Source organism: Miscanthus floridulus, chromosome 18, assembly GCF_019320115.1.
Source record: "Miscanthus floridulus cultivar M001 chromosome 18, ASM1932011v1, whole genome shotgun sequence".
Taxonomy (NCBI): Eukaryota; Viridiplantae; Streptophyta; class Magnoliopsida; order Poales; family Poaceae; genus Miscanthus; species Miscanthus floridulus.
Genome location: NC_089597.1, coordinates 125,073,959 through 125,143,505, shown reverse-complemented (window position 1 = coordinate 125,143,505; position 69,547 = coordinate 125,073,959). Strand labels below are relative to the sequence as shown.

The 69,547-nt window shown below is 48.4% G+C and overlaps 4 protein-coding genes across 10 annotated transcripts; 1 reads left to right on the top strand and 3 right to left on the bottom strand.

Moving 5' to 3' along the window:
• Positions 1-18,105: 18,105 nt before the first annotated feature.
• On the bottom strand, positions 18,106-21,721 carry LOC136520963 (putative clathrin assembly protein At5g57200). Of its 2 annotated transcripts, XM_066514675.1 has the most exons (14): positions 21,193-21,721; positions 21,009-21,106; positions 20,777-20,915; positions 20,565-20,689; positions 20,378-20,470; positions 20,215-20,265; positions 20,061-20,126; positions 19,880-19,945; positions 19,709-19,789; positions 19,503-19,583; positions 19,237-19,419; positions 18,934-19,009; positions 18,708-18,826; positions 18,106-18,624 (listed from the first exon to the last, which is right to left on the bottom strand). In XM_066514675.1, the coding sequence occupies exons 1-14, from the start codon at positions 21,371-21,373 to the stop codon at positions 18,283-18,285; spliced, it is 1,701 nt and encodes a 566-aa protein (XP_066370772.1). In that variant the 5' UTR covers positions 21,374-21,721; the 3' UTR covers positions 18,106-18,282. The 2 variants fall into 2 exon arrangements, with proteins under 2 accessions (XP_066370772.1, XP_066370771.1); XM_066514674.1 differs by having other exon boundaries at positions 20,777-21,106.
• A 146-nt stretch (positions 21,722-21,867) lies between these two features.
• Positions 21,868-27,986, bottom strand: LOC136520961 (probable aminodeoxychorismate synthase, chloroplastic). Of its 3 annotated transcripts, none has more exons than XM_066514671.1 (13): positions 27,648-27,986; positions 27,391-27,522; positions 27,245-27,312; positions 27,033-27,097; positions 26,861-26,927; positions 26,475-26,756; positions 26,256-26,396; positions 25,943-26,179; positions 25,614-25,693; positions 25,421-25,514; positions 24,511-24,593; positions 23,587-24,219; positions 21,868-23,057 (listed from the first exon to the last, which is right to left on the bottom strand). In XM_066514671.1, the coding sequence occupies exons 1-13, from the start codon at positions 27,862-27,864 to the stop codon at positions 22,526-22,528; spliced, it is 2,631 nt and encodes an 876-aa protein (XP_066370768.1). In that variant the 5' UTR covers positions 27,865-27,986; the 3' UTR covers positions 21,868-22,525. The 3 variants fall into 3 exon arrangements, with proteins under 3 accessions (XP_066370768.1, XP_066370769.1, XP_066370770.1); XM_066514672.1 differs by having other exon boundaries at positions 26,289-26,396; positions 27,648-27,985; XM_066514673.1 differs by having other exon boundaries at positions 27,391-27,579; positions 27,611-27,736.
• A 1,429-nt stretch (positions 27,987-29,415) lies between these two features.
• On the bottom strand, positions 29,416-33,403 carry LOC136520964 (protein CHLOROPLAST IMPORT APPARATUS 2-like). 2 transcript variants are annotated; one of them, XM_066514676.1, is made up of 4 exons: positions 31,756-33,403; positions 31,575-31,613; positions 29,901-30,050; positions 29,416-29,789 (listed from the first exon to the last, which is right to left on the bottom strand). In XM_066514676.1, exons 1-4 carry the CDS (start codon positions 32,938-32,940, stop codon positions 29,727-29,729), a joined length of 1,437 nt encoding a protein of 478 aa, XP_066370773.1. In that variant the 5' UTR covers positions 32,941-33,403; the 3' UTR covers positions 29,416-29,726. The 2 variants fall into 2 exon arrangements, with proteins under 2 accessions (XP_066370773.1, XP_066370775.1); XM_066514678.1 differs by lacking the exon at positions 31,575-31,613 and having other exon boundaries at positions 29,418-29,789; positions 31,756-33,401.
• Positions 33,404-44,822: 11,419 nt separating this feature from the next.
• On the top strand, positions 44,823-47,646 carry LOC136520842 (large ribosomal subunit protein uL2m-like). 3 transcript variants are annotated; one of them, XM_066514502.1, is made up of 2 exons: positions 44,823-45,070; positions 45,883-47,646. In XM_066514502.1, exon 2 carries the CDS (start codon positions 45,965-45,967, stop codon positions 47,270-47,272), a length of 1,308 nt encoding a protein of 435 aa, XP_066370599.1. In that variant the 5' UTR covers positions 44,823-45,070; positions 45,883-45,964; the 3' UTR covers positions 47,273-47,646. The 3 variants fall into 3 exon arrangements, with proteins under 3 accessions (XP_066370599.1, XP_066370602.1, XP_066370600.1); XM_066514505.1 differs by having other exon boundaries at positions 44,823-45,080; XM_066514503.1 differs by lacking the exon at positions 44,823-45,070 and adding an exon at positions 45,156-45,233.
• Positions 47,647-69,547: the final 21,901 nt, after the last annotated feature.

Sequence of the window (69,547 nt, the reverse complement as noted above, 5' to 3'; positions counted from 1 at the left end):
CCCCGTCGATCCCACCATCCCCGACGGCCGAGGACTGAAGATCGGCGCCACCCTCGACAGTAAATAGGAGGCCGTGCTCGTCGACTTTCTCCGTGCGAACATCGATATGTTCGCGTGGAGCCCCTCGGACATGCCGGGCATACCAAGGGAGGTCGCCGAGCACGCCTTAGATATCCGGGCAGGCTCCAGGCCGGCAAAGCAGCGCCTGCGCCGATTTGACGAGGAGAAGCGCAGGGCCATCGGCGAAGAAGTGCAGAAGCTCATGGCAGCCGGGTTCATCAAGGAAGTATTCCATCCAGAGTGGTTGGCTAACCCTGTATTAGTCAGGAAGAAAAGTGGCAAGTGGAGGATGTGTGTGGACTACACTGGTCTAAATAAAGCGTGCCCGAAAGTCCCATTCCCACTACCACGAATTGACCAAATCGTCGACTCCACCGCAGGATGCGAAACCCTCTCCTTCCTTGATGCGTATTCCGGTTACCACCAAATCAAGATGAAAGAGTCCGACCAGCTCACGACTTCTTTCATCACTCCATTCGGCATGTACTGCTACATAACCATGCCGTTCGGCCTCAGAAACGCAGGGGCTACTTACCAACGGTGCATGATCCAAGTCTTTGGCGAACACATCGGACGAACCGTTGAGGCCTACGTGGATGACATCGTAGTCAAGTCCAGGAAGGCCGGTGATCTCGTCGGTGACTTGGAGGTTGCCTTCACATGTCTCAGAGAGAAGGGCATCAAGCTCAACCCCGAGAAGTGTGTCTTCGGGGTTCCCCGAGGCATGCTCTTAGGATTCATAGTCTCGGAACGAGGGATCGAGGCCAACCCAGAGAAGGTCTCGGCCGTGACCAACATGGGCCCGATCCGGGACCTCAAAGGGGTGCAGAGGGTCATGGGATGCCTTGCGGCCCTAAGCCGCTTCATCTCGTGCCTCGGTGAAAAAGGCCTGCCCCTGTACCGCCTCTTGAGAAAGTCCAAGCGCTTTTCTTGGACCACCGAGGCCGAGGAAGCCCTCGCCAGGCTCAAAGCACTGCTCACCACCCCCCCCCCCATCCTGGTTCCGCCCACCGAGGGCGAGCACCTCTTACTCTACGTCACTGCGACGACCCAAGTGGTCAGGGCAGCCATAGTAGTCGAGAGGCGGGAGAAGGGACATGCTCTACCCGTCCAGCGAAGTGCTCTCCGAGACTAAGACGCGTTACCCCCACATCCAGAAGCTAGTTTACACCGTAGTCTTGGCTCGACGCAAGCTGCGTCACTACTTCGAGTCCCACCTGGTGACTGTGGTGTCGTCTTTTCCTCTGGGAGAGATAATCCAAAACCGGGAGGCCTCGGGTAGAATAGCCAAGTGGGCGGTCGAACTCATGGGGGAAACCTTGTCTTTCGTGCCTCGGAAAGCGATCAAATCATAGGTCCTGTCCGACTTTGTAGCCGAATGGACCGACACACAGCTGCCACCCGTTCAGATCCAATCAGAATGCTGGACCATGTACTTTGACGGGTCTCTGATGAAGACTGGGGCTGGCGCGGGCCTGCTCCTGGTCTCGCCCCTCGGAGTACACATGCGCTACATGATCCGGCTTCACTTCGCCGCCTCCAACAATGTCGCCGAATACGAGGCCCTCGTCAACGGCCTGCAAATCGCCATCGAACTTGGAGTACGACGTCTCGACGTACGGGGTGATTCGCAGCTCATCGTCGATCAGGTGATGAAAGAGTCAAGCTGCCATGACCCCAAAATGAAGGCGTACTGCGCGATAGTACGTCGCCTGGAGAACAAGTTCGACGGTCTCGAACTCAACCACGTTGCACGAAAGTTCAACGAGGCCGCGGACGAACTAGCAAAGATGGCGTCGGCACGGACCCCGGTTCCCTCGAACGTCTTCGCCAGAGACCTCCACAAGCCATCCGTTGACTACGCCTCAGCGACGGAAGAGGGCCCATCGGCCGAGCCCACCGCAGGGCCCAAGGCCCCCTCTGCCACCGAGACCTCGCCCGCCGAGCCCGAGGCCATGGCGATTGACGCAGAGCCTCCCAAGGCCGATCAAGGAACGGACTGGCGAGTCCCTTTCCTTGATCGCCTCGTTCGAGGAGAGCTTCCTGCTGACAGAACCAAAGCCCGACGGCTTGCACGATGCGCCAAGACTTACGTCCTCTGCGACGGCGAGTTGTATAGGCGTAGCCCATCTGGTATTCTCCAACGATGCATCACCACCGAGGCTGGCCAATCCTTACTTTGGGACTTGCACGCGGGAGTCTGCGGGCACCACGCGGCGCCTCGGGCGCTCGTGGGTAACGCCTTCCGCCAAGGTTTCTATTGGCCGACGGCGGTGGCCGACGCCACGATGCTAGTATGCTCCTGCGAGGGATGCCAGTACTACGCTCGACAGACACACCTCCCGGCCCAAGCCCTCCAAACCATCCCCATCACATGGCCATTCGCTGTATGGGGGCTGGACATGGTTGGGCCTCTGCAGAAGGCACCCGGGGGCTATACCCATCTGCTGGTAGCTATCGACAAATTCTCCAAATGGATCGAGGCTCGTCCGATCGCTCAGATCAAATCCGAGCAAGCGGTGCTGTTCTTTACGGATATCATCCACAGGTTCGGGGTTCCTAACACCATCATCACTGACAATGGGACACAATTCACCGGTCGCAAATTCCTAACGTTCTGCGACGACCACCACATCCGGGTGGCCTGGTTGGCCGTAGGGCACCCAAGGACGAATGGCCAAGTAGAGCGTGCCAACGGCATGATCCTACAAGGCCTTAAGCCAAGAATATTCACTCGGTTGAAGAAGTTTGGCAAGAAATGGCTTGCCGAACTCCCGTCAGTCATCTGGAGCCTAAGGAATACCCCGAGCCAAGCCACGGGATTCACACCGTTCTTCCTGGTCTATGGAGCCGAGGCCATCCTCCCCACTGACTTAGAATACGGTTCCCCGAGGCTACAGGCGTACAACGAGCAAAGCAACCGCACTGCCCGCGAAGACGCCCTCGACGAACTGGAGGAAGCCCGAGACGTCGCGCTGCTACACTCAGCCAGGTACCAGCAAGCCCTACGACGCTACCAAGCCCGGCGCGTCCAAAGACGAGACCTAAAGGTGGGCGACCTGGTGCTGAGACGGAGGCAGAGCAACAAGGGCCGCCACAAGCTGACCCCACCCTGGGAAGGGCCGTACATCGTCGCTCAAGTGCTGAAGCTCGGGACCTACAAGTTGGCCAACGAGAAGGGCGAAATCTTCACAAACGCTTGGAACATAGAACAGCTACGTCGTTTCTACCCTTAAATTTCCAAACGTTGTTTACATTGTTTCTCAAAATACAATAAAGAAGCGTTCTTAGTTGTTATAATATTTCGAGGAACCCCCCTTATAGACAAGTCGATTGTATAGAACCTAAGGACCGTACGATCGTCTCAAAGGCGAAAAGGCCGGCCGAGCCGTGAGAACGGCCTACGCCTCTGGGCTACGGCAGCTCCCTCACCACCTTTTCACCCAAAGGACAGCGTAGGCTCCGAGGAAGTTCTATGCAGAGAGCTTGTCTATCAATAGGGGCTCGACATCACAATAGCGCTATAAGGGAGACTCGGCTCTGCCTCTGCAAAGCCGAGCCTCCCTCGAGGGCTAAAAAGGGGAAACCCCCTAAGTCCGGAAACCCCCTAAGTCTCGAACACCGTTTGTTAATGGTCTTTCAAAAAAATTTCTACGCCAAACTCTCTCGCGCTCCGACGGGACCTTCACAAGAAACCCAAAGACCAAAAGTTTGTCTGGAGGCCAAAGGGCCGGTCGAGTCGTGAGAACGGCCTACACCTCTGGGCTACGGCAGCTCCCTCACCACCCTTCGCCGAAGGACGGCTTAGGTCCCGAGGGATTTCTTTGCGGGTTCCCAAGATCGAGACAGAGGGCACAGGCTTGGAAGTATAACAGAAAACGGTTAAAAGACGCACATACGCAAATACTTTAAAGGCCTCGACAGCCACCAAGACGTCACGGTATGACAACTAACCCAATCCGGTTACATGACCCCTTTTGGCCCAGATCAAAGCTCAAGGACCAGCGGCCGGCGCGGGAGGGACCACCTCTTCTTCAAATAGACCGGCCAGCGCTGTGCCAGGTGCCTCGGCCGCCTCCAACAGCTTCACGACCTCCGCATCAGCCTCCTCGTCACCTTCTGGCAACACATAGCCGTCGCTGACAGCCTCGAGGTTGATGGCGTAGTGCGAGGAGACGACGGCTAGGGCGCGCTTGACACCCGTGTGCAACGCCCCCCGGAGCCTCTCATGGACGCGGCCGCTCAACGCAATCAGGCGGCTCCCAAGGGAGCTGGCTGATTGGACCTCCTCGACGTCCAGGGCCTCGCAGGCGGTACGGACAGCGCTGCGCAGCGCCTCGTGCTCCCGTACCTCAACATCCAGCGCCGCTTGCGCTGCGACGGAGGCCTCAGCCGCCTAGGAAGCCTCTTTTTCCAGATCTACGTCGCAACAAGGGGTCAGGAGTCAAACGCGAACCGGAACAAACGAAACAAGGAACACGGTTCGGTGGAACTTACCCTCGGCCTTGCTCTTCCAGGCTAAGACCTCGACCCGAGAGGCCTCGGCCGCCTTGGTAGCCTCTGCCAAGGTGACTTTCGTCGCCTGATGCTCGCTCTGCTCCGCACCCAGCTGCCCGGCTGTGGCCTTCGCAGAGGCCGTCGCTTCTTGGGCCCGAGACCTAAAGGAGTCTCGCTCCTCCTCCAGTTCCTTGATCTTCGCCACCAGAGGGGCAGCCTGCCCCTTAGCCATGACCAGCTCGGCCTGAAGGTCAGCACAACGAAGGCGGAGGTCCTCCACTTCCGCACTCCGCGCCGACAAAAGCCCCTAGGCATCGGCAAGCAGGCCCTTCTGCCGCCCGAGCTGGTCCCAGATATCCCACTCCCTTCGTAGGAACACCGATTTCCCAAGGGACCGGGTCTCGAGCTCCTAAAGAGGTAAAAAACGCACGTCAAACACTGCGAGGACAACTCGGCACGAGACACGAAAGTACTTACCCGAGTGACACCAGGCAAGTCCCCTTCCATAACAGTCATCGCTGTCTGCAGCGACCGCACTGCCAGTTGGCGGTACTCCTCGAGGGTATCCCACCGCCCCCCTCTGCGATATCTTCAAGGGTGAACACAGGCTCCCCCTCGGGATCAGCCTGGTTCCGCCAGAAAACACGCGGGAAGTTCCACCCACGGGGCTCGGGCCGTAGCCGGGCAAGGGCCGAACTCCCCTCGGCGGGATCTGGGACTGGCTGCTCCGCGGTACTGGCCGCCTCGACGTCCGCCGCCTCCTTCCCTCGGGAAGAATCATCAGACGAGATTGTCTGAACCAGGGGCGCCGCCAAAATTTGCTCCGTCTCCACCTCCATCGCCTCGGTCTCGACGGACCCGGGGGCTCTGGCCTCCGCCATCTCTACCTCGATGGCCCCGGCGTCCACTGCCCTGACTTCGGAGGTCTTGGGGGCTCCGGCCTCACCCTCAATGGCCTCGGCAATGGTAGACGCCCCAGCCTCCTTCGCCCCAAGACCCACGACATCGCGAGGCGTGGGCTCCTCCTCCTCCACTCGCTCCGCGGCCGCCTCAGCACCCTTTTCCTGGGCAGCCGCCTCCTCCGAAATGGCCCCGCCCGACGCCGCGCCACGCTGCACGCCAGCCTGCGCCTCCGCTGCCTGATGGGCGAAGGAGCTAACGTTCACCTTGAGCGCCTTACGGGGCGCCAAGGGAGGGTCTTCCACCAGATGCGTCTGGCTGGAAGCAAAGACACTCCCAAGGTCAGCATGCGACCAAGGGGCAAACAAGAAGTACTACGGACTCCACCAGAAAAGACGCTTACCGCGAACGGGGATGCAGCCGCTTCGACACCGCCAGCCTCCTCTGCAACGGCGGCGGTGGTGGCAGCAGCGTGGCCTCGGTGTCCACCAGTGCCAGCTGGCCTCCGTCGGACCCCGGCACCCCCTCGACCCTTCACGGAGACAATGGGGTCGCCCCAACCGTCACCCGCTCCACCTCCACCGTCGAACCCATCAGGCTGACGGCACGCTCCTCCGACACCCGCGCCTCGGGTGTGTCGGCCTCGGCCCCGAGACGGGCCGCCACTGGCCCTGAGACACCTCCTTCTCCTCCTAGGAGCGTCAAGCTCCTTGCCGGCGCCCCGGGTACCATCTCCCTAATGTCGGGGAGGTGTTCCAGGCAGGCTGTCCCCACCTCGCGCCCGCCGCCGTCGCTCGAAGAATCCGACACCGACGACGAGGGAGACGGCTCCAACGGGAGACCGTCGAGCTTCTGACGCCAGCGACGGGCGTCCAGCTTTTCGCGCGCGAGGAGCTTCTTCGTGCGCTTCGCCTCCTTAGCATCTTTCTTCTTCTCCTCCTCCTCGGCACGCGCCCTGTTCACGGATCACCGCCGGGCGTCCTCGGGAACGGGCGGCGGGGAGCCTCGCACGTCTCTTATCCCCTGTGAGAACGACGAAGTAAGACAACAGACAAAAAAGGCGAAAAACAAGAAGGCCGCGAAAGCCTCGGCAACATCCAACTTACTAGCGAGACATACCCCCGCGACGGGCGCATCGGGAACGGCATCAAATCGTCAATCTTCGGCTTCCCGTCCACCGCCTCTCTCACCCGACGCAGGGTCTCATCGTCGGTAAGGGCGAAGGCGGACATCTTGACACCAGCGATCGGATCACCCGGGGTCATCTCGAACAGCCGCCGCCGCCGGGCCATCAGCGGCAACACCCTCCGGCGGTGAAAAGCCGCCACGACCACGGCCGCCGAAAGGCCGTGGTCACGCAGCTTCCCCAAGGCCCTCAAGAGCGGTTCCAGCCTAGGCTGATCAACCTTGATGACGCCGTACCCCCATTTCTCTGGTTGACTCTCTACAACCCGCCCGGTATAAGGGGGAAGTCCTCCGCCGTCGTTGCGGAGGTAGAACCAGCCGTCATACCAACGACGGTTGGACGATGACAGCTGGGCTGGGATGTAGAGGGACTGCCGGTCTTGGCGCACATGAAGGGTGCAGCCGCCGGCCCTCTGCACCTTCCGAGCCCCCCTCGTTCCCCCCGGCTTGGTGGTGAACGTCGCTCGGAACAAGTGGAGCCACAACTCCCAGTGGGGAGCGATCCCCAAGTACCCCTCACAGATGGCGACGAAGATGGCCGCCTGTGCGATGGAGTTGGGGCTGAAATTGTGAAGCTCCACGCCATAATAGTGCGGGAGCGCCCGCATGAAGTTATCCACCGGTGACCCGAAGCCTCGCTCGTGGAAGACGACGAAGCTCACCACGTAGCCGTCGCGCGGCCTCGGCTCCGACTCGTTCCCCGGAGCAATCCACTCCGGCTCGTCGGGGTCGGTGATCGGGCGAAGAAGACCGGCCTCCACGAGCGACTGCAGCTTCTCCTCGGTGACGTCGGACCGCTCCCAGGGATCCGCCGGGAGGATGACGGGACCACCAGCCATTGCGCGGCGGAGGACGCTGCTACGGCGGTAATCTCTCTCCCTCTCTCTTTCAGTCTCTCGCCCTCGCCCTTCTCCTCCCCGGCGCTCTATGCTCTCAGCAACGGCACAGAGGCAGCAAAAGCGAATGCGGAAAAGGTAAGAAGGGGAAGGGCGAGGTTCTTTGCGTATTTATGCAGGGACAAGACGAAATCAGGGAAGTTTCCCCCAAAAAATCCAGCGCGGTTATCCAGATCCGGTCTTACCGCCCACGCGCCCACTCCCTCCTCATTAAATCGTGCGTGCAGATACGTCCCGTCGGCTGACGCCACATCGCGTCCAACCGCAGCAGCAGCAGGCGCCGTTTTGCCTCCCCGAAAAAGCCGCCTCAAAAGACGCGCCTGCCGTTATTAAGCCGTAGGGAGAGAAATAACCCCCCCGATTCCTTTCAGGCAAAGGAACTGGGCACCGAGCCCGCTACGGTCCAGGGGTTCGAAGGCTGGGCCCTTAGGGGTTTCGACAGCCGCCCCAGGGCGACAGAGTCAGGGGCGACTACGGGCGAGCCTATACGAGGCCGAGGCCCAAGCAAGCGAAACGCTTGGGACGCCCTGTGTCGTGTCCGAGACCGGTAGGGAGGTCTCCGAATGGGATCCCACCGTAGGGAGGCACCGAGCCACCGAGGCCCAGCGAACGGCCTCGGCACCCACTAGAGAAACCCTCCGGTACTCTTGGAGCGCGTCTCCGGACCGCCAGTCGACCCCTAGCGAACGGGGTACGGGCCTCCACTCGGACTTACCCGATAACAGCTCACCGGAAATGCCGTCGCTCGCGCCCACCGAGGGTAGCACGGCATCTTCCACCCCTCCTTCCGAGCGAAAAGGAAGTGCGAGGGTCAAATAAAAAGTCAGGAGAATCCCTGACGGCCCTCTTGCCCCGCGCAGAGGCTAAGGGACTCTTCCTGCAAAACATTGCCGAGGCCCAGCGACTTAGGCTCGCACACGAGGGGGCTCGGCAAAACAAACCCTCCTTCCGAGCGAAAAGGAAGCGCGAGGGTCGTTCAAAAAGCCAGAAGAACTCCTAACGGCCCTCTTGCTCCGTGCAGAGGCTAGGGAGCTCCTTCTGCAAAAGACGCCGAGACCCCGCGACCTAGGCTCGCACCCGAGGAGGGCTCGGTAGACAGACCCTCACGCGAGAGGGGCGAACCAAAAGCCAGGGGGACCTCTGACCGCTCTCTCGCTCCGTGCGAGAGACTCGGGGGCTCCTCCTGCAACTTTGCCAAGACCCAGCGGCTCAAGCTCGCACACGAGTGGGCTCGGCAAACAGCCCCCCCGTCCGAACGAAAAGGACGTGCGGGGGACGAACAAAAAAGTCGGGAGGACCCCTGACCGCCCTCTCGCTCCGTGCAGAGGCTCGGGGGCTCTTCCTGCACCCAAGATAAAGACAAAGCGACCCAAGCCCGTTACGATCCAGGGGTTCGAAGGCTAGGCCCCCAGGGGTTTCGACAGCTGCCCCAGGGCAAAGGAGTCAGGGACGACTACGGGTAAGCCTGTACAGGCGCGCCCTGTGTCGTGTCCGAGACCGGCAGGGAGGTCTCCGAATGGGATCCCACCGTAGGGAGGCACCGAGCCATCGAGGCCCAGCGAACGGCCTCGGCACCCACTAGAGAAACCCGCCGGTATTCTTGGAGCGCGTCTCCGGACCGCTAGCCGACCCCCAGCGAACGGGGTACGGGCCTCCACTCGAACTTACCCGATAACAGCTCACCAGAAATGCCATCGCTCGTGCCCACCGAGGGTAGCATGGCATCTTCCACCCCTCCTTCCGAGCGAAAAGGAAGCACGAGGGTCGTACAAAAAGCCGGGGGAACCCCTGACGGCCCTCTCGCTCTAGGCGGAGGTTAAGGGGCTCTTTCCGCAACATCATCGAGGCCCCGCGATCCGAACTCGCACCCACGGGCCCGGCAAACACAATGAAAATGCCTCACTCGAAAGAGAAAAAAGCCCCTGAAGAAGTGAAATCACTCCTCCAGGGCCTCGGGGGCTACACCCGGCGGGTGCGCTCGCGCGCACCCACCGAAACCTCGAATACAGAACACCATCCCGACAGGAACTATCAAGAGCCAATTCTCGTCAGAACCTCAGGGGGAGTGCCTCCACTCCCCCCAAGGCTCGGGGGCTACTGTCGGATACCATGAGAAGGGGTACCCTAAGCAAGACCCAAAAAACGACTACACTTCGTAAAGATCGAAACCAGCTAAACACCGCTGGCCTCGGCCGATTCTCCGACTCGCTCGAGGCCCCATCACCGCTGGCCTCGGCCGATTCTCCGACTCGCCCGAGGCCCCCTCACCACTGACCTCGAGCGATTCCCCGCCAAAGGCCTCGGCCGGGCCACTGACCCTCCGTCTCGCGCGAGGCAGGCTCGGCAGCACTCCGCTGCCTCTTCCCTCTCCCGTCCCTCTGACAAAACGTCATGTCGCATTAACTCAGTCAACTGCTGCCCCTGACATCGGCCGCATGCTCGGCACAGTACAGCGGAATGGCCGACGGGACAGGGGGCAGGACTGGGCAGGGGTTACCCGCCACTGTACTAACCACCATGCACATGGTTGACGCCCGTGCCTCACTGTGCTGCCAACTCCTGCTCCGAGGATAACGCAGCGTGGGGAGCCACGTCTGGGCTACTGTGGCCTCGGAATCAGTACCCAGGACCAATAATTCCCTCCAAGGCCTCGGCAGTTTGCTTCAGGGGCTCGGCAGCCTGAGGACCCATGTCCGCCGAAGCCCCCCGCGATGGCTTGGCCTCGGCACCTACAGAGCCGCAGCTCCCTATGACGTCATCACACGATGACCTGCACGTCGCCCGGACTGGGCAGGGGTTACCCGCCACTGTACTAACCACCATGCACATGGTGGATGCCCATGCCTCACTATGCTGCCAACTCCTGCTCCGAGGACAACGCAGCGTGGGGAGCCACGTCTAGGCTACTGTGGCCTCGGAATCAGTACCCAGGGCCAATAACTCCCCCCAAGGCCTTGGTAGTTTGCTTCAGGGGCTCGGCAGCCTGAGGATCCATGTCCGCCGAGCCCCCCATGATGGCTCGGCCTCGGCATCTGTAGGGCCGCTGCTCCCTACGACGTCATTGCACGGTGACCAGCACGTCGCCCGCCATGTCCTGCATCAAGCTGTACTGGAGCCCCACGACGCACAAAATCGAGTATGACCGGCGCGTCACTTCTGCACGACAAGGACGGGGCCACTCCATCGACCATACCACAACAGTGGCCGGCTACAGGGCTCGGACACGCCACCCCATTTACAGAAGCGCTATGTAGCAACCTATGTACGGTCCCAGTTCTCCCTTAGAGTATAAAAGGGAGGGACCGGGGCCATTAGTGGGGGGGGGAGGCAGAAAGACGAACACACCGATAGAACTACGCACTCCTATGCTGCTTGGGAACAACACCCCAAGCAGCCCGCACCACCCACGCCGAGACCTGGGGCTAGCCCCCTCTCTCACCTAGCTTGTAACCCCCTACTACGAGCACTCCGGTGCAAGGAATACAAGATCGATCTCTCGGACTGGACGTAGGGCCTCGATTGCCTGAACCAGTATAAACCTTGTGTCTCTTTGCATCACCATCCGGGATTAGGGGCACGCAGCACAAATTCACTCGTTGGTTGAGGGACCCCTGGTTCCAAAGCACCGACAGTAATGCTGATAGATCTGATATTCCACTTATTGATATTGCCCTTGGAGATGTGAATCAAGGAAAAGATGGTGGGGTGGCTAAGTCAAAACCAAGGAAGAGGGGATGGGGTCCTATGCAACTAGAAAGGAAGAGTAAACGAGTTCCTCTGGATGGGATGAATATGCTGGAAAAAGCTCAAGCTTTAAAAAAGAAGAACAACCTAGATTTTGAGAAAGGTAAAAAGGTTTCAAAACAAATTCTTTCTTCTTCTTTGTTAGATATAGCTGCTAGTATTGATCTGGATGTTCCAGTTGAGGAACTGTCTAAGCAAAAGGTAGTTGATCAAGTTCTAGAATTAGAGATAGAAAGGAATAATAGTTTTAATGCAGCTTGTAGTAAGGTAGATTGCCCTGTTAAAGTATATTCAAAGGGTACGATGACTTCTGATGGAAGTCAACAGAGAAATGATTGTGATTAGGTAGGTTGTAGTCTTTCTGTAGGAAATGAAAACTTCTTTGTTGGCAGTAGGACTGTTGGTCCTAGTTGTCACAGTTCTTCTAGAAAAGATGCTAGGACTTTAGATCCCACAACTCTTGATGAGAAGTTATATGAAGATAAGGATTTGAATATTCTAGAGGCTGAGATTGAAAAAGCCTGGTCTAAAGTAGTTAATAGGAAGAAAAGCAAGAAGAACAAATGATAGATCTCTTTTGGAATGTAAGAGGTTTGGGCAAAATAGGAAGATTACCTGCATTAATTAATAGGGTTAGGAGCACAAGAGCTGATTTTGTAGGGATCATGGAAACTAAGAGGGAGTCTTTTACTCTGGGCTATCTTAGATCTCTTACTGGTAATTTGCCTTTTGAGTGGTTCTATCTTCCTGCTAAAAAGTTTGCTGGTGGCATCCTGGTTGGAAGTAATAGTGATAAGTTTTCGGCTACTTTAGTTTCTACTTTAGATTTCTCTATTAGCATTATGTTGTAGGATAAAAGATAGGTTTTAGCTGGAAATTGGTAGTAGTTTATGGTTCTCCTTATGATGAGGGGAAGGAATCTTTCATAAAGGAATTACATTCTATTATGGAGTCATGGCAGGGCCCTGTTATCCTAGGTGGTGATTTTAATCTAGTTAGATTTGCTTCTGTTAAAAATAATGCTATGATTAATTATAGATGGGCTGATGCTTTTAATGATTGGGTGCATAAGTGGGCTCTGCTGGAACTCAGTGCATCTAATAGAAAATACACTTGGACTAATAACCAAGATAATTTGGTTATGGCCAAAATAGATAGAATTTTTGTGTCTACTGAATGGGATAGTGGCTTTCCTTTAGCATCTGTTAGATGTCTAGATAGATTTCCTAGCGATCATAACCCGCTGGTCTTGGATACTGGTTCTAATGTTTTCTTTGGTAAGAAACGTTTTAGATTGGAAAAGTGGTGGCTTTATCAGGATGGTTTTTCTGCTATTGTCAAGAAAGCCTAGAACACTCCTTGTGATTTGACTAATAGTTTAGATAAATGGCAATTTAAAATTAGGACGCTTCGTAGGTTTGTTAGGGGTTGGACTTTGAATGAAGTAGCTAGGTTGAATAAATATAAGAATGAGCTTGCTTTGGAGTATAATGACTTGGAAGCCGAGTTAGATTCTAGAATTTTATCTGAGAAGGAGAGGGATAGAATGGACTTTGTTTCTAAGGAACTAGAGAAGATTTGGACTTTAGAAGAGATTAAGGCGAGGCAGAGATCTAGGGACAGGAATATCCTAGAAGGGGATAGGAATACAACTTATTTTCATGTTGTAGCTAATCAGAGAAGTAGAAAGAAGAGGATAGAGGTTCTGGAAGGCCCTAATGGTCTAGTTGAGGACTAGAAGGGGATGATGGATATTGCTTTAAATTTCTACAAACATTTGTTTAGAAGAGAGGACAAACCCCCTATCTCTTTAGGTCAAGACTTTTGGAGACATGAGGATTTAGTGAGTGGTAGTGAGAATGAGTTACTAACTGCTCATTTCTCAAAAGGAGAAATTAAGGAAGCGGTTTGGAGTTGTTATGCTGATGGTGCACCTGGGCCTGATGGGCTCTCATTTATGTTTTATCATAAATTTTGGGATTTGATTAAGGCTGATTTAGTTGATATGTTCAATGATTTTCATAGAGGGAATCTTGATTTGAAAAGACTTAACTTTGCTATGATTTCCCTCATCCCTAAGATAGATGAAGCTAGATCCATGAAAAAATTTAGACCTATTAGTCTCATTAACTGCAGTTTTAAGGTGTTTTCCAAAGTGTTAACTCTTAGATTAGGAAAGATTATGGATAGATTAATTTCTCCTCAACAAAGTGCCTTTATTCAAGATAGATATATTTTAGAGAGTGTTGTGGTTGCTCATGAATTAGTACATAGTCTTAATAAATCAGGTGATCCTGGTATAATCCTAAAATTAGACTATGAGAAGGCATATGACAGAGTTTCTTGGCATTTTTTGTTTGAAATACTTAGGACTAGAGGTTTCAGTAACACTTGGATTGTTTGGATTAGACATTTAGTTGTTGGAGGCTCTGTGGGAGTCAACCTTAATGGTGATGAAAGTAGTTTTTTCAAACCTGGGAAAGGGTTAAGGCAGGGTGATCCTATATCTCCCTTGCTTTTTAATCTAGTAGGTGATGTTCTTACAAAAATGCTCCAGGAGGGGGTTAAAAAAGGTATCATTAAAGGGATAGCTGAAAACTTTAGGGTAGGCGGTATTGTGTCTCTACAGTATGCAGATGACACCATACTTTTTTCTAGGATTGAGGAGGAATACACTAGGAACCTAAAAAGTATCCTCATCTGGTTTGAACAGTTGTCTGGTACAAGGATCAATTTTCATAAAAGTGAGTTAATTCCGATGATGTTGAACCTAAAGCAGTTCATAATCTTGCTCATTTGTTCTCCTGTCCGGTTGGTACCTTGCCTATCAAATATTTAGGGATCCCTTTGCATTATGGGAAGCTTAGTAGGGAGGACATTCAACCTCTAGTGGATAAAATGTTGAAGAAAATGGCTAGTTGGAGAGGTAGGTTGTTGTCCTATGCAGGAAAACTAGTTCTCATTAAGTCTTGTTTAGCTAGTATTCTTGTATACTTACTCTCATTTATTAAATTTCCTAAGTGGGCCATTAGAGCTATACACTCTCATCTTGGTAATTTCTTATGGGATGATAGCCCCACATCCCGTAAATTTTATTTGGCCAACTGGGAGAGTGTCAGTATGATGAAAGAGTATGGAGGCCTAGGTGTTCCTAACTTGAGAGATTTAAATTTGTGTCTCTTAGCTTCTTGGGTTAAAATGTATAATCTAGATGGTGATAAGATGTGGAGACAATTTTTAAACTTCAAGTACAATACTGATAGACCTAACATCTTTTATAGCTTCTCCTCTAGAGCCTCTGAATTTTTTAAAGGTTTGATGAGAGTTGCTTCTGTAGCAAAAATGTGATATAGATGGCATATAGGAAATGAGAAGAAGTGCAAGTTTTAGGAAGATAATTGGTTAGGTACTTCTAGTCTAGCAATTCAATATTGGGAGATCTATGTATTAATTAATGAGAAGGATGCTACGGTTGCATCCCTGTGGGATGGTATTGATTTGAAATGTACTTTGAGAAGATGTGTCGATGGTAGATTATACAATCTTTGGTTAGAGGTGGTCCAGTTAGCTTCTACTATTAGCTTTACTGATGAGGAAGATTCACTAATATGGCAGTTTGATTCTCATGGTGTATACTCTTCACAGTCCTTATTTAAAGTCATTAATTTTAGGGGTATTTCTCCTGTGTTTGTTCCTGCTTTTTGGGTACTGAAGGTTCCACCTAGAGTCCATTTCTTCCTGTGGTTGTTATCTAAAAACAAGGTTTTGACTAGGGATAATTTGAGTTTCTGGAAGAAAATCCAGGATTCTACTTGTTTGTTTTGTTCAGAGGCTGAAACTGTCAATCACTTATTTTTTAACTGTGTAGTAGCTAAACAGCTTTGGTCAATTCTTTCTGAGATCTTCAATAGACAAGTTGGTATAGATTTTGTTTCTGTTGGGACTATGTGGATTAGTAATAGGAAATTCATAGTGGAAAATATTTTTTGTGCTGCTACCCTGTGGGGGCTTTGGAAACTAAGAAACAGCTTGTGTTTTCAGGGATCACTCTGGATAGATGTGCGAGTGCTGATAGTGAAGGTAACAACAATGCTGCAAAATTAGAGTTCTCTGTGTCCGAAGGAGAAAATCCTAGATTTTCTTGATCATCTGGACAAGCTGAAAAGCTTTGCCACAAGACCTCACCGCCTACCTGGCTTGGTCAGGTGAATGTTGAATGGGATCGTAGCTTATTTCAACCTGGGAATGGCTGGATGATCGATACAGCTGATGAAGTTAAAGCTCTTCTGACAAATGAAGTTGATCTGGAAAGGTTGGCTCGTGAAAGTAACTGGGTTAGCATTGCGGCTCTTATGGAAGCTTGGGAGATGTAATGGTGTCAGTAGTTAGTTCGGTTTTCTGGGCATTTGCTTGCCCGTTGAGGCTTTTTGAGGTTCTATCAGAGTTTTTGAACTTTAAATGTTGTAAGGAACTTAACGGTTTGGTCTTTGCAATATAAAGGCCGGAGGCCACCGTTGAACTCTAAAAAAATTGTTTTCTTCGAGGACATCATGTAATTAGTTGTCAACGTAGCTATAGACATTGCCGATCGATGAGGATTCTGGATTGCTTCACCATGTACTAGATGGCGCCTTTCCCACCAGATGTACCACCCACCCGTCAAGATTAGTTCAGCAAGGCCAATATTGTTGAGCACAGCAACCTGTCCACCCCCGTAGGATTGCTTCTTCTATCATCTTTTCCCCTGATCGATCAGCTTGAAATAGATTTTCAATATGATCCCAGACCCCTAAAGCATTCCAAACAGCTTTTGAACAAATACAAGTGAACATTAAGTGCTTCAAATCTTCCTGTCCTAAAGAGCACATAGGGCATTGAGGATCATCCCCAATGTGACGATTATAAAGAATGCCCTGACATTGGATCAGTCCTTGAATTGCTCGCCAGCCACAAATCTTTATCTTACCTGGGATTGATACAGCCTCTTCGTTTCGGCTGAAACGATCGTGGATTATTACTGCTGACTGGTTTGGTGTGAGAGAAAAATATTGTTCTGGCTTATAATCCACAATTGTTTACGACCAAGCGAACATGCTCATAATTTCCAAAGCCTACCCCATACCTGATTGTCCGGAGAGCCATCATCCATCACAGTTTCAAATCTAAGGGGGTGTTTGGATCTGACTACTAAAATTTAGGAGGTATGTCGGGAGAATGTTGCATGGGGTGTTCGGATACTAATAAAAAAACAAATTACATAATCCGTCAGCACTCCACGAGATGAATTTTTTAAGCCCAATTAATCCGTCATTAGCATATGTTCACTGTAGCAAAACATTGTCAAATCATGAACTAATTAGACTCAAAAGATTCGTCTCGCAAATTAGTCGCAAACTATGTAATTAGTTTTATAATTATTCTATATTTAATACTCCATGTATGTGTCCAAACATCCGATGGGACAACAACTAAAGTTTAGGAGGGGCCCGTGGTTTTTTCCTTCTTCCTTAGGCGGGTTTTCCACGTTAAAATCTCGTGTCTCCTGCGTTTGATCTACTGTTCTTCATCGTTTATATTGCCTATCATTTCTAACACACCCATCACAGTTTCAAATTAGGCCCCGTTTGGTACCGCTCCAGGATGCTTCGGCTCCTGCACTGTTCACACACTGTAGCGTGTCAGAGAGAAGCCAAAAACTCGAGCTTCACCGGCTCCGTGAACAGTAGCCGTGCTACAGTGAGAGGGAAAAGGTGGGGAGAGAAAAACAGCTCCGAGCTACAGTACTGCTGCAGTGTTCCGTGTCAGTGTGCCAGCCGGAGTCGGAGCTGCCCTGGAGCCATACCAAACGGCCCCTTAGTTGTCCACTAGCAATGATATGCTGACCTGACTGAGAAAAGACTAGACCTGTTGAAATGCCAAGCCACCAAATCTTCTCTGCCTTGGAACAACGGTATCTGGAGAATTCTCTGAAACATCTATGGGCAAAAAGAGGAATCTCAGCATATCTTCATCCCAAGTTCCAATTAATGGGTTTATTAGTTCATCAACCATCTTCACTAAAATATGCCCTCTAGGGGTCCAGACTTTCAGATCCTCACTACTATGGTTCCAATTGTCATCCCAAATATTAATCTACGTTCCATCGCCCGCTCTCTATATATAAATTTTCTTAAAGCACGACGGAACCTGAACCTTAGCCGCCCGTATTGACTTGTCTTGTTTCTGATTGGATCCTTCAGATTTTTTTCCACAGTGACACATGCTGTTTGGGCGTGTTTGGATGTCGCCCTCGCCTGGGCTCGCCTGCCAGGCAAGCGATCGTAGCCCCAGGCGATCGAAATCGAACGTCTGGGGACGCTGCCTGGCGTCTGAGCTGCCTGGGAGGCAGCATCCAAACATGCCCAATGTGTCGGAGACCCAGGATCACACCATGATATACTACTACCTCCTTGTCACAACGAAATACATTGGCTTGCCACGTGGTGTATATTCATCTATGCCATGACGGTCGGATTTCTGATGGGTTTCTTGTTTCAACTACATTGTACATCCATTTCGATCAGCATTCTCAGACCAACTTGCATATCCATTTTAGAGCCCGTTTGGCACGGCTCGGGCAGCTCCGGCTCCGCCTGAGTGCCGATCACTGTAGGAACACTGTAGTTAGAAGCCGATTTTCTCTCCCCTGCTTTATTTTTTCACTGTAGCTCGGATACTGTTCACGGAGCCGGTGGAGCCAAATATTTTTTGGCTTCACCGGTGAAGCCGTTGGCTGCGAGAGGGAGAGGGAAGGAGAGAGAAATCTAGCTTCTGGCCCTTAATCACCGAGAGTCTTTCAGTTTCAGTCTGTGTCTCTGTGAGTTAACTATAGACGAAATAAAACGAAGCAAAGGAATGCAGTTCATATATATATGTAGCTCTAATCAGCATACAGTCCATCTCCATCAGCTGTGAGGAGACGCCGTCGTCCACGCAAGCTGAACTGGATCAATTCAAATCATCAGATGAAGCTGCCGCCGCTCCCATGCAGAGGGGCACCCTGGCATGACAGTGCAACGGAGTAGGCGTCGCCGAAAGGGTTGAACTGAGACACAGCGGCGGCGCCATACTGAGGCTGAAACTGTAACTGCTGCGGCATCCCAAACATGGCTTGCTGCGGCCGCGCTATCATCGACATCTGCACGCCGGTCGGCGGCGCCACGCCGTTGGACATCGCGAACGGATCGTTCTGCTGATCAGAGGCGTGCCCATTTCCATAGGCGGCATTCATGGTTGCCTGCTGCTGCCTCCTTGCGCCGTCCTCGTACAAGCTATCCAGCAGCAGCCTGTCGAAGCCCCCAGCCTACAAGAATCGCCAATGTGAATGCGGAGAAGGGAGGGGATGCTGGCAAGAAAGAAGAGAGGGGATGCTGCAATGTTCTTTACCAGCTTGCTCTCTGCCAGCTGGTTGCTGCTGCTGGGCTGGGCTGTGACCAGAGCTAGCTCCCAGCCTGACGATCCTGTTATCTCACTCAAACCGATTGCAGACGCGTTGCTGGAACCACCTGCACATTGGAGATGAACACAATGTTGCGTGAATTTGATGCCATGCTATTGGCTGTTGAATTCATGAGACAGCAATCAGGTGCGGAAAATGGTGCTTGAAGCTTGCCTGGTGGTACTATGGCAAGAGCCAGTGCATTGCTCTCTTCAAGTGCAGCAGCAGCAGGGTTTACTTCATGCAGGCCCTGATTATCACCGACACAACGGATATGGTCACCAATATTATTGTTACTCCCTCCGTTCCAAATTATAAGTCGCTTTGACTTTTTTGGTTCATCCATTTTTTTTTAAGTATGCATAACAGAGTGGATGTACCAAAAAAAAAAAAAGTCAAAGCGACTTATAATTTGGAACGGAGGGAGTAGTTTGCAAATAAATAGCTGCTGAAGTATTATGCGCTAACAAGAGTTACCAGCAAATCGGCAGTAGCAGTCGGAGTTTCAGGCTCATTGTCGCTGTCATCATCTGCAAACTGAGCAGGTTCTTCATGCTCAGGAGGAGCTTCCTCTGCAACAGGTTCTTCAAACGCCTCGAACGTCAGTTCAGGGGTTTGTTCTTTTTCGTAACGAATTACGAAATCTAGCTGCTGGTACTCCTGTTGAGTACAGGAGATTTAGAATTTGTATATATTTTAGATTAGCTGAATAACACAAAAGAAAATAAAATGAATTAACTCACTATGGTCTCATTTGGAAGAGGTGCAGTTCTAGGGGCTTCTCTGATGTACTCCTCCATTGTTCCAAGAAATGATGGTGGTGGCTGAAGATCATTCAGGAAAAGGAAGTGTTTGGCATCAGAGTTCAGAACTCCCTACTATACTAAGAACTTTAATAGATGAACCGTGGTGGAACAAGATTGGGGAGTCTGTTTGGTGGTGCAAGGACCTCTCTCAGAATTGGAAACTGGAAGCTTCTGGCCAGTTCCAGACGTCTGCAGAGCTCGTAGAAATCAGAAAGAGACTTCGCCTGTTATAATCTGATGATCATTAGCTCACATAGACAGCTGTAAAAATTCCACAGAATGGTATCAAGTCATCATGCTGCAGTTGTACACACCAGATTTCCTGTCCTTCTATAGATGTCCAGAGCTTTGATAGCATCAAGTTTTGTCATATCAAAGAACTGCAAAAAACATCAGAATCCAAAACTGTCACAAAAACCAAGATGTACACTTTTATTAAAAAAAAAACCAAGATGTACACTGCCATCTCATAGGAGAGGAAGTTCATCAAAGTACCAAATCCACAAGGTTAATGATCCCATCATTGAGTGCACAGTAGACCTTGAAGCTTTCCTTCAACACCTGAGCAGTTCATGTGTCGTCATCTCGATCAATGATGCTAGCAAACAATGCTAATCAGCACTGAGGTTACACATACATACGGACATACCAGAGCCAAGGCATACTGTATGAGGTAGTTTCCAAAAGCTGCCCCTTCAGGCTGCAAGAACCACCAGTGCAGCATTTTGCAAGATTAGTCTGGTATAGTCAGGAACAGTACTTGACATTGATACAGAAGGTACTCCTAGCTGTGTGCCTGTGTGCTCTTCTACCTGACAGCTGACAAGCTGGAAGAGCAGCTGCTGCAGTGCAGTAAGCTGCTCCAAGAGATCGTCCTGGCCTAAGGTCCTTGTTCTGCTCTGCCCCTGAAAGTTAAGCAGTCAAGCATATGCTAGTAAGAAAGAAGAAACTGTGTCACTGAAACTCTGAAACCAGTTGCAATTGCACAAAGTCACAAACCTTGGGGTCTCCCTCTGCAGGTCTCAGTCGCTCGGACTCGATGTCGTATCTGAGGACTCTGAAGCACTCAAGCCGCTCCTCGAGATACAGCGCGTACGTGCGCACCCACGCAGAGCAGTCCCATGCTGCAAGAGACAGTGCAGACGAGAGTCAGGTTCAGGTCAAGAAGCAAGCAGAAATGCATTCAGGTTGGAATGGAGATGCAATGTAACCTTGTGGGCTGGAGTCATCCTTGAAGTTGGACATCCGCAGGGCGTGGCCGTTGCGCCGGTAGCCGAGCAGCTCCTCCCTGAACGCCGCGTCGCCTTCGCGCAGCGTCCTGTGGATCACGATCAGCGTCTTCAGAGCGACCTGCCCAGTTTTTTTTTCATAAAGCATTTTACCATTTTCCTTGTGCATCAGATCGATCGGGGAAGAAGCAATGGCTGGCAATGGCGTACGTACCACCCAGTTACGCGTCTTGGAGAGGCGCTTGGCGAGCGCGTGGACGCAGTAGGAGACGTCGGTGAGCGGGCGGGAGGAGGACGTGGCGGCGAAGATCGCTGCAGCGACAGCCGACCAGTTAGATTTTCACTGGAGCGGTCGATCGCAGGAGAGGAGAAGAGAGCGCGGGGACAAGTAGTGTCACCGGCGACGTGACGCTCCTTGGGCGGTCGCTCGACGTGGGTGGTGGCCTTGACCACGGCGACGTCGAGGTCCTTGCGCTCGCGGCCGCCGCCGCTGTTCACCTTGGCGATCCCCACGGTGGCGGAGTCCTTGATGGCGCCGCACGCCTTCCGCCACCGCTTCTGCACCGACACTGAACCCATCGGCGGCGGTGGCGGCGGGCGCGCCGGTCGTCTGCCTCGCCTCGCTCGCTTCTCTCCCTGCTGGTGCCTCACGGCTCACGCGCGCGCTAAGTCGTCGCCGTCGCCGAGGGTCGTGGCTCGCGCGTGGCCAGATCACCCTATTTAAATTCCAACTACGAACTCAGAAATGGCGCGACGTGCGCGGCTGTTCGATCAACCATGCACCCGAATCTGAATCAAACAGATCAAACGACGGGGTCCCTGCCGGCCGGCGACCGGCCGCGGCTGGAAGACGCCATCTTTTTGACGCGTTCTTCGCTGGTTGCCGCCGCCGCTCAGCAAGCCCCAAATGGTCATCTGCTCACTCTAATATGCCAACCGAGTGCTGCCTCTGGACATGAAAAACATTTTTTGGTTCACTAGCAATAAATCCAAGAAGATCCACAAAACTAAACAAAAAAGTCGCATCTCAGGACTCATGAACGTCACTGCCACAAGCAACAAGAACAAACAGATTGAGCCACAGCTCGGACTCCTTAACAGAAATCCCTGACAATAGAATATTCAGTACAATGGGATTTCAGAAGCTGGAAAGCTCCACTCGGAAAGGCGGATGAAACGTGAAGTTCGCCCCTAACAAGAATACATTTATAATAACGTCAAAGAATATTCCAGATATAGTTGATTGGTACAATCGTACAACACAACAATATCAATTTCTTTCATTTCTGCCACACACTGACTGTTGATTTTGTAGATTTAGTTACAGAATGCAACTCCCCAGAAAGGGGAAATGCATTAACAAAAAAACATGTATGCATTCTTCAGGGGGGAAAACTGTGGATGATCGATTTGAGGTATACATAAGCTGGTATGGTTTCCTTTTGTAGCTTCATTAGTCTATAAGTTGACACCATGTCACCAAACTGTATATGCCACCATGAATCCGAACTGACTTCAACATCCTCTTCGCATCTCTTTTATTTCCTTTTGGCAAAGGAATTGGAATGTTCATGCCTTTGCGAAGAAGATATGCCCTAACCCTACTGCCAATGTTCATTAGCACGCACCAATTGCTGAGGTCAAATTTCTCAGATACATGGTGTTTGCTGAAGTCCATTGTAATGCCTTTTGTGTTTCCATAAACAGTGAACCTTTGCTTGCCTATATGATCTAGCTTATGGTTGTCTGCATCGAATCCGATCGATCTGAGCTGTAAATTGTTTGAATGAAATCCTCAACCACCTTTGTTGGTGCTTTTGCTTTAAGCAACATTTCATTGTATTCTGCTTCTGGGTTTGACAGTGCTACAATCGCCCCACCTGCCCCTACTGAGGCTTCTCCATCATGCAGGATAACCGTTCGAATCACAATGTTCAGATCAAATGTGTGGTTGTACGAAAAGAACCCAATCGATCCTGAGTACACACCTCTCGGACTAGTTTCAAGTGAATCAAGGATCTCCATTGATCTAACTTTTGGGGCCCCAGTCATTGAACCACCTGGAAAGGCCGCTTTCACACAATCAACAGGGCTTAGATTCGACTTCTTTGTTCCACGGACAGTACTCACCATGGTGTGGACAGTTTTATATGATTCTACATCCATGAGACGAGGGACATGCACACTCCCTGGTTCACAAACCTTGCCAAGATCATTTCTTAGGAGGTCAACAATCATCAAGTTCTCAGCCTGATCTTTTTCACTGTTGAAGTTGAGCACATGCAAAAAGAAAAAATATAGGAGTAGCATGAGCACTGTGATAAACAAATCCATAATCCTACAGGGTTAGCATTCGAACATCTAGATAACATTGAAACTGATCTGGCAGGAAAGGAAGATACTGATAAGAAATAGTTGTGACTGTAGAAACCTCCAATGATACACAACAAAAAACTAGGTCTCTTGTGCTTACAGTAAATGTTATACAACCATGCAATTTTCTGTCATAGATCTGTCAACTAAAAACTGAATTAGCTTCAGCAGAACAGACTATTGAACCAAGCTTAAACATGAATGTCAATATATATTTTTTGATTCCTTAACACACTAATCAAGTTATTTTTACCAACTTCTTCCACAAGACCATTTGTGAAGAAACTTAATTTAAAATACTAAGAATAGCAAATAAAATAAATCAGGGAAAGCAAAGAAACAGCATCCCAAGCTCAATATTTCCTGAATAAAGAGTGGTAGAGCCAAGATATATCTAGAAGACAATATAGTGTACTTGCCTGTATTTCAACTGCAAACGTAAGCATTCATCTTCCTCTGGTATTCTGCCACGTGCTATAGTACCTTTGATTGGTTTTGCTTCTAGAACTCCACCTCGGTCTGGAGAAGAGCAACATATGCTCAAGTTTTCTGAGGAGAAGTTAAGCCAAGCTGCATAAGGTGCTGGATTTTGTTTTCTCAGTTTAAGGTAGAGTTGGAGCGCATTTATATAGTCTACTCTTCTCTTCATCTGAGTAGTTAAGCACAACTCATAGCTTTCTCCATCCCTGATATAGTCCAAGCAACTCTGAACATCTCTAATATACTGATCCTTTGATTTCTCTACAACAAAACTCTGCTTATGCACACTGGATGATCTAGCATATGCCTTCCCATTAATTGGTGATCCTGGGGACATACCACCCAACCTGAGAAGCTTCTTCTCAGTCTCAACTAACCATGAAGTATGTGTTGAATTTTTGCATATCCCATCTCCATTACTAGAATAAAATTCATCATGCAGTGACAAAATATACACATCACCATTACTGTGATCAACCACCACAGTGTTATCAGCAAAGACGAAACATGCATCAGGAGTACTTGATTTGGCCTTGTTAGATGATGCATCGCACTCCACTTTAAGACCATACCTGGTATACAATGAAAACTGAGGTTCAAAAGGATCTTAAAGAAACCCAAAAGAAATAGATAATACAAAGAGAATTAAATGATGTACAGAAGGATCCATTGTCCGCACGAGATGATTACAGGAATGGGGAAGTCAAAGATAGAAAACAATAGTTTGTAGCATGGAAGACCTGTTTGTAGCAGGAAACTAATCAAGTGCAGGCAAAATCGATGCATAATATCGAATCTACTGCCAGAAGTGTATAATTTGAGTTAAAAAAAAAGCGTCGATTCATGACAAGAAATTAACATACCCTAGATATCCAACGAAGCCACCATAGAATTCAAAGGGCAGTCCTTCGTAATCCTTCTCATTGAATTGAATGGACTCGATCTCCTGCAAAGTGTGAAACAGTGAGAATCAAAACTCAGACAAATGCATGGCACAATCTACTGCATATTACACTTTACTCATAAACCTATGGTATGGATGATCGTGTTAACATACAGAATACAAATAGTACTCCCTCCATGTTCCTAAAGAAAGTCGTTTTGAGATTGTCTTAAGTCAAACATTTTAAACTTTGACTACAAATAAATTCTTTTGGTTTGAGTTTGAAAATATAAAGTGATGTAAGTAGATTCATCTCAAAATGTAGTTTTATAAATAAAAAGTATAGATTAACTATATTTTATAAATATTTTATAGCAAAAAGTAGCAGTCAAAGTTGTTTTTGGAGACCGTGTCGATGTCTAAAACGACTTTCTTTAGGGACATGGAGGGAGTATGTCGGTAACCACAAATACTTCATGCTGAGATGCCTCAGACCAGCACATTTTGTTTTGGACATGGCTAAAACCAGTCAAAAACCCTGGCTTGCTACCAATTGACTACATAACCTAGTAACACAATTATTTTGTTCCTCTCTACTGCAGGAGCTGAGAAAGTTCCTATAGTGGCAGGTGATCTATGTTAAACCCTCTAATCCCCATTTAATTATTTAATTTAAACAAAACAGTTGGGCTATTGTACATTAAAAAAAATACCAAAACAGTTGGGCTCCTTGTACCTATTAATGAACACGAAGTCATTTCTGCTTGAGTAAATTATTCAGACTATGAGACTACAAGACATAGATAGTGGCAAATGGTAACCAGGTTATAATCACACAAAATTAATAAGATTAAAATAGTTATCAGAAGCATCAATCTTTAAACATATACCCTGTTAAGGAACTCCAAGAAGCCCTCTTTGATGAAGTTTTTGGCAGTATATCCATAAGCATCTTGGGTAATAAGCGTTCCTCCACAATTGGCTCTGGAAAAGAATTTGTGATATGCAGAATAACATGAAGGTCTCTACCACATGCTGGCAGACATAATGCTTATAATGCACTAAAGCATGATTCCTTCTTACCTTTGACCAGATAGGTGGAATGCCATTTGCTTCCACAGGGACCCACCTTTGCCACCCATGAATGAAAAACGTGCCCTATTCTGCAAGCAGAAATTGATCACAACAAAGACAGAAAAGATCATGTGACACACAAAAGTGAATTCACTATCTCCATGAGGAAAGAAAAGAAGTCGCAATCCAAATAAGTTTCAGCAAATTTCCAGATTTATCACTCAACGAGACAGTGATTGCAGCTCAATTCATGTAGATCATGAGTTGAAGAGAAAATAGTATCCTCTTTTTTTTTCATTCGATTTTGGTGATTAGTTAAGAGTAAGCTGACTGCATACCTGGTCGACTGATGAGCTATCCAACCAAAACGTGTCTTCACCGCTTTGATGGCCAAAAAGCAGCCCAAATATGTCTTCAGAGCCAACTGTGGGACAAAGGAAATTTTCAATCTTCTTCCATCGTAATCGTAAACACTTTTTCCCAATGCCTCTCTTTCCAAGTACAGGCTCTGAAAGTTCCATTCTTTCAGTACACAAGTCCTTAGGGATAGAATCACAATGGCTTGCAGAATTGACCTGCAGAATAACAGGAGTCTCTGCTAAAATGATGTGTAAAGGTATAGTGTGTCAACTACTTCATCATAGACAGTACTTGAGATTTTTCCAGTTTACCAATACTGTGAACCTTTCTTTCCTGAAGCCATGATGAGCACAATCTAAAATCTCCTGTTATCTTCTTAAAGTTTCGGAAAATCTGTCTTCCGTGATGAGTAGCAATGCTCTCTGGATGAAACTGGGTTAAAGGGCAATCATGTGTAAGAACAGCTTACTACAACATAGAGAAATCACCGCACAGGACAAACTAGGATACCTGCACTCCATAATGAGGCCTGCTAGAGTGCCTGATGCCCATGATAACTCTGCCATCATCTGACTCACTAGTATGTCCTATGCTGGATAGTTCCCCATCATTGTTACTGTACTCTAGAGGGTTTGTCATAAAGTTGTTGTCCAATGATCCCAAGAAGGTGCTGACATTACTTCGGTCACTTTCAAGGTAAGAAAGCAAATTTGGAGAAGCAGTCCACGCTATTGATGTAAGATCACCAGGTAGAGAACCAGATTCTATTACAAGTGAATGATACCTCACTACCTGAAAACAGCACAAGCAAGTTCAAAGCATTTAGAAGTTCATATGGAAACTGAAGACTGAAATGAAACACAAATGGCAAGGGATGGGACAAGTGGTACACTAACCTTGAAGCCAGAGTTTCTACCTGATGGGACACAATTAAAGAGGTAGCATCCATCATGCTCAATTTCACTGAAACAATAAAGAGGAGTGTTAAATCATGCATAAACTGTAAGAATAGCAAGAATTCAGCAGCAGTGCTCAGCGAATTTTATTAACATGAATTCAAGGCCTTGCCTGAGTCGCCCGTGTATAGCTTCTGGAGCATGAACAATCTTAGCACCATGTACAAATCCCAGGGCCTGCAATGGTCAAAGACAAGTAGACAACATCAACAACAGCAACGGCATTTCAGTAGTTACAGCCACGTGATCCATGCAAATTCCTTTGTGATCCAAAATAAATTCACAAGGATGACATTGAAAAAGAAAGGTGGATTTGAATATCACCTGGTGGCCAAGGCAGACACCCAAGATGGGTATATCTCCACACTCCAAAAGTATGCGCAGACATACACCTGAAAACAAAAACATGCACCAGATAAGTAAGTTCAAGTAGAACAGGGCAAAGCTGAAGACGAAGTTTGCCCACAAACCTATGTCGGCGGGGCAAGCCGGAGATCCAGGGCCAGGCGAGATGACGATGTTGTCGAAGGCCCGGTCCTTGTACACCCGGTTGAAGACGTCCCTCCACGTCCACTCGTCGTTGCGCACGACCACGGGCGGCACTGCGGAGGTGTCACGAGCTTCCGTCAGTTCCACCGCCCGCCCAAGAAGGCGCAATGAGCACGCCGCCGCCGCTCACGCGACGCAGCGGCAGGCGCGGAGAAGTGAGAGCCGCTTTCATACTCACCGCCGTTGACGACCGACAGCTCCTGGAATATGTTGTAGGTGTAGCTGTCGTAGTTGTTGATCAGCAGCGTCCTCACCGGCGGCTCCGGCGTGTCCTCCCCCTTGGCCCGCCGCGCCGCGAGATGGCGAGGGGGCGAGACCCGACGCGCGGCGGCGGAGGCGGAAGGAAGGTGGGACCACCTCGCCGCCGGCGGGGCGGGGAGGCGGAGTGCGGCCATCGCGGCGGGCCTGGCGGCACGCGCGGAGGATCCGGGTGGGTGGGAGGAGAAAGAAAAGGAAAGGCGCCTCTTTTTTTCTGGGGCCGTGGTTTGCCTAGACTGGAGTACGGTGAGCGCGCTTCTCGTTTTTGTTTTAATGGTCAATCGGAGTACGCTTTTCTGCCGACGTCTTCCCCTATCGTATCGGCGGGTGTGCCCACTGCCGTCGCCGTCGGGGTCTCCAACTCCACCACCAACTGCGCGCACCGGTGACCACACCGCCGCCACGAGGACGATCACGATGGTCGCTGCTCCCAACCCCGCGTAGGAGAACGGTACTATTTGATGAGGTAGAACTAATTCCTAAGTTTATTAAGCTAATTGGGATATGCATTTAATTTGGAATGAGGGGAGTATTTTGTTAACTCGTAAATTTATTGATTTAGCAAATTAATTACAGGGAACACCTGGACTTGCTCCTAGCTTAGGTTAACTAGCTAGTTGGCTAATATTTAGTTTGTCCATACGTTTGGATGCGCACTAGAGCTAATTTTAGTTAATTTTTCACTAGCTAGCAGTTAGCTCTTGTATCTAAACATAACAAAAAGATTAAACTTTTAAAAAGATAATAAAAGGACGTCAAAAATAATAAAAAGAAAGCCAATCTTTTGCAGAAGTTGAATAAAAAATTATCTTTCTGAGACCGACGACAATTAAAACAACAGCGCTGCTAATTTTTTTGGGTGCTAAAGAACGTTTTATTTGACCGAAAGTCTGGCCTGAAATAGGAGTATGAACCAGACCATCAGAGATTTTGGGTTGGTGTTCTAATTTACTCGCTCCTAATAGCTTGTAAGTTGTATATGCAGCGACAGATCTCTGGTAACAGCACAGACAAAGGGCCTGTTTGGGAGGGCTTCTCCCTAGCTCCGGCTCTAGCTCCTGTGGAGGAGCTCTGCCAAATATTTTTCTAGGATGCTATTTTTCAGAAGAGCCGGACTCTAGCTTCTCTGGAGGAGCCTAAAGAGGAGCCATGTCAAACACGTCCAAAGAAGCTGGAGTGAACCAGCTCATGAAATGGTGGTCAGCGGAAAGACGAGGATACCTCAGGGAGAAGGGTAATCCTGACGGATGGAAGAACATGCTTTTGTTGCGTCTGATGTTATAGTTGATGTTTTGGGCAGTGGCTGGAGGTCGCTAGTGGTGGGTGCACAGGTTAGGCTGAGACAAGGGAGTCAGTCCTGTTATGTCGCTTTTATACAGGCGTGTTGGTTCTTTTCTCTTGGTGGGTGAGGCTGGGCTCCGAGACAGTCTTGCGTTTGAACAGGACTCTGTAGCTGTTTCTTTCTTTCTCTTTGTTCTGTTTCGAACTCGTATATTTCCGTTGGCTTAATGAGAATCGTGTCGGAAACGGAAAAATAACAGGCCTCTGGTTTGTTGCCATGTGCTTTCTCACTCACCAACCCCACCACAACTTGGATCATTAGACCAACCAAAACATACTGGTCAACTATTCTCAGTTCTCTGGTACTGCTGCAGTTCTTATTGCTCATCCCAGACTTCACTCACATGACAGCTCTGGAGAAAAAAAAGAAGCCCGGCAAACTAAGAACAGAATTGCAGAAACAGAGTGATAACACGGTTCCATTAACTGGTTGGGATATCACTTCATGGCCTTCTTTACATCAGCATCTGGAGCTGGAGAAGTTGCAAGGAAACAACCATCAGATCCCCATGATTACAACTTACATGCCACTCTACAGGCATCTCTACATCTGCCGCGCTATAACGCTGCAGAAATGAAAATTGAGAAGCTCTGCTGCTTCTCCTAGAGAGCAAGAGTGAAGCCCCAGAAATGTTCCTTGGAGCAAGATCCATCTTCCTTAGCTCTCTTTCTCTAATGCTTGCTGTTGCTGGAGAAAATAAGCCTTGCTGACAAACCTCCCCTGTGAAAGCGCAAAAACTCAGACACCTTCAGAGACTGTGCAAAAGATGAGATATATACTGGTTTTGCTGCTGCAGAAAACATCACTTCAAGAGTCGGTTCTGGTGCTTACCTTGACCCGAGGCCGGTAGTACCGACTCTGCTTATTAGAGGGGAGGGGAGTGCACGGCTTCTGCTTGCGCTGCATCTTTAGAATGTTGCCTTCCCTGATAACAGCGCTGGTACCATTCTTTGGGAAGAGATCACTGTCTTCATGTTTAACCTGCAATGAAAATTCCACACTTGCCAGTAAGAAGCATGTTTCTTCAGGTAAAAGTGAACATAAGGGATGAATGGAATGCTAGCAGGGTTGCATTGTAAGTGGTCTCTCAGCATGTTGATGTAATGCACATTGTTAACATTAATAATTTTACATGGAAGAAAACTAGGTTCATTACAATGTACAACAGCAAGTTGGGGTAGGCTGGAGCCATATACCATTTGCAGTACAATGAGACAGTTTTAGGAAAATGCAGAGCAATTGATCATTAATATGTCTACATGAGGAGAATCAACCAAGCCTAACTAATGGTTTTCTTTCCAAAAGCACTCCAATATTTTTGCTATTTAAATGCTGAAAGGCCAGGTTGGCTAGAGTTCATTGCGCTAGCTTTTTGTACCACCAATTTGAGCCCAACCACTCTACCAACAATGGAACTTAGCATGCATACATGCCTTAGGGTACCTACATGTCTTTTGATGCAAAAGTGGTACCAGCTATCTATGGCTCATTAAAATGGTTAGGATATCTGGCAACTGTAAGGAAAGCTGAGTCACTCAGATAAGTTTACTTAAATAAGGAAACTTCCACAAATAATGCATAAAAATTTGAAAGTTAGTTGTTGAATGAGCATTTTTTCAGCAGGGATTATAAGGCGTGTTTCTTAGGTTTTGATGCTAAAGAAACGATACCGGCTTCTTCACTTCGGTTTTTCCTTTTCCTGATCATTATTGTTTTAATCATCCTTTATTCAGTTTTCTGTTTCTGCATACTTGCTTGAGAATCAGAAATATGCAAATAAGCATTTACTTCACAATTTCAGATCACTGGTTGAAGGTACTACTATATGAGGCCTCGAATGAAGTAGTGGACCTGTGAATTACCATGGTTTGAATTTTTTTCCAAAGCAAATAAGACCAAACTAAGATATTTTCGTCTACTTCAATTGAACTCCAAAACTGCGAATAAGATATAACGAGGGCTAATTTTCTTATAATAAAAAAAACTCGGCTGGTGGGGGTAAAGCCGCCCCCACGACATTAGCGTTAGAAGAAATTCTCTTCCTGGCCCAGTCGAGAAAACCCCCCGAAGGCCGGCTGCTCGGACACGCCACAGGGTGCCCAGGACACGTGGGCCACGTGCATATCTCTGAAGACACCGCAGTGGTTACGTGTATAACTCGACGGGGGGAGGGGGGTGTTACCCCCAGCTTGAAATTCGTTCCCACGAGGAGTCGAACTCAGGACCTAGGGGGTGCCGCTGGAAAGCTCTAACCACCTGGGCTAGAGTCCTTTGGCTAAGTTTCTTACAATGATTCAACTCAAAGAAAATGGCCATTTGGAATTTCCTTCTGCCTGGCCCATTAAACCAGTAAAGTCAAGTATTGGCGGAGGTAAAAATCCCGGCACATTGTACTTTGTCATATCAGCAAATTTCAGACACAAATTTTCTTCTGGAAGAAACTTGCCACTGATAAGAAATGTAAGCGAATGAAATGAAGTAATGCAGGCCAGATTTTCTAATCACCTGCTGATATAAAACAACAACAACAGATGATCTGTGCTTCTACTGAAATGAAACAAATTCTCTTTATCAGACGATATAAACTAATAACAAGTATAATTTAGGGTTCTAAGAACTCTAGCCATTTTAAGTTTTAACTGGAAATGGAAAACCTTTTATATCTAGATAAGCTAGAGATACTTACTACCACATGAGCAGAGGACAATGGCAAGTCAGGCCCATTGCCATCAGCGAACACAGAGCCTCTGCCACGCCACGCCTTGAGCACCCCGTCAGTGTTCAAGCTCAGCCCCAATCCTGTCTCTGGCAGTGCTAAAGCTCCAGTGTATCCTGTCTCTGGCAGTGCCAAAGCTCCGGTGTCGCCATTGGCAGACTCAGGACTCCCCTCCTCGTATATTGTCCCCAGCGACTTCTTCTTAGTCTTCTTCTTGTCTGTCACTTTAGACATTGCCACTGAAGGCGGTGGTGCCGGCGAAATGTCTTTCACAGGTATGGCAGGGCACATCCACCATTCAGGATCGACGCTATGCCGCTTCAGCGCTTGATTGATGATACTCTGATCGTGCCGGAAGCTGAGCCCGAGCACCATAAGGTTCCTGAGGTAAGGGTGCATCATCTTGTATCTGGGCAGGTTGGAGTTGACGCTTGAGCTTGACACGGACGTCCCGTTGTTTTCCATGGAGAGCTTACCCATGATGCCATCGATGCCCTCGGCCGCGCCCTCGTCGACGCCGCACAGGATAGAGTCGGCGTCGAATCCGTCGTCATCGTCGAAGTCGAGCTCCCCGGGCTCGTCAGGCGCCGCCGCAGCATCGTCAGGGGTCGCAGGGGACGGCGCCGGGTCGCGGAACTCGTTGAAGACGCTGCTGACGGCCGCGGGCGACGGGCAGCCCCTGGCAGCGGCGGCCGCGGGGCTCCGCGGCGTCAGAGGCGGCGGCGGCAGGTCGCGGAGGAGGAAGGCGGCCTCGCCGCCGGGGACGGGGAACGGCGGGAGGAGGTCGGAATAGGACGGGTCGTCGGCGAGCGCGGAGGCGAGGCCGAGGAGGCGGGGCGGCGCCGCCGCGTCGGTGGCCCCCTTGCCCCTGGCGACGGGGAAGACGGAGGGGTACATGGACGCGAGCAGCGCCGCCGCTTCGTTGTACGTCTGGCTGGGCCGCTTCCGCGGCGTGCGCGGGCGGTTGAGCGACAGCGACGCCGCCACCGACGACGAGGTGGCCGAGGAGGAGGCCGCGGACGCGTTGGACGCCTCCGAGAGCGTGGAGGACGCCGCGGAGTGCGCCGGCCTGGGCGGCGCCGGCGGCGGCGAGGCCTTGACCATCTCCAGGTCCGGCAGCCGGATGCCGCCGCCCGGGATGCACGACGACGCCATGGCGGCTCGTCCGCCGATCGATCAGTGAGTCAGTCGATCCAGCAACGGAAGGAAACGGAAAACCTCACCCAAAAATCGCGACTTTCCTTCCAAAACCCATCAGAGATTTCCGTTTTCCAGCTGGGCGGACCAAATCGGGAAGGAATCCCTGATCTTCGGAGATCACGGGTGGAAGCGCAAGGGGGAGCGGGGTGGGGAAGGGAAATCAGCTGGTGCCGTGCCGTCCTAAACCCAACCCGAACCAGCGGAAAACCCCCCACCAGAAAACCAGCGGAAAGGAAGAAAAGGAGGGGGCCAAGAGGGGCCGCGTGGAACCCGAGGAATTTCTTGTTCACAACGCCACCACTGGCTTCTGCTGCTGCTACTGCCTCTGCCGCCTGCCGCCTGCCGCCTGCCGCCTGCCCGGCCGGCCTCGGAGACGGAGCCAAAGTGCGGTGCCGGGTGCCGCCGACAAATAAAAATGCAATCTCGGGAAAAGGCGATCGCCGAGAAAGAAAAGGAGGGCGATTAGGGGCTGTTTAGTTCCCAAAAATTTTTGTGCACTATCACATCGAATCTTATGGCACAGGTACGAAGTACTAAATATAGACGGAAAAAAAACTAATTGTGTGAGAAATTACAAGGCAAAACTTTCGAACCTAATTAATCCATAATTAAATACTAATTATCAAATACAAATGAAACTGCTACGGTATCAAAAACCCAAAAAATTTTACATAAACGCGCCCTAATCAAAGCGGCCCGAGAAGAAACAGCAGGTGTGGTGGCTTGTTGTTAATCAAAGCGGCGGCGTCACCACCACCAGCCAGGCAGCCACCGGCACCGCACCAACCTCGAACAAGGCTCCAAAAGTAAACGAGCGTTCGAGCTTCAGGAGGTGGCGAGGTCGTGCGTGGCAGTTTCGGCGAGGGCTGTGTTTGCTGGTCTGAATTGGTGGCTGGATCGGCTGAAGGTGAATGGGCCGTTTGGCCCAGGCGTTCAGCTGGCCAGGCCAGCCGTTCGGCTGACCTAGAAAAACCAGCTCGTGCCCTCGTCACGCTTCCCCTCTCGCATTCGCTCCCACGTTCCCGCAGCCGAGTTAGGGTTGCGCCGCTCCCATGCTCTCGCCGCCGACGCATCGAGTTGTCGCCCGCCCAGCCACTCCCGCTTCGCCGCTCGGCCGTCCGCTGTCCTTCTCCCTTCCCCTCCCCCTCCCCCGTGCCGGAGACGGAAGGCGCCATCCACCTGTCCCGTGTCGCCGTATTCGGTGCGCGCTTGCCCTACCAGATCCTCCGCGTCGTCCTCGCCGTGTTTCTGGACGGATCCACCCCCTTCGTCGGATACGGCCTCACCTCCGACGACTCCGGTAAGTACCCGGCTTGCTTCAACGTTATGGCGATTCATATGTTTGGTGTCCTTTCTAGATCTGACTTGTACTCCGTGCATATACATTAAATCCGTCGTTTCCTATCCCATTTTGCCTACAAACTAGTAGATCCGCTTCGGTAGGGTTCAAGTTCCTGCTCACAAGTGTGGTTGGCTATGTACAGCCCGATTGTTAAGGTCACATACTACTTGCACATCCACAGCATTGGGTGTTAGTATAAACGCCATAAGTTTTTACTATTTTTCTTCAGACATGTTTGAAATCCCATCTTTCCGAGCATTGATCTATCTCGCTAATGTGTACAAACACATGTTTCAAAGCCCATCTTTCCTACAAGCTGTAAGGATAGTGCTAGCTCTACCGTAAAAGGTATTATACCCAAAAAAAGAAAATTAGTGCCCTTCTAGGTGTGTCTGGTTAGTTGTTTGTCTAATGGAAATCAGTGCTATGGGATTGGTATTTCGTTCCCAGGTTGGGTGCTGTACCTGAACCTAAAAACTGATGTGAAGACTTGTCCTGGTATTTGGTTCTCTGGAAACAACACAAAAAAAATAAATCAACTCTCGAACTGCACAGCAGATGTCGTTCATTCTAGCAAGATGGTTTAGACTAGACATGGAATTTATAGTGACACACCTGTTATGTGTGCACACATTTCTGCATCTTCAGCGAACTGTTGACTGTGTTATTTCTGCAACTCGAAAATAGTAGTAGATGGCTGGCATCTGCTCGATGCATGATGCATGGTATGAATCAAACAGTTCTGAAAAGTATGTTGCGACGTTTTCTGCATAAAGATGGACATCTTGTGGTTTCTTTAAATTTCCAATGACCCTTATCATACAGCTTCCATCTTGCTGACAGATTTCCATGTTCACCTTGTAGGTGTGCACTTTCCAAGTTTATATACTGGCACCGTCGTCAACAGCTTCCTACTCCCCGCCGGAATCCCCCCGGTACAACCTACGTTCCAAGCGCGTGAAGCGAGAAATCAAGGCAAGTCCACATTTTTGTCCATTGATTCGTGTTTGAGTTGTTTCGTTCTTTCCTTTTGTTTTTTTCCGGTACCGTTTCTATGCCTACCCACGAACGACAATAGCCCTTCCACGTTACAACAGATGCCTCCAAAGCGTGCAAGTTGGACCGACGACGAAACCAAGCTCTTGCTGGACCTTTGTCTTCAAGAGAAGGAAAAGTGTAACTTCAATCAGCAGGGCCTCACCACGGCTGGTTGGGCTAACATTTACACTTACTTCCCCCGTTTTGATAAGAAACGGTGCAACAACAAGCTAGGTTATCTCAAAAAAGCTTACCTAACATGGAAAGAAGGGCTTACAGCCACTGGGCTTGGGAGGGACCCCCATACGGGCGCCATTGCTGCTGATAGTGAGTACTAGGAAACTCAAGAAGTTCCGCAGCCCATGAACTCGGTATGTCATCTTGTTACAAGTTCTGATTGGATATGATATACTGTATGACATATGTCATCCTTTTTTTGCAGGATGACAGTCAACCTGAGGTACTACGTGGTAGGCAACCGAGGTTCCTTGACCAACTGGAGGCACTGTTCGGGGACCGCAACCGGAACACCGATTGCTTCATGTCGGCTGGTGGCATTCGGGACACAACGCCTCCTACTGTTCTGCAGAGGCTAGACTTAGGGGGCCCATCCAGTAACCATTCCGGTTCTAAGAGGGGCACTAGGGACCATGTTGTCGATAGCCCAGAAAAGAAGAAGAATTGCAATGTGGGGGAGTACATTGCCCGGTTGTCTGAGAGCATTGCTGCAAGGAGCGCATCAAGGGATAGGGAGCGGACCCATGAACAGGTGGAGGTAGACGAAGCTATGCAACTGTTACGAGAAGATGGTGTGCCAGCCACTTCAGACATATTCTTCGTGGCAACGGATTTGTTCAATAACTCAGTGCCCCGGCGGGTGTTCAGGAACCTGCTGACAACCGAAGAACGGATGGCTTGGTTGACATTTCAAATGAACAAGTACCAAAAGTAGTTCATCAGCTAGGACGTTGAGTTTGGTGTCAACCAACAGTGGCAATTCAGTGTCGGCATTTATCTTTTAGATTCGTTGTTGTCCTATTTGTCTTGAGGTTTCTGTATTGTAACGGGGCCTGTGGCCAAAACCCATGTTTCGCAATTTCCTTCCCGAACTCGTTCGAAGTTGTTTTATGTCATGTATTTGTTTGAGTTGCCTGAGATTTTTTGGTTCTTGAAGCTAACACATATTTCACTGTTGTCCACATGCTTTAATTGTTCTGCTTTTACAGAAATCATAACCGTTTAATTATGTTGCAGGAATGTGAGGGACTGCTTGTAGAGAAGCTCACTGATTGGCGTGGTTGAAGGTGTGTATCCTTAGAGTTCAGTAGGGTATGACTCTTTAGTATTTCAATTTGTGTGAACTAACCTTGAAGTGCCTTTGTTCAATTTCACGTATGCAGGTTCTTGGGTTCGGTTTTTTTCCCTGGCGCATGATTTCCAGCTAAGAGAGGATCCGACATTCTCCATTTTCTGGGTCCTAATGGCTTCCTCAGGTATTCCTCAGACATTCTCCATTTTCTCCCACCTAGCACTTATGTGATTATTTTTTTTTGGGTGTGCCTGTGAATGTAATGATTTGGTATCAGCTGATGCATAAGTGACTTAGAATGAATCAAGTTATGGTGCAATTTCAATAAAATATAACAAAAAAAGTTGTATTTTCAAGCCAAGTTGACAGATCTCATAACCCATTGTATTTCCTAAAGTGGCATCCAATGGTACTGATTATCTAGCCTACTTGACAGATCTCATACCCCCTTGTCTTGCTTACTGGCTTTCATTCTGTTATTTCACTCTGGGTGTTCTCAACTTGCAGCCAATTGGAACATGGACAACAGTGACGAGGAAAGTCAGAATTCAAGTGAAAACAGTTTCGACGAGATGGTGAACGCAGCTATGGCTGCTGGTCTAGCAGTTGCGCACATGCTGCATGTACCAACACAAGGTAACCATGTTATCCAAGTGCCTGAGCTTACTGGAAGACAGTGGGTAGACAAGCTATTGTCAGATGCTGGTCGTTGCTTTGAGAACTGCCGAATGCGGCCTGAAAGTTTGGTTAGGTTGCATAGTATACTAACTGATAGCTATGGCCTAACAGGGAGTAGGGAGCTTGACTCTATAGAAGCTTTATCCATGTTCTTATGGGCATGCGGTACAAATCAATGCCAGAGACAAATGCATGAGAGATTTGGGAGGGGGTTGGGGACATGTAGCAAGATTTTTTTCCCATGTTCTGGTAGCTGTGGCTAGGTTCGCAGATGACGTGATTAGGCCTAAGGACAGTAGTTACTCAGGAGCGCCGCCTGCTTTGATGGAGTACACACTGTTTTTGATGGCTGCATAGGCGCCATGGATGGCACGCACATAGAAGTCATAGTTGATAAAGGAGTTTGTGATAACCACATTAATAGGAAAGGAAAGCCAACCCAAAATGTGGTTGCGGTCTGTGACTTCGACATGAGGTTCACGTATGTCGGGGCGGGTGAAAGGTCCTTGTTTGGTTTGGGTAATTGAGTGACAACCTAGGTGGACTAATTGTGTTTATGTGAGATACATAGGTGATTAGTCCACAGGTACATGTGTATAAGCAACATATGCCATGGAGGTGAAAATGGCTTAGAGATGTTGCAAAGCTCACACATGTGATGATGAAGGAGCTTATTGCACATGAGACATGACATTGAGTCATGTGATCAAGGTGGAGAAGATCAAGACAAGACTTGGCTTGATGGACCGGTTGCAAGCGTGAAGGGCAAGTCGAAGGCTTTGGAGTGATGGACCGCGTGGCGGTGAAGCTTGAGCAAGACTTGGCACCGATGGACGATGGCAACGGTGAAGAGCAAGTAGAGTCAAGATCGATGAACCAATATGATCATATGATGATATGAAGTGGATCATATCATTGTTGATCGTGTTTGGTGCATGTGTTGCATCGACATTGAAGGAGATAGAATGGAATGCGCAAGGCAAAGGTATAACCTAGGGCATTTCATTTCACCGATCATAGGTGTGTAGAGAAGTTTATGACCGGGTTTAGGATAGATGGCCGTACTATCAAGAGGGGCAAACTTGTTTGCATATCGGTCATCTAGTGCCACTCGAGTGATCTAACTTTACATTGTCGCTAGGATCGAGTGGCGTGGCAAGTTGAGTGGCTAACATCCTTTGGGAAATGATTGTGAAAATGCTAACACACATGCACATAGTGGTGTACACTTGGTGGTGTTGGCACATTTACAAAGGAGGTGGTGTTTGCAGGGGTGAGATTCGGCGCTTTCAGGAAAATGGAATGCCTATTTTCTATTGCGCTAGATGCAAATTCTTGTGGTTGGCTCATTGGAGCAAGGGTGAAGAAGTTAGAAGTGAAAACGAGTTGATTGCGAAGACGCTGGTGTCAGTCAACTGACCGGACACTGAGTCTAAAAGCACCGGACGCTGGCTAGCTACGTCCGGTCAGGCTGACGTACGGTGACGCAGAAGCTGGAGTGTGACCGGACGCTGGGCTACGTCCGCTCAAGTGTGACCGGACGCGTCCGGTCGAGGTCGGTACCTTACTGGAAATGACCGGACGCTGGGGGTTCAGCGTCCGGTCAGTTGAAGCTGCTGCGTCTAGTCAGGTCAAGTGACCGTTGGAATCGGGACACGTGGCCGTCTGCGGGCGACCGGACGCTGAGGTCCAGCGTTCGGTCAACACGACCGGAGCGTCCGGTCGGCCCGATTTTTGCCCAGTGAAGGGGTAATGGCTAGTTTAGCCCTTGGGGCTATAAATAGAAGTGGCCTTCGGCCATGGCTGGTGTGGAGCACCAAAGGGGACTTAGTGTCCATGCTTGTGAGTGCTTGGGAGCCCTCCATCACACATATACTTGATAGTGATCATTCGATTGTGTGAGTGAGTGATTCTAGTGCGATTGCATCGTGAGGTTGCATCGAGTGGCACTAGGTGATCGAGTTGCAAGCCGGTGGTGCTTGTTACTCTTGGAGGTTGCCACCTCCTAGACGGCTTGGTGGTGGTCTCCGTCGAAGCGCGCAAGAAGCTTGTGCGGCGCTCCGGAGAAGTGCTTGTGAGGGGCATTGTGCTCGCCCCGCGGGAGCCGCGAAGAGCAACTCTAGTAAAGCGTGTCATTGAGCTACCCTCACTCAAGGGGTAGGTTCTTGCGGCGCCCGACGTGCGGGCTTAGCGGGTGATGCTAATTAGCCGCCGAACCACCAAGTGAGCGGTCGATACAACGGGGACTAGCGTGTTGGCAAACACGTGAACCTCGGGAGAAAAATCATCGTGTCAACCTTGTTCTTCCCGTTGGTTTGCATCCCCATTACACAAGCTTGCAATTACTTTTATACATATTAAGCTTGTGTAGTTGCTCTTGTAATTAGATAGCTTGTGTAGCTTGCTAATTACCTTCTTGCTTGTGTAGCATAGAAGTAGCTCCCTTGCGTGGCTAATTTGGTTTTAGTAACCCTGTTAGTCACATTGTTTAGTTTGTGTAGCTAAGTATTTGCGCTCACTAATTAGGCATTGGTTGCCTTGTTATTGAGCATTGCTAGTGAGCTTAGTTAGCTTTATGCGTTTACTTACTAGCATGTGTAGGAGCTCCCTTGTTGCTTAAAGTACTAGTGGCATAAGTTTGCGTAACCTTGCTCCTAGAATTGGTTAGGTGAGCTCTAGCTAGCCCGGCACCTTTGTTGCTTGATTAGTATCTTTGGAATGTGCTAGAGAACATAGATAGAGGGGTGTAGTCTTGGCTAGACCGATAGTTATAATTCCGCACTTGTTTCGGTTAGCCGACACGATTAATTTTAGAAAAGACTATTCACCCCCCCTCTAGTCCGCCATCTCGACCCTTCAGCGGGGACAGAGGGTTCCGCTCATGATATGCGGGTCAAAAGGAAGGCAGAAGCCGATGCGTCTTTCCCACATCCTCCTTCAGGTTAGTTGGATCTTAGTCTGTTTTGTTGTGTCATGCATGAGCTAATTGGATGCAAACTGATGTTGTCATATGAATTCATGCAGGCCGGTATTACCTGGTTGACTTCGGATACACACTTCGACCCGGGTATCTGACGCCGTACCCAAATAAGAGGTATTGGGTGAAGGAGTTCGAGACCAGGGGGCCTGCAGATGCGCAAGAGTTGTTCAACCGCCACCATTCGAAGCTGCGTAATGTCATAGAAAGAACATTGGGGCAGCGAAAGCGAAGTGGCAGATGTTGAAACGCGTACCCCACTATCAGGGGGTCAAGCAAACCAAGATAATCGTTGCTCTTTGTGGACTGCACAACTACGTGCATGAGATGGAGGGTCATCAAAAACTACGGCGGTTCAGGCAGCCGACGGACCTTGGCCCTTTGACTCAAGTGGCAGCTATGGCGTTGGGAGATCCTAATGACATGGAACATGTCCGCGAGTGGATAACATATGGACTTGGCCTAATTGGGAAGACAAGGTTAGCGAAACAATTTTAGTTTGTGGAATGTTATCTGTTAAGTCATGTAGCTGTCATCCTGGCTGCCTAGTTTGGCTCTAATGAAGCTAGTTTGACATGCAGGTGAAGTAGTTGCGTACAAGGTGTAGCACGTCCAGGAGTAGTATTTTGTTTGAGGTAATACTACTAACATCTTTGTCCAATATCTATGCTTCCTTAATGGTTTTGGTAATATGACTAGTGTTTACATAAGGTGATGCACATTGACACACTTAAAAGTAACTGCATTTTGTTTTAGCAGTAACAACATGTGCCGACACATAAGACGGGTCCTTACCTGTACAAGGCTATATTTTGTAGGTTGAGAGTCACATGCACATATTCTGGACAGAGTTGTTGCATTATCTAAGAGAGTTCAAATGGTTTGTTTGTTGCCTTGTTAGTTATGGTACGGATAGATGGAGATGATTGAGGCAAATCGGTTTAGAAGGGTTTATTTAAGGGTGTTGTACTCTTGGGCCTTGGGAAAGAATCCGAAAGTGTGGGCTGTACGAAATTGTCATTTCTTTTTTATGTGGGTACTTACTCATAATAGCCTAATAGATAAGTGACCGTCGATAAGCTTGCACTATGATTCAGCTGCACCCTGCCTGCTTTGCTATTTGGGAACTATCTTAGACGATCAACCACCTATTCACCTTGTGTTTTGTTGCATGAGAATACTGGTCTAGCTGTAACAACATTAACTTGTTGTTACCATGGTGTGTAGTAATTTCCCAGCAGGATCAGTACGCTGACTGGATTGATTTGTTTATATGTTGGTTTAAGTTCGCTTTAACCATTTGAAAACCCTGAGAATTGGTACCTTCAACTGTAGATTCAAGCTGTGTACTGATTTGTACTTATGTTTTTCATTACCTTCAGACTTGTTATTCCAGAGCAAAGCTGGTGGTTACGTTCCTTGCTGCGTCGATGGAGCAAGAGAAAGCTCGGTCAGCGATGGAACGACAAGGCAACGCATTCCTTTGTGGCTTGTAAGCTACACTCGTCACTTGTTGTCATGTATGTCATGGATTTGTGTGAAATTATGGCCAGCAGCAGCTTGATCAATGGTTAGGTAATTTTTTTTTGTTGTTTGACCATGTATCTGAATCTGCCTATGTACATGGCTGTTTAATTGTTACGTAGCACAATTAGCCTTTAGGTAGAGCTGTTTGAATTTCAAATCGAAATGCAATTAATGTTGTTGTGGGCCCATTTTTTTGAATTCACTTCCTTGCTGATTCATGTCGGCTAAACGTGAAACGGTTGGCTGGAATGAGGAACTGTGCCATCCGTTCAGCTCCAACAGGTTTCAGACAAGTTCTTGACCAGCCGAACACAGCCAAGGAGTGGACGGACAGCTAAGGCGTGGTTGGACTTGGGGGCCAGTTTGGTTGCCGAAAATTTTGGCAAAATGCTACTGTAGCGTTTTCGTTGTTATTTGACAATTAGGTCCTGTTCGGCTTACCCCATATTCGGCTTGTTCGGCTTGTTTTTTTAGCCGGAACAGTGTTTTTCTCTCACAACAATTCAGCCAGAACAGTATTTTTCAGCCAGTTTCAGCCAAGTTTCAGACCAGCGAACAGGGCCTTAGTGTCCAATCATAGTCTAATTAGGCTTAAAAGATTCGTTTCGTGGATTTCGTCTAAACTGTGTAATTAATTTTATTTTTTATTTATATTTAATGTTTCATACATGCGTCCAAAGATTCGATGTGACGGAAAATCTTGAAAATTTTGGTATTTTGAAAGGGAACTAAATATGGCGTTGGTTGGACTGAACGAAGGATCGGGCGGAGGAAACAGAGCCGCCTGCGGATCCGAGAGCAAGCAAGCGAGATCCTAGCGCTTGGATTCGTCAAAGATGACGAGGAAGGAAGAGGCTTGCTTGATTGTACCCATTCGCGAGGAGGAACAGGAACAGGAACAGGAACAGGAACAGGAACAGGAAAGGGTTTAGCGAAATTGAGGGAGAGGAGTGGAGGACCCCAGAAAAAGGTTTGTTTTTTTCAGAGGAGCGAACAGGGTCCAGCCGGCGGCCAGCGGAAGAGACGAACTGTCACTGTCATCAGTTCATCACCTCAGGCTCCTTTTAGATCCAAAATTTTTTGGATTTTAGCCACCGTAGCATTTTCGTTTGTATTTAGCAATTAGTGTTTAATTATGAACTAATTATGTTCAAAAGTTTTGTCTCACGATTTTTCACCTAACTGTGTAATTAGTTTTTTTTTCATCTACATTTAGTACTCCATGCATGTACCGTAAGATTCGATGTGACAGGTACGCAAAACTTTTTGGAATCTAAACAAACCCTCACTCATCGACCTTCCGGTGGGCCCCCGCGCGAAGGTCCGGTACCTCCCATTGCATTGCATTGCTTCACACTTTCTCTCACCGGTGAGCCAGCTGGTAGAGCTAGCTAGCTAGAGTGCCTCCTCGAGTCCTCGTGCGTGGCTTGACGGGAGCGGAGCTCGCTTTGTCACGTTGCGACGAGCCATGGCTGCTCGAGGTACACGTGTGGGTGCGTGAGCAGAGCACGACGACGACCCAGCGCGCGTGACTGCGCGCTGCGCGAGGCGTGACCTGCCGCCCGCCGCCCTACCGGTCCAACTCACGTGTGACCCGAGCGGAGAGGAAGGGAGGTGGGAAAGGTATGCTAGCTCTAGCTGCCCAGCTAGGCTGCTGACAGCAACTATATCGTGGAATAGCTGCTGGTAGTAGGGACTGTTTAGTTCCATCCCAAAACGCGAAATTTTTCAAGATTTTTCGTCACATCGAATCTTTAACGTATGCATGAAGTATTAAATATAAATAAAAAATAAAACTAATTACACAGTTTAGACGAAATCCACGAGACGAATCTTTTAAACCTAATTAGACTATGATTGGATACTAATTGCCAAATAACAACGAAAACGCTACCGTGTCCATTTTATTAAAAATTTTGGAACTAAACTGAGCCGTAGTCTGCTACTGCTGCACTCTGCTCCAGTATCACGGGCATACTGCATCACGGTGCTTTTTTTTTTGTCTCCATAGTCCAGACTCCACTCCACGGCACGAACAAAGGCAAGGTGGTGAATCTTCCTAGAACCCACTCACATGTGATGGGTGTAGCTCACAGAGAACCAGAAAGAAGAGCTTTGTGATGCAGAAAGTCGTCGCTTTCGTTGCCGAACTCGTTTTCCTCGGCTCGTCTGCTCGTGACGGCGATTTCCTCGTGATTAGTACTAGCATTAGATTAAGGGCCTGTTCGGTTCCTGGTGCTTCAGTGATTTATATAGTGATTGTTTACCGAGAATAATTCGCTTCAAACGAAGGTGGCCTAAGAGTAATGGAGGCCAGCGGTTCGTGGGCTACTTGGCGGCCGCCACCCGTCTTCGTCCACCTCCCGCTAACCAAGAACCAACCCTCGTCGTCATCGTCGACAGCAAGCAATTGACGCCGTGCTCCCCCGGTCCGGGCCTCGTTTAGATTGCGAAAAAATTTCAAACCGATGAATAGTACAACTTTCGTCTTATTTGACAAATATTGTCTAATCGTGGACCAACTAGGCTCAAAAGATTCATCTCGTGATTTCCAACTAAACTGTGTAATTAGTTATTTTTTTTACCTACATTTAATACTCCATGCAAACGGCTAAAAATTGATGTGATGGAGAGAGAGTGAAAAAACTTGGAATTTTGGTGGTATCTAAACAAGACCCCGGTCGAGGAGTTTTCTTCTCTGGGCAGTGGCCGGTGTCGTACGCTGATGATGGATGGATGCGGCCACTCGGCAGAAATGGACGGACCTCTTTGGTTGTTCCTGTATCCTGTTCCTGGTGTCTTGGAACAGCGAGCACGAGGAGGATGCCAACTCTGTGCCCGTGCGACACGAGCAACGAGGACGAACGTGGCAGGCCTTGACCAATGCCCATAGCTTATAGGCCGCCTGGATCTGGGCCGGTTGCGGTGGAAATCCCATCCGCAGGCCCATCACGGCATCTGTCAAGCCCGACTCCACCCCACCGGCCACCACTGCGTAGCCGCCACCGCTCCGCTGCCCCGTGCCGTGCTTGGCCTCGACGCACCGCTCGCAGCAGCCGCCGCCCAGCCGGCGAGCCGACTGGCCTCCTCCTCCTCCCCCTCCCCCTCCCCCTCCCCCACCCCGCTGCTGCGCGCGCCACAGGCTCCCCGGATCCTCCCCACTCAGGACCGCAAGAGGAACCGAGACGCCACCTGGGGCCTCCGCCGCTGCCTGGTTAGTATTGGTACTCCATCTTCGATCCTCCTCGTTTGTACCACTAGGCTAGACTAGGCCCCACGAGTCCGCGGGAGCTAATCGGTAGGAACATCTGATACAGCTCGAGATTGTGTGAGAAGATCGGGTTTTTAGGTCAGAGATGCGCAGCACACACCTGCAGGTTTGGATTACGCTGCCCTTGTTCCAATATTTTTTTTCGTTGGGATAGTCCGCTGACCGGCGGATGTGGAAAGTACTTGTTCTTCCTGGGTCTGGGACTGGCTGGCTCCGTTAGGGCTTTTTCGCGGCGGGGATGGGATGGGGGCTTCCCTTGGGTTTTGCTCGGCTGATTACACTCCGGCTGCCTTAGGCGTGTGCCAGTTAATGCTGCTTCGGTAGCTTTGGCTCTAGTTCAAGTGACTTTAGGGATTGTTCACCATTTCTTTTTTCCATGTTAAGGATTTCGTTTAACTGGAAATGGATTTTGTTGATATATATACTGCCTAATTCAGCTAGTCATACCATATGGGATGTGTGTTGGACTGGGGATACAATGCTTCATATCTAAGACGCTGTTTGGATCAAGGAGATAGTAGTTACTAGTTAGCTGCTAATAATTAGTTCCTTGGATCCAAATAGATCTAGCTAATAGTTTAGCTAATTGTTAGCTGAATACTCAACTAACAGCTATTTCACTAGTTGAACCAAAGTAGCTAATAGCAGCTAATAATAACCGTGACCTATTAGCTAGCTAACTATTAGCAGCTAATGGATCCAAACAGGCCCTAAACACATCTGTAATTTGTGTTTGATTTTTTTGAATGTTGCAGAGCCTACAGGGTCATCGCATATTTTTGGAGAGTCTCCACTCCTCCCTGCTACACCCGTCCCATCTCCGTCCCTGTCAACAAGATGGCACGTCAGTCCGCGCTCTCGCTCGTGAAAGATCAGGCGAAGGTGGGTGCGCTGAAGCGTCTGACTCTGAGCTCGTCCAAGACGGCAGGCCGGAACTCGTCCGGGCGCATCACCTCTTACCACCGTGGCGGAGGGGCCAAGAGGCTGCAGAGGAAAGTCGATGTGAAGCGTGGCACCTCTTCCCTGGGCATTGTGGAGCGGATCGAGTATGACCCGAATCGCTCCTCTAGCATTGCTCTGGTGCGATGGGTCCAAGGGGTGCATTTCCGCCGTCCCAAGACTCTACAAGAGCCCAGTGCCAAGCCACCGGTCCTGGAATATGTCACTGCTGATGTCTCCAGTCGGTTTTCCCTTGCTCCATTGTCTGCTAGAGTGCTTATGGAAAAGGAAGCTGCTGCACTGTACTCTTCTTTGGGCAATGGAGATATTGCATCTCGTAAATCGGGTGGGAGCTTGCCTAGGATAGCATTAGCTGGTGCGAAGCCCACTTTCTATGCTCAAGTCAGAGGAAATGAAGAAGAAAAACAGACCTTCTCTCTTTCTGGAATTCAAAAATGGGCAGCGGATGATGCGCTTTGGACACAGAGAATGAAGCGCCAAGCTGCTCTCTCTTGGCAGAATGATCTCAAGAAGAAACCTTTGCTTCAGACACAGGCTAACCGCTTCAGTAGCTTGACAGCAAAGTCTATTGGTATGAGTAAAGGGCCAAAGGGAAAGGCTGATTGTGTACCAGTATCTTATATATTGGCCAGTCACCAGTGCATGCCAGGTAGTACAGTGATGAACTATGACTCCTCGAAACCTTCTAAGAGTACATCCTCGTCGCCATATTCCTCAGCTAATCAGTTTGATATAATTGATCTCAACTCAAAGGTTGGGAATTGCATACCACTAGCCAATGCAAGAATTGGAACATGGGTGCATGATATTGAATGTCGTCCTGGTCAGGGTGGGAAGATGGTTCGAGCAGCTGGTACATATGCTAAAGTAGTACAGGAGCCAGGTGCACATTGTGTTCTGCGTCTTCCTTCAGGTGCTGAGAAGATTGTCGATTCGAAATGTCGTGCTACAATTGGTATAGTCTCCAATCCAAGCCATGGCACACGCAAGCTAAGGAAAGCAGGGCATAGCCGGTGGTTGGGCAGACGCCCTGTTGTCCGTGGTGTTGCTATGAATCCTGTGGATCATCCCCATGGTGGAGGCGAGGGGCGTACCAAAGGAGGCAGGCCTTCAGTTTCTCCTTGGGGAAAGCCCACTAAAGCAGGGTACCGGTCACCAAATGTGGCCAGCCGTAAAGCTTCTTAGTGTGATGTAACAAGCTCATATGGAATGGCCCTTTTTGTTTTGGATCTTGTAGTTGAGAAAATAACGAACAGATGTTGGTGGTAGAGGGAACTGTGATGCATCATCTTGGTTGTGATGTAGAAAGCAGGCAACAGAGAAGTAATGTTTTCATTCCTATATTTGTTAGTGTTTTCTTTTGCAGAAATACATAACATGGCCTTCCAATGATACATTATCTTTCACTCCAGTGTGATACATTATCTTTGTCTTCGTCAATCCTGATTAGTGCATTTTTTTCTTTATTCCTTTTCCTTTGTATTTTACGACATATTTTGTCGTTATGCCACTGTTCTGATTGGGAAAGAATGTTCTTTTCTTTTTGCACATGCTGGTATACTTTGCCATTTCTCTTTATTTTTTTCCTGTCTGTAAACATATTTCAAGACACGGGTTCCGATTCATATTACCAAGAGAGTATGGATTTGGAAATAACGACCCAGGTCATAGTCCAACTCTGGTGTATCTCTTTATTTTATTGCAGTTGGATTTATTGCTTACACCTGTGACTGTTTTTGTTTTCTAAATCTATTTTCTTCTCGTGTACTTTGCCCTTGAATTGCCTCTCTGTTCTGGTATCTCCCTGCTAGCCAACGACACAGCCAACCTTCTTTGCCTGTAGTCTCGATTCCAAATTCTCTGCTTGTGTTTTCATCATAAAAAAGTGACTGTTCAATTGGCAAGGGAAAATCAAGTACTAATTTGGTTTGATCTAACAAAATTATTGTTAAGTACTATTCAAGCACAAAAATTGGCGTCACTGCTCCGGATTCAATTCAGAGTGTCTGAAGAATTCGGATGCTCCCTTGATGGCACTATCCTCGAGACTTCTCCATATTCTCCTAATTTTGGCTTCTGCAACTTCGACAGTTTGACATCAATTTCTTCAGGAACTTTGGGCTTGTGCAGTTTTTTTTTTTTGGGGTCTTTACACTATTTCAAAAACGTGTGAAACGGCCTGGGCTTTTTGTAATACTGATTTGATTTCTTCTCTAACATCATTGTGACTGCCAGGACACTGCACATACAATTAGTTCACAACCGTCGCCGAGGCTTTGAGCCTTTGACTCGTAAGCATAGAGCTGTTACATGCCTCCAGAAATTTTTGTGGCTGAAGTTTTTTTGGTTGCAAGACCGGTTAAATCTTAAATTAACAATGTAAAGCAAGCTATCTTACAGATTTCCAAAACTGATGTTGTACTGAGGTACTCTACTTGTTTACACATAGAAATTCTACTTGTTATGCGCCGAGGATGGAAAATGTTGAAACGGAGAAGAAAAATATATAAAAAAAAGTTGGAATGACTGCAGGATCCGATTACAAATACATGGGCAGAGTTCGAATCTAAGTAGTATAAGAAGCCCAGCTTGGCTGGCCACGGTGCTAACTGCTAAGCATCTGTTTCTGATCATAGAGAAAATATGAGCCGCTCAACCACCGCTTCTAACTGGAATGAGCACAGAAAAGCTGGGGTATCAAATTTTGATGTTAGGAACACATGAACAGTGAATAAAATATATTTCTGTCAAGTATATGAGGGCACTGTTCTATTGGACAGAAAGGAAAATAGCACTGTGGAATTAATAACTTAATCAATGAAGATGAAATCTATAATCATTAAAATAAAAACATGGAAGAATGTTGTTTTTATAACAAGCTTCATTAACTTAACAACAGCGTACAGTAAGGAGCTTGAAAGGCTCCAGGTTTACATTCTGCAATGCCAAGGTAGCAGGGTAGGAATCAAAAGAAATATGAGCAGGAGCCGTACAAGTGAATACAACTGAGTGGCTCTGCGATCTAAAAGCTTGATGTGCTAGTGAGTTTGCTGTTGTATCTGAGTTTCTTGGAATCTTGTTGACCTTGAACTCCCTTGTTGGCAGTGCTTGCAGGAAGGTAGCTGTGTATTTCTTGATATTCCAGTGGGGTGGGTTTTCAAGATCTCTTGAATTGTAGAAGTTGGCCATCACCTGGCTATCAGTGAGGAAATTCACTGAATTGATGTTCAGATGTTTGGTGATGTTTGCCACAAGGGTGAGAGCTGCAGCTTCGGCCATGAGGACTGACTGCACCGAAGGTACCTGTGCCTGGATATAGAGCGTGGTGGTGATATTCTGGCTCGGGATGAACAGGAACACGCCAAGCCCTGCTTTTCTTGCGTTGTTGCATGTATCAGGATGCGTTGAAGCATCCGTGAAACATCGAGGCCCATGAAGAGAGGCCGGCAATAGGCTCTGTGCCTGATTTGCTGATGGTGTTGGTTGTTGTGTACTCACTGTTCCTGCATGAAAAAGTTGCATACCTTGCTGATTTTCCTTTCGTCGGATGTCGACGTTAGCGTTCAAGTTGCCATCACCAACGATAGTACTTGCTGGGTCGTCGTTATCTGCATGCTTGGTTAGAAAAGCAGTATGAAGTTCTGCAGATGTAGCATTGTGAATTTGCCACACTGTCCAAGACTTGTTATTAAATCTTTTGTCATTTCGAGCCATCCAAAGGTACCACAGTGTGGTCATGACTAGCTGTAGATGATCATCAGGTGTGCGAGTGTCAATAATATGGGATAAAATGTCTTGCACACCATCCTGTTCCTGTGGTAACACCGAAGTGCAAAGGGGAGGATTTGCTGAGAACCATATGGCTCTAGCAAATGTGCAGTGAAAGAACAGATGAGCATCGGTTTCAGTGTTGTTACATGTGGTGCAGCTCTTACCAATTCTTGAAGAGAAACGGCTTGCTCGTTCCCCTGTTGCTAGTGCTCTTCGAAACAGTCTCCAAGCAAATGCTTTGATGCATGGTGATATGCTTTTGTGTTTCCACACTCTTTGAAGGATGGACAGAGCGTGTTGGGTTATGCTTCTTGGACCCTGCATTGGAAGAATTACCTGCATTTCATTTGCTAGGTGCCTATATGCCTCTTTGGTTGAGCAAGTACCAGTTGGTGCAGGGATCCATCTCAGTGTGTCATTCTCATCACTGGATACAGTTTGTACCTGCAAAATAATTTGTGTAGCCTGCTGGTTGAAGATGTTAGCAATGAGAGTAGCATCCCATGATTTGGAGTCAGGGTTCCAGAGATCAGCTACTGTCTGGGGGAGAGGAGTTTGTGTGACTGGAAGGTTGATATGATCATGAATAGAGTCCCAGATGCTGCACCATGGCGAGTTCCAGATGCAAGAGTTGCCGCGGTGAATTTGTAAGATAGCGTTTTGCTGCAGGATGTCCTTAACCTGGCAAATAGAAGACCAAAAAATAGATTTGGGACAGTGTGCTGGAGCTTTCCAGAACGAGGTGTGGGAGAAGTATTTGGCCTTGAGGATTGCGGTAAGATGCTGGTTTTTAGCTGAAGCAATATTCCAAGCAGCGTGAAGGATTAAGCTTCTATTGACAGTGTGTAAGTCCCGAATTCCAAGACCTCCATTCTTCTTAGGCTGACAGATATCTTGCCAAGACCGAAAAGCAATAGGAAAAGTTGGGTTGTTGTTAGAATATAATTGTAACACATACAGCCCATATTGGGCGTAATGGCCCATTGGCCTTGTATATATTGTAACCCTAGCCTATTAGGCTATATAATGAAGGTCACCCCCCTGATTAGGGTGTGCGGTGTTTCTCTACATGGTATCGGAGCAGGGGCGCGGGCGGCGGCGCGGTTGGAGGCGAGCGTGGCCCGGTGGTGCGGTGGCGCACGCCCTAGAGCAGGGTGCACGGGCAGAGGAGGAAGCGGAAGACAGGAAAGGAAACTCAAAATTAGGGCCCTGAGAGTGTCACGAACACAAAGACTGAACCTAAAATCAGTAAACAACTGTACAGGTAACCCTTTGGTCATAATGTCCGCGAACTGATGAGACGATGGGACGTAGAGCACCCGGACCTGTCCCAAGGCCACTTTGTCACGGACGAAGTGAATGTCTATCTCGATGTGCTTCGTGCGACGATGATGAACTGGATTGGCAGTCATGTAGACAGCGCTGACATTGTCACAGTAGACAACCGTCGCCGAAGAGATGGGCGCATGGAGCTCCTGAAGCAACTGACGAAGCCAACAAGTCTCAGCCACAGCGTGCGCAACAGCACGATACTCAGCCTCCACACTCGAACGAGAAACCGTGGTCTGTCGTTTGGAGGACCAAGAGGCTAGGTTGTCGCCGAGGAAGACACAGTAGCCCGAAGTGGAGCGCCGAGAGTCCAGACAGCCAGCCCAATCAGCATCGGAGTTGGCGGTCAAATTGTCGATGCTGCCAATGCCAATGTGAAGCCCAGTGGACAGAGTGCCCTTCACATACCGCAAGACACGCTTGAGCATCGCCAGATGAGGCTCGCGCGGGTCGTGCATGAAGAGACACACATGCTGAACGGCGTAGGCGAGGTCCGGACGAGTCAGCGTGAGGTACTGGAGAGCACCAGCGAGGCTGCGGTACTGGGTAGCATCCTCCACCGGAGCGCCGTCCGTAGCAGAGAGCTTGGCGCGAGTGTCCACAGGGGTCGTTCTAGAGTGACACTCGGTCATGCCAGCGCGCTGGAGCAGATCCACAGCGTATTGGCGCTGGGAAAGGAAGAGGCCGCCAGAGGACCGTGTGACAGAGATCCCGAGGAAGTGAAGGAGCCCGGTGATGCGCCGAAGTAGTGCGGGCGACGAAGCTGTCAGGATAATGTCGTCGACGTAGAGCAGCAAGTAGGCGATGTCGGCGCCCTCTTTGTAAATAAAGAGAGACGTGTCGGAGGTCGAAGCAGTGAAGCCAGACCGCTGGATGAAGCTGGCAAACCGCTGGTACCAGGCTCTGGGCGCCTGCTTGAGTCCGTACAAGGACTTTTGCAGGAGGCAGACATGGTCGGGAGCGCCCGAGTCGATGAAGCCGGGCGGCTGCTGACAGTAGACCGTCTCAGTCAGGCGGCCGTGAAGAAAGGCGTTCTTCACGTCCAGCTGATGAATCGGCCAGCAGGAAGAAGCGGCGATGCTGAGGACGACGCGGATGGTGGCCGGTTTGACAACCGGGCTGAATGTCTCGTCGTAGTCGATGCCGTATTGCTGCGAAAAACCACGGACTACCCACCAGGCTTTATGACGAGCAAGAGAGCCATCAGCACGATACTTGTGCTTAAAGACCCACTTGCCTGTGATGACGTTGGCACGTGACGGTCGAGGTACGAGGCGCCAGGTGCCATTGGCCATGAGCGCCTTGTATTCTTCGGTCATCGCCGCCCGCCAATTTGGGTCGGCCAGGGCGGCACGAGAGTTGGCGGGCAGCGGAGAAGCCAGGGGTGACGATGCCACAGAGTAGCCATATCGCCTGATGGGCGGCGGCAAGGAGCTCGTCCAGGATCGAGTCTCCCGTGGTGGAGGATCTGGTGCCCGCGGCACCTCTGCCTGCGTCATCTCTGGAGGAGGCGCGGCTGGCGGGATCGGTGTCGGACGACGAGTGTGGACGCGAAGAGGCCGCTGGCCGCCTCCAGGCTGTGGCGGCATGGCGGCGGTAGCTGGTGCAGCAGCGCCGGCACCTGGTGTCAGGGCCGCAGGTGCAGGGCCGGCCTGTAGGGGCGCCTGAGGGCTGGCTGAAGGAGCCAGGCGCTGGCCCTAGGACAGCCGGTAGGCAGCGCCATGCCAAAGGATGGCGGGGTCCAGCCTGATGTGGTTGCCGGCATCTCCCAAGGGCGACGTGTGCCCAACGTCCGAGGTGGACGGAGCAGGCGCGGGGAGTAAGTCCTGTAACAGAAAATCAAAAGAATCCGGGTGGGGCTTGGAGGCCGCAAACGGAAAGTGAGTCTCATCGAAAACGACGTGGCATGAGATGATGATCTTGCGATTGGAGAGATCAAGACATCGGTAGCCCTTCTGAGAAGGAGGGTAACCGAGGAAGACACACGCCGCGGAACGAGGAGATAATTTATGGCGAGTCGTGGCACTAAGGTTTGGGTAGCACAAGCAGCCAAAAACCCGAAGGATGGAGTAGTCGGGCATCTTGTGATGGAGGAGATGATATGGGATACCGTTATTTATGGACGAGGATGGCCGCCGGTTGAGCAGGAATACGGCGGTGGAGAGCGCTTCGACCCAATAGGAGGTAGGCATGGCGGCATGAATCAGAAGCGTTTGAACAACATTGTTCAAAGTGCGAAGCATTCGCTCAGCTTTGCCATTCTGAGCGGATGTGTAGGGGCACGAGGTGCGGAGGAGGATGCCGCGGCTAGCCAGGAAGGTGGCGGTGGCAGTGTTGAGGAACTCGGTGCCATTATCTGCCTAAAAACAGCGCACATGAAAACTGAACTGTGTGTGAGCGTAAGCAATAAACTGAACAATGTGTTCATGAACTTCGGATTTATGGCGAAGAGGAAATGTCCAACAATAATGTGTATAATCATCAACTATCACAAGATAAAATTTATAGCCAGAAATACTCGAAACTGGAGAGGTCCAGACATCACAATGAACAAGTTCAAAAGGTGCTAATGTACTAGAAACCGAACTAGCAAAAGGCAGCCTAGCATGTTTGCTGTAACAGAACCGACCAATTATACGAAATTAAGTAAGAAAATTATCCACAAGAGCAGACGATTTAGCAAACTTAAGCCCGTATAACCCGGTAGTCCGTGAAATCACAAAGGATTTCAAATCAACTTCCATTCCAGCCAAGATCGTAATAAGTTTAGCGGTCACCATCACATATTACATAAAAGTTTGCATCTCAGATACATCAGAGTTTAAACATAGTTATTACAAAATAAGTTCGAATAAAAGTAGCAGAAGCCATTTGTTCAAACCACACACACACTCACACGGAGTTCAAATACAGTGCCAGCGAATGATCATCTCCAACAAAAGCATCAGACGAGACGTAAGGAATGACCATGCCCATGGTTCTAAGCATCACCTATCGCAGGATAAAGGCAGTTGATACAGTAGCCGTAATACATCTACCCATCTGCAACAAGTGGGAATAAAACCCTGAGTACGAGAAGGTACTCAGCTAGACTTACTCGACATAACCGAAAATAAGTGACAACAAGGATTATGAAGGGCTTTATAGTAGGGTAGCTGAATCATTTGTAAAAAGAAGCATTTTTAGCATTTCAAGATCCTTTTCAAAAACATTATTGTCAAGTTAATTGTTATTAACCTGTCGATTAGATTTGCACCTATACTAGAGCAAATATGTGATTAAGTAGATAATGATAACCAATGATCATTAAACAACTTCCATACTGTCATATTCATTATAACTGTCCAAGTGTTCCATAAACATTTACTACGATGAAGTCACTCAAGTCAAGTGCTCACTGTCCAGGAGCGATGGCGATTCGAATCGATTCCTAACCAGCTGGTGATTTATTCTTTACACAAACCTCACTCACCCGCTAAAGTGAGATATTGATCACCGAGTCAACTATCCAGGAATCTTGAGTTTGCCAGGAACCACATGTACCCGGGGGCCGACCGACTGCACTTTGGTCTTATCATCTTGCCCTCGTGTCCTACCACACCTGCTCCGGCACAGTGCGCTGTGGGCAATCTACTCGGCCCGAATAATCTCTCAGCTTCATGGTCAGAAGGTACTTTATCCGGCCAGCTAAATGTAAGGCATGCGTTCAACATGACTCGAGGCCCAACAACGGTCGGTCCTTAATCGACACAGACGGAAAGCACTACAGTCCAAAACTCTGCAAGTCTCCGTCCGGTCTCAACTTTATTTAACACTTAGTTATACCATGACTTCATAGTCATCCAAGTAGATCTAGGTAACCACCTATAGCTCGCAGGTGACAGGAAATCACCCGACTTCTACCGGTCTAAGCCAGCTAAGCATTGACTCGACTGCGGATACCAGGGTAACAAGGATATAGTATAACAAATGTAAACAAGGTATAATGCAGCAACGGTTGCAAACAACTCCTGAACGTAATGCATCAATTAAAGTAAAGCATTGAATTAATAATTGCAAATCAGGAGAAAAATGCTCCGGGGCTTGCCTCTCTCGAAGGAGCTCGGGCGGTGATCGGGGCACTCCGGAAGTTCCTCAACGTCCTCCTTGTTGGCTTCGGGCACTTCCTGCGGCTGCACCTCGAGCTGCTCCTCGGGCTCCTCGGGTATGACGACTGGGTTCTCGGTTTGCGATCCTGTATGATGCAATGTGCGTAAGCGCTTATGCAATCGGTGCATCGAATGAGATGAATACAATGGATATGTTTGAATGCAAGGTAGTCAACATCATCCAAGAACATATACTACAAGCACATGTCATCTACTGCATTCTCTTCTACTACTAATATGCTAAATCAACACATCTTATTAATTGCTTCAAAGATACACCAAAGCTTTACTAATTTCTTAATCACACAAAAAAGCAACACTTAATTAAACCCTAATTAATAATAGGTTTGAATAGCAACATCTATTTTTATTGCTTAGAAAAATCTTAGAAAATTACTACAGCATAGTACTACCCTAAGTAGTCTACTATCAGATTTTCATGGTATTTGAATGAGTGGATTAGTCTACACAAAAATAACAAGCTATGGCATAATTATGAACATAAAAATACTTTGTACTGTGAAAAGTGTCAAATAATAGAGTTAGTATTTTTCCTATGTTCTTCATAGCATACAATTACTGTACAAAAATTATCACATGTATGTTTTATACAAAGTTTGCTCTCTAGCTAAAATAACAAAAATCAGCCATTAAAGGTACTTGAACTACACCTCAAAATTTTCCCACAGCATATGCATGAAACATATTTTTCCTAGGAAGTACATTACATAAGAAGATCAACAAACTTGGAATCATATTTTTCTGAAGCCTATAGGTTTTTCTACATATTTTTCAAGTTATCAGCAATATCCATGATTAAATAAAGTTCTACAGAAAAGTATCCCAAAAATGACATGCAATAATTTTCCCAAGTAGATCTGGTGATAAGGAACCTAGAAAAATTTATTTCAACAGATTTGGAGCAAATTTGAGTATCCAAACATTTTCTAAACCATTTCTATTTTCAAATAATAAAGAAAAATTGAAAATGAATCCTCCTATTGCTACTGGGCCGGCCTGCGGGAATCAGTCGGCCCACGGCCACACTTGGCCTGCGCGGCCCGAGCGAAGGGAAGGGGGAGGCGGCCTGGCAGGGGCTTCGGCCCATGGCCTCATTGGCCTAGCTCAGCCAAGGCGAAGCCATGCCGGCGCCGTGACGTCGCGGCGGCGCGGCTTGGCCAACGGGACCGGCGGCCATCACCGGCCGTGCCAAGGCAAGCTAGCGGGCGCATGCGGTTCGCGAGAAGCTGGTGAACACGGGTAGGTAGCTAGGCAGGGAGGAGAAAGGGAGGAAGGGTGCCTTCCACGGCGGCCGAGCACGGCGGCGCCATGGCCGACGGTGGCGAGGTGCTAGAAGGAGCTACCTAGGCTCAACAGTTGGCACAAGCACGAGCACCACATGCCGGAGAGTGAGGCGGAGCTGCGGGCGCATGATTGCTGGCTGAGGTGGAGGAGACGCGGTGAATTTGACCGGTGGGTGCGGTGGCGCGGCGAGGGGGAGAGTGAGTGAGCTCGGCGCTTGCGGAGAGGAGAGGCAGCGTGGGAGAGTGCAAGCGAGCACAGCGGCTCCAACAGAAGTAGGTGGGCACGTGGACGTGGGCGCAGGCCGGCTGCGACGCGCGGCGGCGTCGACGGCGCATGGACACCACGCGGCGGGCTTGCTCTGCCATGGTCGGGACGCGGCGCGGCGCGTCAGCGGCCGGGCGAGCACGGAGGCAGGCCAGGCACGGCGCTGGGCTGGGCTGGGCTGGCGAGGCGCACGGTGCTGGCGCGGGAGGCTCGCTGCTGCAGGCCGGGCCGGCTTCGGCCGTGGGCCGGAAACGAGGCGGCGGCCCGCGAAGTGATAAAAGCCCTTTTTCAATTAATATTTTCAAGAATTTTTTCAAATACCATCTTTCAAATATCATTTTGAGCAAGAAAATGACATCTTTTGAAAATGTACCAAAAATGAAAGTTGATTAGAATTTAATTCTCTACAACTTTGCTTTTATGACCAAAGTCCAATTCTATCTAGATTTTGAATTATAAAATCAAAGTCAATGTTTAACTCAAAACCTTAATTTTTGGGGAATTATTTTCGAAGCAAAATTTTGAATTAATTTGAATACAAACCTTGCTCCAAAAATTGAACTAAATAATCCTAGATGATTTACAATAGTAGCCAAACATGTTTTACTAGCCTAGCAAACATAATCAGGGCAAAAATAACTCTAACAAGCGTATGCAACATTCAGGTTTAACGAACATGTTTCGTATGTTTCGAAGCAGTGTTTCAGTTATTATTTACATGATTAGGCATGTATGATTTGGATGCTTGATGATGCATGATATGTATGATTTGCAGTGCCTAAATGCTGGCATAACACTTGGGTGTTACAGCCCTCCCCCCTTATAAAAATCTCGTCCCGAGATTTGGGTTACGAACCATTTGTTATAAAAATCTTCATAAGCTTTTTGTAGATACTCTCCCGTTTCCCAAGTTGCATCTCTCTCATCATGATGATCCCACTATATCTTGTATGTTTTTACCACACTATTCTGAGTAGCACGTTCCTTAGTGTCTAACACCCAAACTGGTTGCTCACGATACACCAAATCTGATTTGAGTTGGATGCCTCGAGGTTCTATTCTTTCCTCCGAAACACGCAAATATTTCTTGAGATGTGATACATGGAAAACTAGGAAAACGGTACTCATTGTCTTAGGTAGCTCTAACTTGTAGGCTACCAGACCTCTTTGTTCCAAGATCTTGTATGGTCCTACGAATCTCGCGGCAAGCTTTCTTCGGACTCCGAACCTTTTCTTCTTCATTGGCGTGACCTTCAGATAAACATAGTCACCAACTTCAAACACAAGGGGTCTCCTTCTTCTGTCTGCATAACTTTTCTGACGTGATTGGGCTGCTTTCATATTCTGCTGAATAATATAAACTTTCTTCTTGGCTTCTTCTACAAAGTCAATGCCATAATACCTTCTATCTCTAGGCTCGACCCAATTCAATGGTGTTCTACATTTTCTGCCATACAAAGCTTCGAATGGAGCCATCTTGATGCTTTCTTGATAACTATTATTATAAGAAAACTCAGCTAATGGTAACCATGACTCCCATGATCCCTTAGAAGACAATACACAGGCTCTTAACATATCTTCCAAAACAGCATTCACTCGTTCAGTTTGACCATCTGTCTGAGGATGATAAGCGGTACTACGAATCAAACTAGTTCCTAAGCCTTTGTGTAAATGTTCCCAAAAGTGAGCCGTGAACTGTGAGCCTCTATCAGATACTATGGTCTTTGGTATACCACGCAACCTCACAATTTCTGTGATATACTTCTCGGCATATTGAGGTGGTCGATAAGTTGTCTTGACAGGTAGGAAATGAGCGGTCTTAGTAAGACGGTCCACAATTACCCAAATCGAATCATGTCCTTTTTGAGTAGTGGGCAAACCCGAGATAAAATCCATACTGATATCATCCCACTTCCAACTAGGGATTGACAAGGGTTGCAACATACCGGTAGGTTTCATATGAATGGCTTTCACTCGACAACATGTGTCACATCTGGCAACATATGCTGTAATTTCTTTCTTCATTTTGGTCCACCAATAACGAGATCTTAGTTCTTGATACATCTTACTACTTCCGGGATGGATAGATAGCTTAGAAAGGTGAGCTTCATCCATGAGTTTATTCCTAAGCTCTCGATCCTTGGGAACCACAAGACGGTCATAAAACCACAACATGCCCTGTTCATCCACTTTAAAGTGTTGAGACGACTTTTCTTTTATTTTCTCTTTAATGTGGAATATTCCCTTATTGGTTTTCTAGCCTTCTATTATCTTACTCTCCAAAGAGCAACTAATCTGAATACTATGTAACACAGCAGGATGCATTAGATCGAACCCATCTTCAAGTAATGGCTGCACATTTAAGTAATGTGACTTTCTGCTCAAAGCATCTACCACTACATTGGCTTTTCCAGGATGATATTGCACATTCAAGTTATAATCCTTGATCAATTCCAACCATCTGCGCTGTCTCATGTTCAGCTCTGGTTGGGTAAAGATGTACTTAAGACTCTTGTGATCTGTGAAAATGTTGCACACATTACCAAGTAGATAATGTCTCCAAATTTTTAGGGCATGCACAACTGCCGCAAGTTCAAGATCATGTGTTGGATAGTTGACCTCATGCTTCCTCAATTGACGTGAGGCATAGGCAATGACTCTCCTTTCTTGCATAAGAACACAGCCCAATCCCATCTTCGATGCGTCGCAAAACACATCAAATGGTTTCTTGATATCTGGTTGTGCGAGAACAGGAGCAGTGGTCAACAGTTTCCGCAAAGTGTGGAAAGCTGCTTCACACTCCTCTGTCCACACAAACTTGTGATCCTTCTGTAGGAGACTTGTCATCGGTTTGGCAATCTTCAAAAAGTCTGGTATAAAGCGACGGTAATAACTGGCTAGTCCTAAGAAACTTCTAATCTCAGGAACTGTGGTCGGTGCTTTCCAATTCATAACTTCTTGCACCTTACTTGGATCAACTGAAACTCCATTCTCTGACAGAATGTGACCAAGGAAAGGAACTTCCTTCAACCAGAATTCGCATTTGCTAAACTTAGCATACAGTTGATGATCCCTAAGTCTGGTCAAGACAGTTCTCAGATGCTCTTCATGATCCTTCTTGTTCTCGGAGTACACCAGAATGTCATCGATGAACACCACCACAAACTTATCCAATTCTAGCATGAAAAATGTATTCATCAAAAACATAAAGTATGCAGGAGCATTTGTCAAGCCAAAGGACATGACAAGATACTCATACAACCCGTATCTGGTGGAAAATGCAGTTTTTGGTATATCTTGTGGCCTAATCTTGATCTGATGATAACTGGATCTCAAATCTATTTTTGAGAACACCTTGGCCTTGGCTAACTGGTCAAACAGAACATCAATATGAGGCAAGGGATACTTATTCTTTATGGTTACAACGTTGAGTGGCTTGTAATCTACGCACATTCTCAACGTGCCCTCTTTCTTCTTCTTCACAAACAAGACGGGACATCCCCATTCAGACTTGCTTGGCCAAATAAACCCTGTTTTTGATAAATCTTCTAATTGCTTCTTCAGCTCAGCTAGTTCATCTGGAGGCATCAGATAGGGTCTCCTTGAAATCGGAGCTATTCCGAGGACTAACTCAATTCCAAACTCAATCTCCCTATCCGGCGGAAGACCAGGTAGCTCATCCAGGAATACATCCGGAAATTCACACACTACCGGAATCTGATGAATAGGAATGACTGCCGTAGCACATGTAACACTTATAAGGTCTGTTCTTCGAGGCAATGGTACTTGGAAAGTATCCTCACACAGAGGATCCTTAAGGGTAAGTACTCGACTTCTAATATCTATGACTGCTCCCCAATCCTTCATCCAATTCATCCCTATAATGACATCCAAAACTAGTCTAGGCATAACTATCAAGTTCACTCGGAACTTCCTGCTACCTAATTCAAGGGTTGCCCCTCGAACCATCCGGTTGGTCAAAACATCAGCCCCTGCTGAACTTATACGGTAACCATAACCCAATTCTGTGCATAGTTGTTTATGTTTCTGTGCAAATGCTTGACTCATAAAAGAATGCGATGATCTAGAATCAAATAGAACAACTGCAGGGTTTTCGTTGACAGGAAACTTACCAGCAGTGACGAGCTCTCCCTTAGGAATTTCATCCATAGTCGTACTATGCACTCTAGCATTATAAGTTTGCTGCTTCTTCTTGGGCGGATACGGACAAAACCTCGAGAAATGGCCGGGTTGATCACAGTTATAGCAGGGTCCCCTCACTGTCCCAGCAGATCCCATAGCTCCCTTGGAACTGCCTTGTACCGCAGTTGCGGCTACTTTGTTGGGCTGTACTGCCATCTTGTAAGGCTTCTGGGGTCTATGGAAATTCTGACTTCTTTGCTGAGGTGGCCTGAACCTAGCGCCAGGTGCCGATGGGCGATATGGAGGACGACCTCCCATAGGTGCTCTAGCTTGGGATGGACCACCTTCAAGGGCTCTCTTGCGTGTCTTGGCTGCGGTGCTGGCGTTGTTATTCTTCTCCTGCTTCAGACAGTCACTGATGAAGTCATTGAATCTGACGCGGTTGTTGGTACCAACATGCTTCATCATTTTTGGATTGAGTCTCCTCTTGAAACTGGCTATCCTCTTAGCATCTATGTCAACCATGTCAGGAGCATAGCGACACAAGTTGTTGAAGGCATGCAGATATTGCGTCACAGTCTTGGTGCCCTGATTTAACGCCAAGAATTCTCCCAACTTCATCTCGGTCAGCCCGGGTGGAATATAGACTCCACGGAAGGCCTCCGCAAACTCTCTCCATGAAATCTGAGCATTTGGAGGGAAGGTGGTGCGATGGTGCTTCCACCACATTCCCGCTGGTCCTTGCAACTGAAGTGCAGCATACTCCGTTTTCAACACCTCAGTCATCCTCGACACACGGAATTTATCTTCCATGGTGTTGATCCATTCCTCAGCATCGAGTGGCTCTATTGCTTCCTTGAAGACTGGCGGCCTGGTGTCCATAAAATCTTTGAAGCTGCTATATTGGTTCACTCCCATGCCACCACCCTAATTGTTACCGCATTGAACATTGTTGGCGATGGTACGCAGAAAATCCTCCATGTTCTTCTGGGATTGTTCCGCGTTGCGCTGACTCCCGAGCAACTGTGCGAGGAACATCTCGGGGGTAAACGGGGGAGGAGGTGGCAAATGCGGTTCATGGGGAGGCTCATTGTTGTTGCCGTGGTTTCCACCACCACCACCACCGGTCCCCGCACCGTTAGCACCGGTCTCAGCGGCCTCATACGTGGTTCGGTGAGTGTTTGTCATCTGCATATTTCAGCAACAAGTAATGATTGAGTGAAGCTATAATAATTGCGAGTGAAGGAAAAATTATGCCGTACTGAATTTACTGGAGAGAATAAATTCATACAATAAAACAGAGGCACAACAATCGCATCCCAATTAAAACAACACCACTTAATCAAATTACTTCAATAGCAAACATCGCGTCCATACAACCAAATTGCCAGCATACATACACTGGACTTTTTATGCGTTCAGATATCGCATTCGAAATCAAGTTCCAATCACATGCCAAGTCTCATACGTTCGAAGCAACATACAATAGGTTACATGCCAACAAAAGAAAGGTCATCGCGACAGGACCTAGATACTAGCTCAAGGCAACTAGCCTACTCCTCGGGGCCACATCGGGATCAGAGACGTCACCATCGCCCCTAGGTGAAACTACAGGCTCGTCCTCATTATCGTCGTCGATGTCCATGCCAGCGACGTTTGGTGGAGCATATGGGCCAACCCCATTGTAGAGCGCGTGAAACTCCTCGTGCAGGTTGCCGTTGTATTCCTCTAGCTCATCGACCCTCTGCAGCAGAAGGTCCCTCTCGTCCCAGGCTTCATTCCTTTCCTAAACCAACTGTCCAATCATGTGGTCTGCATTGTTGTTGGCTTGAGTCAACGTATGCATCCGCTGCATAGCTCTATCACCTCTCTCAACCGCCTGGTCTCGCTATAAGTTCATATCAGCCAACTGCTCCTGCAAGCTAGCTATAGCACGTGCCTATCTCTTCTTCTGCTTTCTCCCCTTGAGCTTATCCTGACCACGCAAGCCAGTCAAAGTCCAGTAGGTACTCTCAAGACCCTCATACGCTCTGATGGCGGCGAACATAGCACTCATTGCCTGGTTGTCGCTAGCCTGTCCCTCAGCTGGACCTCTGACCAGGGCACTTCCCTGAGGCTGAACCCAAATGGCATCACGAGGATCATCCCTAGGAAAAGTGCCAGCTAGAGCTGCTGCAAGCTCACTGGGAAATCTGCTCATAATATCCCTAATGACATGGAAGGCTGCTCCCTCTGCACCCTCAGCAGGAGTGCGACCCTCAAACTCCAAATGCCAACCATCCCAATCTGGAGCATCATCGAGAGCAGGAATCGTGATCTCTACCACTGCAAGTCCATCCTCTACTAACTGGCTCTCATTCCAGGAGTACACCGGCTCTTGTACACCGGCTCTTGACCCTCTGGGTACCCCACATCATGGAGCACTCTCCAAAGCAAAGTCGGCATGCCAAACTCGCTCAAGAAGGTGTCCGTGGTGCGGTGCTCCGTTAGGGCCAACGGACGTCGAGGTGCTCTTCCTCTGGTGGACTTATGGGCGGTCTGCTTTGTGCGGGCCATCTGTAGCAAAAGTTCTTTCATTACCCCGGGGAAACATATTTTAGGTGATACAACTTTTATCAAAATGAGATAATCAATTTATAAGGGGAGGAATGCATGACATGAATGAAATGCACAAGTAATATGATGTATGTACGTGCCGTACGTTCTCACAAACTTATGAAATGAATAATTTCTAATGACGAATTCGGTGGCATACAAACGATCTCTCAAATACGTAGCTAATACGTTCTACACGATAGCGTTGTTAGGTACCTATAGAAGATTCATTTCAGCCCAATTCCCAATGAATGCATAAAAGCAGTAAATTTTATCTATACGCTCTACACGAATCTCCAGATACGTGTACAACGGTAGTAACTACCCAAACCATCGTCCTATTGACGGCATCGCCTCAACAGACAGAAGACCCACACATGAGATACCTTTGTAAAACATGCGTAGAACATATAATTACTCTAGCATCATATAAGCATTCACCCTAGATCGGCGGTGTATCCGATCATGCTCTCATAACTCACACTTACCAAGGCGTAGAGGCAATTGATCCATACACTACCACTCAAACAAGTGGCACTCATACAATAGCATGCCGTATGAGCGACGAAAGAGAAATATGATGCAAGAACCCCAAGTCAGTACTTAATTAAGCCACCTAAGCTCCTTAACTGGGCATAAAGGATATGACCACTGGCACACATTATAGTTTGGAAATCACGTTTTTCAAATGCCTTTTTGTTTTAAATACACTTGTGAACAGTAACACGCTAAACCATGCTCTGATACCAGCTGTAACAGAACCGACCAATTATACGAAATTAAGTGAGAAAATCATCCGCCAGAGCAGACGATTTAGCAAACTTAAGCCCGTATAACCCGGTAGTCCGTGAAATCACGAAGGATTTCAAACCAACTTCCATTCCAGCCAAGATCGTAATAAGTTTAGCGGTAACCATCACATATTACATAAAAGTTTGCATCTCAGATACATCAGAGTTTAAACATAGTTATTACAAAACAAGTTCGAATAAAAGTAGCGGAAGCCATTTGTTCAAACCACACACACACTCACACGGAGTTCAAATACAGTGCTAGCGAATGATCATCTCTAACAAAAGCATCAGCCGAGACGTAAGGAATGACCATGCCCATGCTCCTAAGCATCACCCATCACAGGATAAAGGCAGTTGATACAGTAGCCGTAATACATCTGCCCATCTGCAACAAGTGGGAATAAAACCCTGAGTACGAGAAGGTACTCAGCTAGACTTACCCGACATAACCGAAAATAAGTGACACCAAGGATTATGAAGGGCTTTATAGTAGGGTAGCTGACTCATTTGCAAAAAGAAGCATTTTTAGCATTTCAAGATCCTTTTCAAAAGCATTATTGTCAAGTTAATTGTTATTAACCTGTCGATTAGATTTGCACCTATACTAGAGCAAACATGTGATTAAGCAGATAATGATAACCAATGATCATTAAACAACTTCCATACTGTTATATTCATTATAACTGTCCAAGTGTTCCATAAACATTTACTACGATGAAGTCACTCAAGTCAAGTGCTCACTGTCCAGGAGCGATGGCGATTCGAATCGATTCCTAACCAGCTGGTGATTTATTCCTTACACAACCCGCTAAAGTGAGATATTGATCACCGAGTCAACTATCTAGGAATCTCGAGTTTGCTAGGAACCACATGTACCCAGGGGCCGACCGACTGCACTTTGGTCTTATCATCTCGCCCCCGTGTCCTACCACACCTGCTCCAATACAGTGCGCTGCGGGCAATCTATTCGGCCCGAATAATCTCCCAGCTTCACGGTCGGAAGGTACTTTATCCGGCCAGCTAAATGTAAGGCATGCGTTCAATATGACTCGAGGCCCAACAACGGTCGGTCCTTAATCGACACAGACGGAAAGCACTACAGTCCAAAACTCTACAAGTCTCTGTCCGGTCTCAACTTCATTTAACACTTAGTTATACCATGACTTCATAGTCATCCAAGCAGATCTAGGTAACCACCTATAGCTCGCAGGTGACAGGAAATCACCCGACTTCTACTGGTCTAAGCCAGCTAAGCATTGACTCGACTGCGGATACCAGGGTAACAAGAATATAGTATAACAAATGTAAACAAGGTATAATGCAGCAACGGTTGCAAACAACTCCTGAACGTAATGCATCAATTAAAGTAAAGCATTGAATTAATAATTACAAATCGGGAGAAAAATGCTCCGGGGCTTGCCTCTCTCGAAGGAGCTCGGGCGGTGATCGGGGCACTCCGGAAGTTCCTCAACGTCCTCCTCGTCGGCTTCGGGCACTTCCTGCGGCTGCACCTCGAGCTGCTCCTCGGGCTCTTCAGGTATGACGACTGGGTTCTCTGTTTGCGATCCTGTATGATGCAATGTGCGTAAGCGCTTATGCAATCGGTGCATCGAATGAGATGAATACAATGGATATGTTTGAATGCAAGGTAGTCAACATCATCCAAGAACATATACTACAAGCACATGTCATCTACTGCATTCTCTTCTACTACTAATATGCTAAATCAACACATCTTATTAATTGCTTCAAAGATACACCAAAGCTTTACTAATTTCTTAATCACACAAAAAAGCAACACATAATTAAACCCTAATTAATAATAGGTTTGAATAGCAACATCTATTTTTATTGCTTAGAAAAATCTTAGAAAATTACTACAGCATAGTACTACCCTAAGTAGTCTACTATCAGATTTTCATGGTATTTGAATGAGTGGATTAGTCTACACAAAAATAACAAGCTATGGCATAATTATGAACATAAAAATACTTTGTACTGTGAAAAGTGTCAAACAACAGAGTTAGTATTTTTCCTATGTTCTTCATAGCATACAATTACTGTACAAAAATTATCACATGCATGTTTTATACAAAGTTTGCTCTCTAGCTAAAATAACAAAAATCAGCCATTAAAGGTACTTGAACTACACCTCAAAATTTTCCCACAGCACATGCATGAAACATATTTTTCCTAGGAAGTACATTACATGAGAAGATCAACAAACTTAAAATCATATTTTTCTGAAGCCTATAGGTTTTTCTACATATTTTTCAAGTTATCAGCAATATCCATGATTAAATAAAGTTCTACAGAAAAGTATCCCAAAAATGACATACAATAATTTTCCCAAGTAGATCTGGTGATACGGAACCTAGAAAAATTTATTTCAACAGATTTGGAGCAAATTTGAGTATCCAAACATTTTCCAAACTATTTCTATTTTCAAATAATAAAGAAAAATTGAAAACGAATCCTCCTATTGCTACTGGGCCGGCCCGCAGGAATCAGTCGGCCCATGGCCACACTTGGCCTGCGCGGCCCGAGTGAAGGGAAGGGGGAGGCGATCTGGCAGGGGCTTCGGCCCATGGCCTCATTGGCCCAGCTCGGCCGAGGCGAAGCCATGCCGGCGCCGTGACGTCGCGGCGACGCGGCTCGGCCAACGGGACCGGCGGCCATCACCGGCCGTGCCAGGGCAAGCTAGTGGGCGCATGCGGTTCGCGAGAAGCTAGCGAACGTGGGCAGGTAGCTAGGCAGGGAGGAAGGGTGCCTTCCACGGCGGCCGAGCACGGCGCCGCCATGGCCGACGGTGGCGAGGCGCTAGAAGGCGCTACCTGGGCTCAACAATTGGCACAAGCGCGAGCACCACGTGCCGGAGAGCGAGGCGGAGCTGTTGGTGCACGATTGCTGGCCAAGGTGGAGGAGACACGGTGAATTTGACCGGCGGGTGCGGTGGCGCGGCGAGGGGGAGAGTGAGTGAGCTCGGCGCTTGCGGAGAGGAGAGGCAGCGTGGGAGAGTGCAAGCGAGCGCAGCGACTCCAGCAGAAGTAGGCGGGCGCGTGGGCGCGGGCGCAGGGCGTCGACGGCGCATGGCCGCCACGCGGCGGGCTTGCTCTACCATGGTCGGGACACGGCGCGGCGCGTCAGCGGGCGGGCGAGCGCGGAGGTAGGCCAGGCGCGGCGCTGGGCTGGGCTGGACTGGCGAGGCGGCTTCGGCCGTGGGCCGGAAACGAGGCGGCGGCCCGCGAAGTGAGAAAAGCCCTTTTTCAATTAATATTTTCAAGAATTTTTTCAAATACCATCTTTCAAATATCATTTTGAGCAAGAAAATGACATCTTTTGAAAATGTACCAAAAATGAAAGTTGATTAGAATTTAATTCTCTACAACTTTGCTTTTATGACCAAAGTCCAATTCTATATAGATTTTGAATTATAAAATCAAAGTCAATGTTTAACTCAAAACCCTAATTTTTGGGGAATTATTTTCGAAGCAAAATTTTGAATTAATTTGAATACAAACCTTGCTCCAAAAATTGAACTAAATAATCCTAGATGATTTACAATAGTAGCCAAACATGTTTTACTAGCCTAGCAAACATAATCAGGGCAAAAATAACTCTAACAAGCGTATGCAACATTCAGGTTTAACGAACATGTTTCGTATGTTTCGAAGCAGTGTTTCAGTTATTATTTACGACGACGGGTGCTGGATGACCAAGGCGGGAGTGCCACAGCTCCGGGGAGACGACGGCGACGTGACAGCGAGAAGGCATGGGCATGTGATGTGGAATGGTGTAGAGATCCCCGTTGCTATTGCACCGAAGAAGGACCGTCTTGGTCTGGAGATCCTTAACAGAAAAACCAGAGGCGTCAAACTCAACTGAACAGTTATTGTCGCGAGTAAGCTGTCGAACAGATAACAGGTTACGAGTGAGTTGTGGAGCGACAAGAACATTATCAAGATGAAAAGAACGATCAGCTATTTGTATAAAAGATGTGCCACGACTAAGGACAGGAATAGATTGCCCGTTGCCGACCGTAATGGAAGATGGTGGTGATGGGAGACGGGAGAGAAGAATACCATCATTGGAGGACATGTGGGATGTCGCTCCACTATCCATGACCCAAGGGGCAAACCCCTGAACCGCCATCTGATTGAGGGCGGTAATCAGGCCGGTCTGATCCCAGACGCCTAGAGGCCCATACGCCGGGGAACCGGCCATGGTGGAGAACTGGGGGGGGGGGGGCGCGAAGGCAGTGTGCACCTATGGAGGAGGTGCGGGTGGTGCACCCCACTGCTGCTGCTGAGGAGGCCACTGGGTGGCCCAAGGGTTGTAGCAAACCCAAGGAGAAACATCGCACACCCTAATCAGGGGGGTGACCTTCATTATATAGCCTAATAGGCTAGGGTTACAATGTATACAAGGCCAATGGGCCATTACGCCCAATATGGGCTGTATGTGTTACAATTATATTCTAACACCCTCCCTCAGTCTAAGCGGGAGTGTCACGAACATAAAGACTGGACCTAAAATCAGTAAACAACTGTACAGGTAACCCTTTGGTCATAATGTCCGCGAACTGATGAGACGATGGGACATGGAGCACCCGGACCTATCCTAAGGCCACTTTATCACGGACGAAGTGAATGTCTATCTCGATGTGCTTCGTGCGACGATGATGAACTAGATTGGCAATCATGTAGACAGCGCTGACATTGTCACAGTAGACAACCGTCGCCGAAGAGATGGGCGCATGGAGCTCCTGAAGCAACTGACAAAGCCAACAAGTCTCAGCCACAGCGTGCGCAACAGCACGATACTCAGCCTTCGCACTCGAACGAGAAACCGTGGTCTGTCGTTTGGAGGACCAAGAGGCTAGGTTGTCGCCGAGGAAGACACAGTAGCCCGAAGTGGAGCGCCGAGAGTCCGGACAGCCAGCCCAATCAGCATCGGAGTAGGCGGTCAAATTGTCGATGCTGCCAATGCCAATGTGAAGCCCAGTGGACAGAGTGCCCTTCACATACCGCAAGACACGCTTGAGCATCGCCAGATGAGGCTCGTGCGGGTCGTGCATGAAGAGACACACCTGCTGAACGGCGTAGGCGAGG

What these genes read in the sequence shown, in the direction of transcription:
- LOC136520963 (XM_066514674.1), bottom strand. Translation starts at nt 21,373, where the DNA reads ATGGGTTCAGTGTCGGTGCAGAAGCGGTGGCGGAAGGCGTGCGGCGCC. An exon ending in CTGCAGAGGGAGACCCCAAG is followed by an intron (nt 20,471 to 20,564) that starts GTTTGTGACTTT and finishes CTTAACTTTCAG; the next exon opens with GGGCAGAGCAGAACAAGGAC. An exon ending in AGCTGGCAGAGAGCAAGCTG is followed by an intron (nt 18,625 to 18,707) that starts GTAAAGAACATT and finishes CGATTCTTGTAG; the next exon opens with GCTGGGGGCTTCGACAGGCT.
- LOC136520961 (XM_066514671.1), bottom strand. Translation starts at nt 27,864, where the DNA reads ATGGCCGCACTCCGCCTCCCCGCCCCGCCGGCGGCGAGGTGGTCCCAC. An exon ending in GTGTCTGCCTTGGCCACCAG is followed by an intron (nt 27,098 to 27,244) that starts GTGATATTCAAA and finishes TGACCATTGCAG; the next exon opens with GCCCTGGGATTTGTACATGG. An exon ending in ATAGCTCATCAGTCGACCAG is followed by an intron (nt 25,694 to 25,942) that starts GTATGCAGTCAG and finishes TTCTGCTTGCAG; the next exon opens with AATAGGGCACGTTTTTCATT.
- LOC136520964 (XM_066514676.1), bottom strand. Translation starts at nt 32,940, where the DNA reads ATGGCGTCGTCGTGCATCCCGGGCGGCGGCATCCGGCTGCCGGACCTG. An exon ending in TGTCCTCTGCTCATGTGGTA is followed by an intron (nt 31,614 to 31,755) that starts GTAAGTATCTCT and finishes TCATTTCAGTAG; the next exon opens with AAGCACAGATCATCTGTTGT. An exon ending in ACTACCGGCCTCGGGTCAAG is followed by an intron (nt 29,790 to 29,900) that starts GTAAGCACCAGA and finishes GCGCTTTCACAG; the next exon opens with GGGAGGTTTGTCAGCAAGGC.
- LOC136520842 (XM_066514502.1), top strand. Translation starts at nt 45,965, where the DNA reads ATGGCACGTCAGTCCGCGCTCTCGCTCGTGAAAGATCAGGCGAAGGTG.